Source organism: Wyeomyia smithii, chromosome 2 (genome assembly GCF_029784165.1).
Source record: "Wyeomyia smithii strain HCP4-BCI-WySm-NY-G18 chromosome 2, ASM2978416v1, whole genome shotgun sequence".
NCBI lineage: Eukaryota > Metazoa > Arthropoda > Insecta > Diptera > Culicidae > Wyeomyia > Wyeomyia smithii.
In genome coordinates, this window is record NC_073695.1 from 105,273,839 (window position 1) to 105,345,927 (window position 72,089).

Sequence of the window (72,089 nt, forward strand, 5' to 3'; positions counted from 1 at the left end):
TAAGCAAAACGTGGTTTTCAAAAAAGTTCTATCGTTGTCCTTTAATTTTTAAATCACGAATTAAAATTGCTCGAAATCTGCTCGAAATCGCTACAATGACAGTTCGCCCCTGTATCAACTGTCATTGTAGCGATTTAGAGCGATTTTTATTTTTTTTTCTTCATCTATAATTTTTTTGACACGGCACAAATACAATTTAATGTTTAACGGCGCCAATTATATCTGGTAGCTTACTTTCTAAAGTATTATAATAACTAAGAGCAAATTTTTTATCCTCGCTGCCGACTACGAGCTGAAACTAAATCTAACTTAAAGCTAGAATGTTTTGCATTAAAAGCACTGATTTGTTGTTTGATGGTTTTCCATCGCCATAGGTAAGCAGCATATTGAATATGTTCCGCTGCTGGGCCAAGATATTACGGACTGGCATATTGGGTTGTCTCCCTCGGGACCTGAGAGTATCGTGCGGGTCTAGTTGCTGTTTCCGAATCCGGGGTCTTAACGTGTTCTTGTCGTTTGGTTGGATGTAGGCGGGAGGGAATAGGATTAAACTGGGGCGTGGATGGATTTCAGGAAAACGTATATAAGGGACATGTAGGATAGGTCACGGCTCGCCAAGACATCACGAACAGGAACAGCCGGCTGCCTACTTTCGGCCTGCAGAGAAGCTATTAATTTAGACCTGGCGTCACGGTGTACAAGGCATGACCAAACTACATGCTCTATGTCGTGATAACCCTCACCACAGGCACAGATACCACTTTCCCCGAGCCCAACACGACGGAGATGCGCGTCAAATCTATAGTGATTGGACATAAGCCGGGACATCACGCAAATGAAATCCCGACCTACATCCAACCCCTTGAACCACGGGTTCGTCGATACTTTGGGGATTATGGAATGTAACCACCTTCCCAATTCCCCTCTGGTCCAAGCATTTTGCCAACTGATGATCGTATTCTGACGTACAAGTGCGAAAAATTCATTAAAAGCAATTGGTCTTTCATGAATATCACCGTTTGTTGCGCCCACCTTAGCCAAAGAGTCTGCTTTCTCATTGCCCGGTATCGAGCAGTGAGAAGGGACCCACGCTAAGGTAATCTGAAACGATTTTTCGGATAAAGCACTCAGATGTTCCCGTATTTTCCCTAGGAAATACGGAGAGTGCTTAACATCTTTCATCGATCGAAGAGCCTCAATAGAACTGAGACTGTCCGTAAAGATGAAATAATGGTCCGTGGGCATTTTTTCGATAATCCCTAGGGTGTACTGAATAGCAGCTAATTCTGCGACGTAAACAGAAGCAGGATTATCGAGCTTATAGGAGACGGTTAAATTGTTATTGAAGACACCGAAGCCAGTGGACCCATCGAGAAGTGATCCGTCAGTGTAGAACATATTGTTGCAGTTGATGTTTCGATATTTATTGGAAAATTTTTTAGGGATCTGCTGCACGCGTAAATGATCCGGGATTCCACGAGTTTCTTCTATCATGGATGTATCGAAAAACACAGTAGAATCAGAAGTATTTGATAAGTCGACACGATTTGGAATATTCGAAGAAGGGTTAATATTTTGGGACATGTGATGGAAATACAATGTCATAAAACGGGTTTGAGAATTAAGTTCGATTAATCTTTCAAAACTTTCAATCACGGGGCGGTTCAAGACCTCACATTTGATAAGAATACGAGAAGACAGGCTCCAAAAGCGGTTTTTCAATGGTAGTACTCCAGCTAAGACCTCCAAACTCATCGTATGGGTCGATTGCATGCAACCTAAGGCGCTCCAGTTTGATCAGATGTGTGTTTGCTGCGGAGCGAAAGCAGAAACACCCGTATTCAATAACAGACAATATCGTTGTTTGGTAAAGCCTTATAAGGTCTCCTGGATGGGCTCCTCACCATTGTCCGGTTATTGTACGAAGAAAATTCACTCTTTGTTGACATTTTTTTATCAGATACCTCACGTGACAACCCCAGGTGCCTTTAGAGTCGAACCAGATACCAAGATATTTGTGTACCAAAACCTGAGAAATCGTTTTACCCATTAATTGTGTTTGAAGCTGAGCAGGTTCATGCTTCCTAGAAAAAACTACTATCTCAGTCTTCTCCGGAGAAAATTCGATACCTAGCTGTAAAGCCCAAGCAGACAAATTGTCCAAGGTATCTTGCAATGGTCCTTGCAAATCGGCAGCTTTGGCTCCTGTAACAGAGATTACACTGTCGTCTGCAAGTTGTCTTATCGTGCATGAATTTGCCAGACATTCGTCGATGTCATCTACATAAAAGTTGTAAAGAAGGGGTCTTAAACATGAGCCCTGGGGAAGACCCATGTAGCTAATGCGAAAAGTTGCCAAAAGAGCGATTTTTATTTTTTATTTTAAAATCGAAAGACGCTGATATAAAAAATTTAAAAAAATCACGCTTACACTCATTTAGCTGTTAAAAACAAGAAATTCGTGAATAGCTAAACAACCCAATTGGGCAAAATAGAAATTTTTGTTTCGACGCCAAATGTCTTAAAAATGCATTAAACGACGAGATCTTGAGTTATCTCGAAAAAAAAATTTTGATCAAAAATCGACCTTCTGGGACTTAGTCGTTTTCGGGGCAACCGAAGGTTTCATAAGGAATATTTCAGAGCTGGCTTCTACAATGACTAACAACCCGTTCCAAACCAGATGTAAATTATTTTAATGTTCATTAGGTATCTTAAACAGTGATGGCATGAACTCGTGCAAAGTTGAACTGAGTAACACTTTTCCAGATCTGAATCCAACTTGAATCTGCTTCTTCTCGATAGTTTGAGTTTTTTTGCACCGCACACTCTGATCGATTGAGTTTAAATGCGTGCAATGCATGCAGTGCACGATGTATCCAGCGATGCAGGCGATGATGTAACGCGATGAGTTTTGTTTTTAGATCCAATTTATGCTTTCAAAGGACAATGCAACAAACTGTTGCAGCAGACGCGGCGCGAATTTCATCGCATTTCGATTTTTACGCAATTGTTGTTATGCAGGATTAAAACTCAAATCCAACTCAAGTGTAATGCACTGTTAGTAGGGTTTACGTGCAAACCGAAAATAAATGTGCAAGCAAGTTTTAAAACTCACTTGGATACGAGGGCAAAGTCACACTGCCTACTCTGATCTTAAACTCGATTTTCATTGGGGTGGCTCATTTACTTTTTACTAGGGTGGTTCCAAACACAATTAAAGTTTAATTTGAAGTGGTTTAGTAAGAAAAATGCAAAGTTTGAGATACCAAATGAACATCAAAATAATTTAAATCTGGTTTAGAACGAACTGTGAGTCATTTTAGAAATAAAGCATGCCATAGCAGATGTTTTGTGTCTACTATTTAACATAATTTGCACTCTCAAAGTTCTCCCTCTGCCAATTAAGGCGCTGGTTTTGCAGACAATACCCCAGTAACTCCACAATTTCATGCATTCGGATAAGAAACAGTAATCAACAACGATATCATTTCAATTCCTTTTTTTGCCTATGATCAACTTAACAAAATAAAATTGCGTTCGACTTTCTGGGCACTTGCTAAGTAAAATTAATTCTATTTACACAATTTAAAAACCCTATACAGAGTGAAGCAAATTGAAATGCTGCTTCAAAAACATACTTTTAAGTATCAGTTCCGTTTTGTTTGAACAGGTGGAAGTTTGGTTCCCGCCTATACTTTTATTTCGTGTTTTATCACTGTGTACATACATGTGCTAAGGCTCCATTGGGTGTGTACACATTTGACGGAATGGTCCAATAACATGAATAAAATCCTATGTATTACACCTTAAGTGGTAGCATAAACGAAAAATAAGTACACCACATGTCGTTCCTACGTTGAGCTTCAAACGTAGACCTCGCTATGTTTAGGCTTCGGTTTGCTTAATGTGGATGTGGCGGAAGAAGACGGTTCAGAATTTGATGATTTTTTCTCATTATTTAGCGTCATGGTGCTTACTCCAACGCTATCATCACATGGCAACTCGGTGATAATGGTACCGGCATTAGCGGCCTCCGTAGTTACCGGCGTCACGGTAAACGTGAGTGGTATCGAGGTAATTGAGATGGGGATGGCATCGGAAACAGTAGCGACCGTCACCGGGCCACTATCTGTACTATCGGACGAAACGGTGTTGGTTTTGGGAAGCATGATTACCGTATTTGCGGAACGGGTACCCGACTTTCCCGTCGAGGATGTTTTGCCGTCCTTGACGTAACTGGGCACTGTATTTGGAAAATGGAAACAAGAATTGTTACTGTTTGAGGAACTTAGATAGAACGGAGATGACTTCACCGTTGCTTTTGATAGTTGACGGCAAGATCGATTTTGCCAGGGCGGCCGTTGCTGATTGACCGGAATGTAGAGTATTTGAGCCTGAGCTGGAGTCCAGCTCCTTTATTGGAGCCAGCAACAGCGTACCCACCACGGGTAAGTCGTTATTGTTCAGCGTTGTAGCTGTCGACGCTGGATAAATGGACGGATTGTTGGCTAACTGTAGGGAGGAAGGATTTTCAATGTAATGTTAACGTTAGATTTGTATTGCTTGAATCGTCATACCTGGGTAGCCATCAGCGCCACCCCGGATGCAATATTGGATGTTTTTTCTAATTGTGCTGAGTTGGTAGTTATACCAGTAAGAGGGTGCGTTTTACTGTCCTTTGTAACATCGGGTGTAGGAATACGAGGTCTAGCCTTTGGTGGCACATTAGAAATCAAGGAACCATTTAGACTGATTTTAGAATCTTAAAAATAAAAAGAATTTTAAATAATTTTGGAGTGTTGAGTTTACAATCATTGTCATACTTTGTTTTACAATCTGTCGTGGGTTGCGGCCAGACTTTCGGTTGACGAATTTGTCGTATAAGCTAAGCTTCTGGAGGGGTGGACCACCAGCTGTGATCGGTTGTGTTAGGCCTGCCTCAGGACTAGAATAAACCGAGTTTTGTCGATTCCGGCTGAACAAACCACCGGAAGAATATGCGGTTGACGAGCTGCGCATCGAGATTCGAGTCATCTGTCGTCCAAACCAACCTTTGCGTCGTTCAACCATCGGAGTGTCTACGCTTTCCTGTTCGGACAATGCAAATTATTCAATTGATAATTATAATAAAATACTAATATTCTTTGTAGAACTCACATAATCAGCATAGACTTCTTCATTCGGGGCTCGCTTACCCCCTCCAATGTTGGCGTAAACTGCTTCAGATTCCTTCACGACATATTGCTCCGCCGATCCCTTTGGCTCCTCTCGTCGGTAGTGCTCGGAAGCCACCGTGTATGGCAGATCTTTTGGAACTACTTCCTCCCAGTATTGATCTTTGAGCAATTCTGGGTGTTCATCATGCATCTCGTCAACGATCATGTATGAAGCCTTAATATGTCTGTCTATCAGCCAGTTAAGCTCAATATCGTCATCGTCTTCACCAAAAGGATTAATCAGTACTTCTGCAACCTTTAACCAGCCGACGTAGAATACGAACTGCAGAGCGGTGAACAACGGAAAATATACATCTAATTCCATGTAAGTATGAGTTTTTTCGTCGTAGGTCGGGATCATCTGACTGCCCATGATGGCGGCCGTGAAATAGGAATACAACACCAGTGTGACAACCTGGGTATATACTAATGGGACGCACACCGTATCGTAACCAATAAGACCTCCTAACCGCCGCCGAATATCCGACAGTTCCATCAGTAAAGTCTGTACAATGTGATCGGAAGGTATGAGTTCTTCCTTTCTGGCACGATTAATAATATTGGTGGCCCAAACCAGGGGCATCCAATACTTGGACATAGGACTCTTAGAATCCATAATTTCGAAAATTTTACGTTCGCTTTCCAACATTAGACCGGCATCCACCAGGTGTTGCCAGGTTGGGAAGCGTCGTTTTACACGCAGCGAAATTTTTTGCAGTGTAATTACATACGCAAGAACCATGTAGCGCATGATGTTTCGCCGCATCAGACGACCGGTCTCATCCTGCAAATGAAAGAAACACGAGTAAATTTATGATTGCATTATGAGCAATTTTTTGGGTCCCATTAATTAAAGAGGAAGTAATTGAGTCATGTTTTCCTAAGTTATATTATCAAAAAGGTATGAAATACTCACGTGACCCTGAATGGCGGCACTAACGAATAAGGCAAGAGTGTCCGGCCAGGGCAGCAGACGGTACTGCTCCCACCATCTTTTCACCACTAAACTAACATAGAAGCCCAGCACGAATGAAAGTGGCACATTTTCCCGCTGCTGCCCGCAGTAGTTTCGTATCCGTTCGAATACTCTAAAAAGCAAAAATAATTAAGCCGATTTGGATTTGGTACCTTTGAGCTTCGTTTAAAGATTAAAGCATTATTTCTGTGGCATTTATAAACATATTATTAGCTAAATCCTTACCTTCGACCTTCTTCCGTTAGGCCATATCGATAGGTTAAATTCAATGTGTAATATACACATAGATAAGCTAGTAACTCACGCCAGATCGCCTTATACACACTGCCACGCCATCTGGAATATAATCACAAATTGGAAAACAAGTTAGATACCATAATACAGTACTTCGAATGTATGTCAAGAATTCTTTTCATATAAACAAGATAATTTTCGACAAGAGTAAACGATGTTTCTGGTGAATGATGAATACATCCCGAAATGATGCGTATGATATTTCATACACAAGGTCACATCGCGTCAATCGAGAATCACATCAACCATTAGTGTGCCAGTCACCTAAAAGCGGATTCACCTTAACCCTCCGCATGATATACGCATGTAATCAGATCATACCTGTTTAGAGATCCCGAGAGCTAGCCACAGGCGTATAGTGCATTGTTAAAGCTGGGCGTCCTTGATCACAACTTACACATACACTTACATCTCGGAAATCGGGTCTAGCAAAACCTTACTGAATGTCAAGTTCAATCGAAAATGGCTCAACCAGTTCTATATCTGTTTACAGGTCAAACAAAAAATACTTCCCTCCTTTATAGCAGATAATACTATAGGTTGACTATATATTGACCGGTTCAACCGGTGTGTACTAACTTCAAAGGCTCAGTTAATGTTCATGATCTAGCAAACGTATAAACTACAATATCTTAGTGCCATCCGGTAGACAACGCCGGTGGCGATTCCCCGTAGAGCTTTTGTGTAAGACTTGATCAGGTTTTGTATTATTGAATAATTGACTATACAAACATGTAAAGTTATTCGTAATCATACTTGATCAAAGGTTTGAATTGATGGGATCAGTTTAATATCTTTTTATGTTCGCTATATTCTATTCAAGACTATGACAACGAAACTATATAAATAAATTTTCCAATGCAGTTTGCATGTCATGTTGTGTTTGTTCAAGCTCTCGAAAGGTTCATGGAAAAAAAAAAACAAATTATTAATTATTCCATTAGCTTAAACGCGTTGTAAATCTTTATAATACACTCTGCTTTTATCTTAAAAGAAAATCTGGAAACTCGTTCAGAAAAACACTCAATAACACGATCTAAGATGATTTTCTTACGGTGTACTGAGCGGTGAATGATGCATAACCGAAAAAAATTCGTGTAAATCAGAAAACTTTTTTTTCTAACAAACATTTATCGACAAACTTTTATCCTTATTATTATTTTCAGCAGTTTGAATTGGCATATCTGGTATCTTTAAAAAGCTCTCAAATCTGTTTGTCTTATCTTTCAGTACAGGGTGGCAACATAGATGTGATAGGCGTATTCGAGTGCTTCTCGTGGTATTTTCTGTCACAGCATCACAAACATCTGTACGTCATGTTTGTACACAAGAAGAAACCTGGTAAAAACGGAGTGTTCGGACTCTAGCGGCCATCAAAGCAGTAAAGGAACGTTTCCGGCAAAACACAGCCCGTTCGGCAAGAAAAATGGCCTGTGAAATGAACAGGAGCCACACTTCCAGGCAAAATGTTTACAAAAAGGACCATGAATATTGAGTTGTTAGGAAGCAGAAAATTCACGGATTAACTCGTGAAAATGAACCTAAATTCAAAGAATTCGAGCACATTTGGATAAAATCGCACATAGCAGGTGAAACACACGTATTCGCCTCTGTGTACTTTCCTCCACATAATGCTAATAAAATTACATATGAAAATTTTTTATCTGAATTACCTCCAGAAGTGAAAGTTCACATCTATGGGGACTTCAATCAAAACACCGCTGACTTCTTGGACCCTGGATCTTGGACCCTGAAAACGAAAGCATCCTACTCCCAGTCGTTGGAGATAACATCACTTTGCACTTCATGTTTGACAAAATTGCTAAACTAGGTTTGAACCAGGTTAACCATGTAAGAAACCGTTAAAATTGCTATTTGGACCTACTCTTAACGAATATCCATGAAGATTTCTGTGTGACCGAATCATTTAACCCACTGTGGAAAAACGAAAAGTTTTACACAGCAATTGATTATTCTTTATTTTTACATGAATATCAAAGACCCAACGACTGTGAGAATGAGGAAGTCCTTGATTTTAAACTCGCGAACTATGCAAATATTAAAAACAAATTAAACTGTGTCAATTGGCAACAAACTTTTAGAGATGAAGGAAATGTCGAATCATCTGTTAGCGTCTTTTACAAAATTCTGTACAACATCATCTCTCAAGAGATTTCATTGAAGAAAAAACGACGCCACGGTAACACTAAACATCCAGTCTGGTTTAACAAACAAATAAAAAATTTAAAAAACCGCAAACAAAAAGCCCATAAAATTTTCAAAAAACACAATAGCAGTGAAAATCTAGCAATTTACTTGGAAATATGTGATCAACTGAACTTTGCCATCAGTGATCAACTGAACTTTGCAATCAGTGATGCATTGGAAGAATTCAATGCAAAAACTGAACTAGAAATCAAGTCTTGTCCAAAGAACTTCTTCAATTACGTCAAAACAAAACTAAAATCAGACAATTTTCCATCAATAATGCAACTCGACGAACATGTTGGTGATAACACGGAGAAAAATTGCAATCTCTTTGCAAAATTTTTCCAGGAAATCTATACCACATTTTCCGAAGAAAATCGCGACCGCGATTATTTTGCATTTTATCCAGAATATCCAAGAAACGTTGGTGTCAACTAACTTTAGGTACAGGATGTTTTGCAGGGTTTGAGAAATTTAGACCCTTCCAAAGGACCTGGACCTGACGGAATACCTCCAGCACTCATGAAAAATCTTTCGAAGGAACTTACATCTCCTTTGTTCTGGCTATTCAATATGTCGTTGGAAACTGGAGTCTTCCCAAATATATGGAAAAGCTCATTTTTAGTGCCTATTTTCAAATCTGGGCGTAAATCTGACATACGTAATTATCGTGGAATTGCTATTATCTCTTGCATTCCTAAACTCTTTGAGGCAATTGTCAATGAAAAGATATTTGCTCAAGTCAAAAACCGAATAACTGACAAACAACACGGCTTCTTCAAAGGCCGCTCTACATTCACAAATTTACTTGAATTCGTAGATTACTCATTGAATGCAATGGATAATGGGAGCCATGTTGAAGCTCTCTATACAGACTTTAGCAAAGCATTTGATCGTATTGACATACCAATGCTACTTTTTAAACTGCAAAAAATTGGAATTGAGTCTGGTCTCCTGAAGTGGCTTGAATCATATTTAACAAACAGGCAACAAATAAAAAAAATTTAATAGAAAAAAGTCAAATCCCATTCAAGTTACTTCAGGTGTTCCCCAAGGCTCCCACTTAGGACCACTTCTTTTTATCTTGTACATAAACGACATTTCTTTCATCCTCAAAAATATTAAAGTTCTAATATATGCCGACGACATGAAGCTGTTTTTGGAAATAAAAAATCAAGAAGACATCAATGTATTTCGGAATGAAATCCACACATTTTACATCTGGTGTAGGAAAAGCCTACTTGAAGTAAATGTAAAAAAATGCAATGTAATATCCTTTAGCAGAACATTAACAACGCCCAAAATTGTAATTGCATTAGGGGATCAGAATGTGAAGAAATGTGATAAAGTTAGGGATTTAGCAATAATCTTAGATTCTAAACTTAATTTCATCGACCACTATAACACTATCATACACAAGGCAAACAACATGTTAGGGTTTATCAAACGCTTCTGCTACAATTTTCAAGACCCGTACACTATCAAAACTTTGTATATTGCCTATGTGAGGTCAATACTGGAATACTGTAGCATTGTGTGGTCTCCTCGTCCTGGCGTACATGAAGAAAGAATAGAATCAGTACAAAAGCAATTTATACTATATGCTCTTCGTAAGCTAGGTTGGACCGCACATAGTCTTCCGTCATATGAAGCACGCTGCATGTTGATTGACATTCAAACATAAAAAGAACGGCGAGAGTACGCGATGGCTACTACTTTCTAAATTGAACTTTTATGCACCCATTCGACAACTTCGACACCGTAGTTTATTTGCTCTTAACCATCATCGTACGGAATACGCAAAAAATGGACCTATAAATAGTATGATGAATTCTTATAATCAACACTGCGAAGCCATTGACTTTACGATGTCCCGGTATAAACTGAAACAGTATTTCAAGTCCTTGAGGCTGAGGACACAAAATAATTTGTTTTTTGTTCGTGTATAGTTTAGAATTTAATGTAACCAGTCTACATATATGATTGACGAAATAAATAAATAAATAAATATTGATCTAGGTTGCTGGTGAAAACGCACGCAGAACACAACATCATTTTTTCGAACGAAAAGTTGTTTACTCTGGAGGCAACTTTGAACAACTTCATGAATTAATTACATTTTTTTTGTCCTATGATTTACATTTTTTACAAGTTGTAAAGTAGGCAATGTATGTGATTTTTTCGAGGATGCGAGAAATGAACACGGGCTGAGGGTGTGGTTTAGACTTAGAAAAAAAAAATTCCCTCGTCCAGACGGGATACGAACTCGCAATCTCCGATGTCTCCGGCATGGTGTTTTGGCCAACAGGGTGTTTTAGGGGTATGTATATTATTTTTTCTTTTGATAAGAAATGTAAAAAAATACATAGTCCACTGACTTTTTTTTAATTTAAACAGTAGAACTACTGAAAAAAATCGATTTCGAATTTTAACAACTGTAAGTGATTTAAAAACAAACCCTGCCGTTAAGAAATCATGACACAGGGGTACCAGGTCATTTTTCAAACGTCTTCACACTCCATAAAAGATGTCTTTACACATAAGAAATCTGTTAACATGGTCCTAATTGAAAGTTAGCAAAAATCCCAGTGAAAACATTAAATCGGGTGTGGGTAATCAACCGATAATTAGGTTTCCACTTCTTCACACGAGCTCTAATGTCTTCGAAATTAAGATATATTTTCACATTTGGCATCCCTATCATAACACGCGAACCAGGGTTATATTCCCACAGGCCAGCAGTAATAATGTCACTTTGTGGACTGTCAGTGTTATATGTTGCATAAGCCAGCAGCAGAAATGTCATTTTGGGCCCTACCAGGGTTATATTTTCCAGCAGAAGAAGTGTCTTTTTGTGCACTACTTGCCAGTTAGTGAAAATATTGAAAAATCAAATTTTTCAATTTAAAAATCAACGAAAAATCGTAGAGATTTAAGAAAAAATACGTAGGGCCTACTGAAAGGGGGGTCATCGATTAGTAAAAGAGAAAGCAGGTATTTTTTCAAATTAAAACTTCCTATCAAACAAGGTAGTTTCCTTAAAGATCAATATCGATTACCCTTCACTATTGCGCCATGCTTCGTACACGCCTCGATCAGCCACACACACTGCCTTGTGGAAGTTATCTTTGTAACTGAGTGATTGCCGCCCTCACACTTGCATAGCTACTTACTATATCTGATGGAGAGAGAAGACTAGGTGATTTAATTGATTGCGGATCTTTTAATGAAATAACGCATTTAACGGAAGAGTTCCGTTAAGCTTGGATTACTTCATGAACTAATTAGATTGTTTGGTCCTATGACTTACATTTTTAAGGTTCTAAAGTAGGCAATATATGTGTTTTTTCGAGGATGTGAAAAAATGAACACGGGCTGAGCTGAGGGTGTGATTGAGACTCAGAAAAAATAGTCTGGACGAGGAAAATTTTTTTTAAAGTCTAAATCACACGACCTAATCACAGCCCGTGTTCATTTTTCGCATCCTCGAGAAAAACACATGCATTGCCTACTTTACAACTTAAAAAACTTTGAACAAGCAAAATGGCCGTGTTTATGGAGTATGTCGTCGTGATATACCAGCCGTTAAAAGAGCAGTCGAGCGATATCAAAATGCGTCAGCTGTGATGGATTGGGGATGTATATCGACCAAAGACAAATTACCATTGCTACTCATCGAAAGGGGCGTGAAAATAAACAAGGAGTTGAATACTACTTGCAACACGTTATTAAAGGCCATTCGCATCCTCGCGCAAAAATGCTTTTTGGGAAAAACAGTTTTTGCTTTCAACAGCACCAGCGCATAAAACATTGATCGTTCGGAAATGGTGAAGGCAGAATTTGCCTTGTTCCATCCTGCATCGTCACCGGATTTGAACCCGATAGACTTCAGTATCGGGGGATAAATGCTAGGAAAGTTGGACGACGTTAGGCATTTGAGTTTGGACACATTTGAAAAACGTTTAGTGAAGAATTGCGACGAAATGCCGAACGCAGTTGTGCGTGCGGTTTGCAATGACTTCGAAAAGCGTCTACGGGTCGTTATCAAACACAAAGGTGAAAGATTTGAACTCAACTAAGTACATTGTAATTTTTTACTATAGATGTTATTAAAATCGATTCCGAAGAGAAATAGAAACTGGTTTGAGTTTTGTGACATATATAAAGTGTGTCACTTTCACGTTGCCACCCTGTACTGTGCTTCGACAAACGACAAGCGAACATGTAAGGATCTTATAAAACTATACAAACAATACAAGTATATATTAATGTACGAAAATTATCATAAATATATCTCAACCAAATAAAACCGGATACAACGTTAAATGTCATGCACATGAATTAATTTTCAATGATATATCGTGGTTGCATTTGACTGATTTATGATTTTAGGCTTAGGATTGTAGGACAGTATAAAATGAATCGCTTTCAATCGGATGTTATCGTAAGTATAAATACTTATATCAATGGATTACATACCATTATTGCTCAGTATCGCTTCCAAAATAGTACACATAAGCTGTTTTTGCGCATCAAAGGAGAATTTCTATGATATATGTGAGGATATTTATACGTATGAAAACGTTTACTGGGAAAACAAACATGAGAGACCATCATAACACGATGCTCAAGCGATTTAGAACATTAGATGTGACTTAGATGGTAGACAAAATGAATGACAGGCAAAATTTTGTCAATTTTGGAACAGTAAGAACTTTATGAAAATTGATTAATTTTTGCTAAAACCGGTCTCATGTTACTGGAAAACTATTCTAGTTTCCAAAAACTACCAGGTAATTTGACGTGACCAATGGACACCGGAAATGTTCCGGATTATAGGAGTGTGTGTCAAAAAGTGCATTCTTGTACCGCGTAGAACTTTTTCTGACATCTTGTTTCTTTTAGGTTCATATGTTTCCAATAAACTAGAATTCATTCCGAGTTCATTGGGATCCAAAGGTTAAAAGTCCGTCGAGGAACCATCGAGATATGAATTAATTGAGTACGGGTGTTGTTTTTGGCGGTTTTTTCTCTTGTTGGGTACGATTTTTCTTGGGCACCCTCGCAGAACGCAATGAAACTTTGTGGGTGTGAAGGCCTCATTAAACCAAGTAACCTAACCCTTGGACCTAAGCTCACATTTTTGGGACAATCAATCTTAATGTACCTCCTAGAGCACTGAGGAATAGTTCATTGCTGAGAATACCTTTTCAACGCACCAACGGACAAAACACGTACAAACAATTCTTTGGTTTACAGCGAGTTTTCAGCAACTTGCTTCCGTGTTTGATTTTAATTTATCTCGTGATACAATCCGCCGTAACCTTTCGGTGTTTTTTTTTTATAAGAAAACGAAATAACGGATAAGAAAATTGTTATTGTTTTATATCGTATCGTATTGTATTGTATTGTAGTGATCAAGATTGTTATAAGCCTAAGATACTTAATAGGGTGGGGAATCGTTGTATGGAAAAAACGAAACTTGATAGCAGAAGGCCAGAACCAAGTTTTTTTTGTTCTTTTTTGGGCCCCTAACAATCCTAAATTTATAGGAAGTCGATTGGTTTTGTCTCCGCTTGGCGCATTGCATTTCAAATTTATATGGACATTTGTATGGAAAAACCAACTTTTTTGCATTTTTCATTCCAAAGAGCTCAAAATGGCTCAAACCAAAGGTTTTATGACTTCAAATTGTAGGTTTTTTGATGCCTAACAATTTGGCCGAAGACACTAAAGAGCTAGGGTGTCCCAAAAAAATACTAGAGCTGTCCAAAGTTGAGTATGTCGAAATTTATGTTGCAAATCATTTTTTCTGCCAACACTGCCAGTGTACCGGCGTTAGTCAGGTTTCCATCAGAAGTAACCTCTGAAACACGTTGCAGATTCTACCTACGCCTAGAATATTGACCTGAATTTGTTTGTTTGATCCAGCTGAGTGTATAAACTGGTTACGACAGGTTATTTCTGATGGGAATGCTACTGGCGCCGGTATATTGGTAATGTTGGCAGAAAACAAGATTTTATGCATTTAAATCGACATACTCAACTTTGAACAGCTATAGCTCTTCTTATGGCCACCCTAGCTCTTCAATGTCTTCGGCAAAGTTGTTAGGTATCTAAAATACTATACTTTAACATAATGTAGTGCATTATTAGAGTATTATTGAACTCTCTAGAAAGGTAAATGCAAAAAAGTAGGTTTTCCCATATAAATTTTCATCCAAATTTGAAATGCAATGCGCCAAGCGAAGACAAAATAAATCGACTTCCGGTAAGTTTAGGGTTGTTTGGGGCCCCAAAAGGAACCAAAAAAACTTGGTTCTGGAAAATCGATCATTTTTCCCCACCCTAATACTTAACCATCATTGGGACATCTATTGCCTGTTGTACAGACGAAATGAATAAATAAATAAATAAACAAGCTAACGACACTCGGATGTTTTAAGGGCCGGTATGTGCAGGATTTTGGACTGCAACCATCTTACGGACGAGGGTGAGGTGATCGAAAGTTGGGAGCAGAACTGTGATGAGCACTGCACTGCACGGTGATGCAGTAGAACGCGAGGACGGTATGGCAATTGATCTCGGTGCACGAGCAAAAGGCAACAGAATTTCTGCACCTAATCTCCTGGAAGTGTAGGAAGAGATTGGTAGGATGAAAAACAATAAAGTTGCTGAAACATGGTGGAGAAACACTGGTTAAAGCCGTGCACTGGGCTAGTGCCAAGATTTGAAAGAAAGAACGAGTACCGGAGGAGTGGACTCTGAATACTCTGCCATCGACTATCATCATTTATGAAGCAATTCGTGAGTCACTCCCAGATGGGGTTCATGGGTTCCTGCCAGTGATGGCATGAACTCGTGCAAAGTTGAACTGAGTAACACTTTTCCAGATTTGAATCCAACTTGAATCTGCTTCCTCTCGATAGTTTGAGTTTTTTTGCTCCGCACACTCTGATCGATTGAGTTTAAATGCGTGCAATGCATGCAGTGCACGTTGTATCCAACGATGCAGGCGATGATGTGACGCGATGAGTTTTGTTTTTAGATCGAATTTATGCTTTCAAAGGACAATGCAACAAACTGTTGCAGCAGACGCGGCGCGAATTTCATCGCAATTCGATTTTTATGCAATTGTTGTTATGCAGGATTCAAACTCAAATCTAACTCAAGTGTAATGCACTGTTAGTAGGGTTTACGTGCAAACCGAAAATAAATGTGCAAGCAAGTTTTGAAACTCACTTGGATACGAGTGCAAAGTCACACTGCCTACTCTGGTTCCTGCTCCACCACGGTTCAGATACTCGCGATTTGGTAGGTTATGCTGAAATGCCACGAGTACAACGTGCCCGCACATAATCTATTAAACGATATTAAATCAGCATACGACACAATCGGTCGAGACCAACTATGGCAGATTATACACGGTAACTATGACAACTATGGCAGATTATGACAACTATACTGCCCTGTTTACATAGTTGACGTAAAACAACCAACACCATCATTGCGAGAAAAACGCGTTATTGTTATTTTAACCCAAATCATTGTATTGAGATACAATTTCAAAAAAATAGTCTGTTAATTTTATGAAGATTGATGTTTAAATAGAGGCCCCATGGATTGTACGAGTCTGCCCGTGGTAATTGATACAGAAAAACCGCTACGCCAGTTTATGCGAATAAACATGCATTTTTCTTGCAGATTGATCGCATAGTCAGGCGTAAAAACTCAACTACTTCCTATTCTGCCTTGCAGTTGAATCAGTTTTATCACTCGTGTTTCAGGCAAACGTCAGTTATTGTCCATCGGTAGTTTCAATTAGACAAACACGCACAAACACACATACAAACACACACACACACATACACACACAAATACATGCAGAAAGACTTATATTTACGCTAAGGAGAGTAATCGTTACACAGAATAATGCAAACTTGACAGCACAGAGCCAGGACTAACTTTTTTTGTTCAATTTAGGCCCCCAGATAATGCTAAACCGGATATGGATTACTCGTGCCCATGATTGGTGCATTACATATGCATGTACATAAATTTGTATGCAAATTAGTATGGGAAACCTTTTTTGCATGTTTCTTCCTAGAGAGCTATCGATCAATTCACTTCCGGTAGTGTCAGGATTGTTTAACCCCAAATAGAACCATAAAAACGTTCTGGCAAATCGATTAACTTTACCCACCTTACTTTACACCCACGTTTTAATTATTCTGATTCATCTGATGCAAAATCCACTAGTAGGGGGAAAGAACACGGTAACTTTAGACCTTCCTGAGGCTAAGTGTTTGTAAAAATAATAATATACAATACAGGAATTCAATCTCCCTTTCCCCTTTCCATGGAATATTTGTTGAATTGAACGACTTAACTTAGAAACAGGCAGTAGTTAGACAGTCGAATAAAACGACTTAACATATAATTGCACCTTGTATGGAGTGACGTCAGTTTTGCAACCAATTGGCAGTTACGCCAAAACGTTTTTCCAATATTTCAGAAAAGTTTCAGAAAAAATAGTTTTCTTTCTGTTTGTAGTGTATGTATCTTAAAGAAAGGAAGCCGAATCAACGAAAAAGTGCATTTTGATCATTTTGGCTCTTATGTCAACTATGTAAACAGGGGCAGTATAGAGCTTTTACGCCAGATCTTACCAATACAGGCTTAGTAGTGTATCCTTATAAAATCGATTTGTTTTCAACCAAAAAAACAGCTGATATTCGAAAAATATTTCACTTATAAATCCTAGGTCATTAGTGTTATCCGTTTTAACAAACTTTGTTTTAGTGGAAAAATAGATGAAATAAAACTAAAAATCGGCTTACAACTTGAATAAAAGTTCGGAGCAGAAGGATTTTTTTTGTTACCACCATCGTGTTGATTATTTGCAACCAAAAATAAAACTTGTATTAGTGAAATCGACCATTAATACTAGCCCAGATAGAAAAGTCTATGGCAGAAGACGAAAGACATGAAAGGAAGAGGTCCAAGAGAGAATTTTTTTTAATTAAACATTTTTTGGGAGGGAAAGCCGTTTACGCGTCCAACGGAGTACCCGGGTACGCACAAATTGAAATTCTTATAAGTTTTGCAGTTTTCCTCCTATGTCGATAGTTTTAGCACCAAAAGATTCAGAAGATCATCTATATATTTTCAAATAAGCGTTAGTGGTGTCCCGTAAGAATTTTCTTATTTCCGAAAATCTGGTTTTCCGGGTATATATTCCGAAAAAAAAAACCAAGCTGCGAATGTGCGAATCGTTGAAAAAAAAAGTAGGGATAAAAATTTTATAATTTCTGCCTTACAGTGACGAAGCCGCTATTCGACCAATTCAATATTCATTAAATAAATGATCAAACCAGCAAGAGAAACAATGCAAAGACGAGTGATGGAATGCAACGATTTTATGTCACTTATTAGAGCCATTTACACAACGTTCGAAAAACTAAAAACAGAAGAGAGTTCTAAAAAGTTAAAATTTGAAACAATAAATGCATTACCATTTTGATTGTTCGGATTTAAACATGGTTCTTTTGAGATTTAGTGAACTACTACTGGAGACTATTCAATAATGCTTATTGGTCATATTTCAGATTTTTCATTTGGTTTTTTTCACCTAGTATCAATCAAATATATGAGAAAATTGCGTGGTGGGGCTAAGACCCCCCTAGCCCCCCGGTAGCTACGGGCCTGGCGAACACATTGAATACATTGTGTCAATCAACGAAAAGATTTTCAAATATAAACATTGACATTCATCAAAACCACCAAGTTAACCTCATTCCAACAAGAACGTGGGGGAACACTATAACAATGATTTATTATTCAACTTCATGCTATGCTATTCGATCTTTCAACATATGACAAATGACATTATCACAAGACTGCAAGTCCTTAGGAAGCAGCACAGTAGGTATAATATCAACAAATTGGAAGCATACCGTCACTGTAGGTGCTGCAAAGCTTTACACGCAGACTTGACACTCAATCATTGTACAGGTTTAGCGTGCCGCGAGCTGTTTTTGGTATTGTTGTGCATATAAACACCACGCCAACTAGCAAATTGACATGTATTGAAGCTCGAAGCAATTGCATTCGACTGACGCTGCTCAATTACACTGATTTTATATCTGCTACTGTACCGCTATATCGAGTTTTTTCTTCCACCAGAGTTAAGCGTTTTACAGACAAAAACACGAGATGCAAGCGCTTCAAAAGCGTTACTTGTGAATATAATAAAAACACTTTGAAGACGCAGCACTGCTGTTTTCCTAGTCTCGTCTGTAAGGGGCCTCGACGAAGGCAGTCAACGCGAATACACATCTTGCTAATGGGAGACCGTAATAATTAATTTGATGAATTGATGCATAAATAAGCAATTTATAAATTTCATCATTCGACACTCGATTCTCACGTGCCTAGCGGGTAGGAAGATCCATTCTTAAATTGATTGAACGCCGTTTATATCCGTATACGTGGTGTTGTGAATTAGCAATGTGGTTGGGTTTTACCAGAGTAAATTGGTACGAAAAAGGAATCAGGCATACTAGTGAGGATTGCTTGTTGATGTCAACTGCCAGGTGAGGTTTTCGCTGAAAATCATGACAAACATTGTTGAAAATGTAGTTTTTCAATCACAAGATTTGCAGTGAAATTTCTAAGCGTACGCGCAAAAGTTGGATGATGCGAAACCATATCAATATTGTGCGAAATTAGAGCTATTTATGATAAAGTTGAGAATTTCTATACAAAGATCCTTGGAAAAATAGAATACTAATTGTGTTATGTTTCGAAGGTGCTTGTTTTGTAGTACAAACTCCACAACATTTGAAGCCGTTTTCCAGAGATTTTTATCCTGATCTTTCATTTCAAAGGATCTCACTTCCGGAATATAATCAAAGAAACTTGGATATTCAGGAACAAGTAAATAGTCTACTGTTGTGGTTTTGATAGAGTTTTCAACGTAGATATGTTTATAAATTTATTTGTGTCACCAGAATCCGACGAGTAAAGATTTATTCAAGTAAATAAATTTGTTCTGTATGTAATTAATATCTGTATGTAAATCTTACATCATTAATGAATGTGTTTCTCGTGCTTCGAGCAAACGGATGTACGGAAAAATATGGCTCTAAAGTTTGCGTTCTGCAAAGAAGTCGTCACTTTCTTGAGTAAAATCTGTAATTTTGCGTACAAGAGCGATGATAGATTCTTAACAATATCCAAATTTGTTCATAATGTTGTTTCACTTTGCTAGTTTTCAAATATTCTGGTATGTCTGGAAGAACAACCAATTGTTATTTTAAAACTTAACATTTAACGCGAATGCCCCAATAACAGTATTCGTAGAATAGAACTGCCCATAAGAAACGATGATGACCTCTTTCAAGTGCGAGCTAATCACTGCATCGCGATTCACAATCGTAAAAAGTTTCTTGACGATCAGGAAATCCCGAAAACCAGCTCTTCTAGTTTCCACTTGAGCACTTGTTGATTCGTCAATCAAGTGATTCAGCGTGCTTATTCGCCCGCGACAGACCGCAGCGCAAAAATGCAAAACACCATTTCAACTTTTAACCGAGCGCAGCCTTGTGTAACCTTGAGCGCAGTGTACGAATGGATGATTCCTCCACGTTTACCTCAAGTCCGGATTATTGCGTGCAGAATGTACATTTTATGTCTCCACCAACGGCAATGGCCGACGGATGGCTCAGTCGAGGCTAAGTTTTATGAGTATACAATCCACGTTTTTTCAAAGGAAATCATAGGGAGCTTACATTGTAATGAAAATACAATTTCTGTTCAGCGACATTTCAACAAAATACAAGTATTAACGGGGTGTAGAGCATTGGTCATCACGGTCATCTTATCGAGAATAGAAGATCGAACAATGATCAATTGAAAAGTATGATCCTATAGTTATAGTGCTAAACTGACCCTCACAGGTGCAAACAAGAATATAACGCTTTGATTCAAATGCACAGAAATGATGCATGACGTTTCTGCACGAATCAGCAATTAAAAGTTATCGATTGAATCGCTATTTTGCACTAGCTGTTTGTTACAGAACAAACACCAAGAATAGTGCTTTTGATAAAATTTTCACATATTGCACTAAAACGATTTGTTCTTGAAGTAAAAACTGAGATTTCAAGCGGTGATTCCAAATGATTGTTTTTCGTCACCCAACAGTCATATAAATGATTAATGGATCACCCGTGAATGAAAAATGTCAACACTAGCGGTTTGACGACCAGCTTCTAATTATCTAGATGGAGGAGAAAAATCACAATTTCAGGGAAGGATTTTCCGAAAACGTTTACTGTTGCGAATCGGTGACAAATAGCTGCCACGAAGTTAGTAGTTAAGAGCTAATGGTAAAGCAGGCATTAGACGAAGCAAATATTTACTATTTTTGTTACGAAATTCATTTGCACAAAGTAGAATCCGTATTAACAATAGCAAATATTAACAATAGCAAATATTTGCTTCGTCTAATAACTGCTTAAGTTTTGCTCATATGGCCTACTTGCTTAAGCAGGTATTAGACGAAGCAAATATTTGCTATTTTTGGTACGGATTTTATTTTGTGCAAATAAAATTCGTACCAAAAATAGCAAATGTTTGCTTCGTCTAATACTCGCTTTAGACAAAAATTCAGCGTCATAATATTGTGAGGGTTCGTTCTATATCAGACGTTGAAGTTTTTAGTGCGACATGAATTACAGCCGTCGTTAGATACGCGTGCAATTGTCCTGTCAATCATATACCGCATAGCTGGGCAAAACGACAGTGTGATTAAATAGCATTTGGATATTGCTACTATTTTACCAGTTGGGTAAGAAACAGAAATTAGTCTGGTAGTATCAATTGTATATATCATTGTTTTTAAAGATTCTTGGTTTCTATAGTTTGTAAGAATAAATGTGCAGGCTCCCGCAAATTTCGAGATGAATAATTATAATAGAAACATGTTTCACAAAAGGTAGAAACATTATGTTTTCTAAGATGGATTAGGTAGGACAATGTAAAAATTATATTGTTAAATAAAATAGTTTTATGGAATCACTGCTAACTTCTCCGTTTAAAACATAATGCATTTTGGAAAACATGTAAAGTCGAAATGGAAACCTTTTTTAATAGCGTCTCATTGAAAGAAAATCGGGAGAAAATATCGAAGGTTGTTGGATACTGCTGAGCGCGCTATAATTGTCCAAATAATCCACATTTTTGTTCATCGAATTTCATACATTCTATAGCAGCCACTTGAAAAACTGATTTTCCTGAAATTCACTGTGGCCAAGCGTTTCTAGGACTTTTTGTGGCATTGAACGGTAGGAAAAATTGAACAGTGAAAAAGAATCTTTTGCGTTGTGTTTTCAAGTAAAACTAGGGAAACCATGTATAAAACGATGTTCTTTAGGGGGGGGGGGGGTGTATTATCCCTGTTTACCCTACGTCTTTCCTTATCTTTTTACATAGGGATGTGGAATGAAAATCTATTAACGGAAAGGGAACGAAATTTGTCCCTTTTTGAATGCTTATAAGTCGGTTTGTTTCCAACCGATTTTCTTCATTCTTCCAATAACCAATTGAAGAGTTCCACATGCATCAACCTGAATGCAGAAAATCGTTGTTTGGTTACGAACATTTGTACTAATGAAAATTTTCAAGTCTTGGTTTGGTCTTGGTTGCTTGCTGGCTTAGGCAGTTGACATTAGAAAAAATATTTTTGGTAGCAACATTAGCTGGGGTGATCAATGTATTTTTATTTTCTTTTGGTTTTTGTTCACCCCCCACATTAACGGTCATTTTCGAACTGCCTACATTTGCCGGAATAAGGTTCGAACTACCTATAACCTGTGCATATATTGACCGGGTATGCAGAGGAGTAGAAAAATTGGGCGGTACAACGCTTGGAGAATTTTGTTTTGATTGTGAAATTGGATTTTGTTTACCCTTCCTTGTCTTAACAATTGCTAAACGGAGTTGGCCTTGATAAAAATTTGACATGTGGTTGCCGTTACAATTCGCACAGCGAAAATTTTTATTCTCTTCCACAGGACATGTGTCCTTTTTGTGAGAAGAGTCTCCACAAATGAGGCATTTTTGGTCCATGTTACAGAATTTTGAACCATGGCCATAACGTTGGCAAATACGACATTGGGTGATATGCTTTTCATCTCCGCCAAACTTTCGATATAATGCCCATTTCACTCGCACATTATAGATAGCATTCCAGCTCTCTGACTGTTTTCGCCTCGTGATTTTTGTTTCATTAGAATCACTTGGGTAGGGGCTATGACAAGTATTTCTGTTAAAGTAAGTTTGATATCATCAACGGTTTGTTCGTTGGTGAGACGTTTCAATACGACTTGAACGGCTTGGCGCTCTTAGTGTAATATGTAAAAAAATTATACATCTTTTCAGTTAAATACTGACTAAGACGATTCCAATTTTTCAATGTTTGGGCTAGTAAGCGGCATTCGCCTCTTTGGTTAATTTGATAGGTAACTTTGACGTCGGAGAGATACGTTGAAAGTTCCTTTCGAAAATTCAGAAGCAATGGTTACTACAATAGGTGGAACTTTCTCCTTTTTTAGAGAAATTTCATTTTGAATGGTTTTATTTTCGAACATTTCAATTTCGCCGGCTCAGGCAGAATCTATTAAATAAAAATAAGTTGGTGTCTGTATAACGGCGCTTCACTCCAAATAGAATCAACGGATTTGAATGATTCTTTTTGTGTTTGTTTTGTCTTGATCTCCGACGAGTTAATAAGCCATAAAAATAACAATAATCAACTGATAAAGTTTAAAAAAAAATGAAATACATTTTCGCCTTTTCCCGCCTTTTACTCCAAAAACAACGTCATTAGATTACTATGATTGCAGGCTATGAGCGGTAGACAAGCTGTTGTAGCGTCGTTATTGAGGCGTCGTTGTTGAGTAAACAAGCACCTGTTAATGATTCACATATAAAGTGATATTCGTTTTCGCTGCCTACTACACCTTTTCTATGCAAAAGCGCTATAGCGTGGTAGCAGCAAACTCGACATACATGTGAATACTCTCAACGTGGCTTTGATTTTATTCAAGGGCATATACTTGATAATGTAAATTAATTTTCTGGCTTATTTGAGCAAAGTTGCATATAATCGTTTTATATAGCTGATAAATGAAAAAAAAAAAAAAAAACAAAAATAACACTACATGTGCGATGATTTAATTTACCATTGCTCGGATCTAATCAATCTGTTCAATTTCCACTAAAATGCACACTGACTTAGATCATTGACATTTGCTCATGCTGCAATGATTCTGTTAGCTGGTAAAAGAAACGTGTAGTTTTCGCTTCTCAAAAAACATTGATTTCTGTTTATGTTTCGTTAAATTCATTCTATTGCATTCCTACAAAATCTCTGGATTTACAATTAATTGTTGAATGTTGAATTGAAAACTATAATGTTGCGAAGTGTCAATTGCACTGTGCTTAGGCAGCAGATCTACCTCAGAAAGCAGATGAAATGTTGATGTCATTGAAGCGAAAATTTCGAAGCTCCGTGTACCTACCAATTTGCCATTTAATTTCAAACGTCTGTATGTACCTTCGCGCTCCGCAGTTGGGTGATATTCGATAATGCCCAAAGCCCTGATAACTGGTGGCATTAAACCTAAAACATGCATATTCTTGCATAAACAGCATTATGTCCCATGGTCACGTGAAAAACAATTGGTATCATGTATGTTTGAAAAAAAAAAGATACCCGAAAAATGGTTGGCCACTAGGTTTTGCGAGAATTTTTGTTCAGGACAAAACTATATTGTCACTATGCCATGGCAATAACGAAAATCAACTGGAAAAGTTATAAAACGTTTAAAACCAACCCTTGATATTTCCCGCCCTTCTATGATTCTGAGAGATTTTCTGTGAGTTTTAGTGAGTAACGATTTTTTGTTGCCTTTGATCGGAAAAATTCGAAACAAGTTTTCATCACCGGGGCGTACTTAAACGATGGCCTTCATTTTTTTTAATATTTTATGGAATAGTTCTATGCTATTTTCGTATTGGTTTCTGTTGATGCCACTCAAATTCAACGCCGGTTTCTGTTAATTTGTGCTGTGACTGTTTTTCAAGAAAGAAGAAGACACTGTCGGTACGTAATAAACATAATAGATTAAAAATTATAATGTGTTTTTGCAAGAATTCTGAGGAGTATTCATACTGGTTCCAGTTGGTTTCGATAAATTTTCTTCCACATGTAGAGGGAATGCTTCCTAACGAAGATGCCGCTAAGGGTATTTTATAAAAGGAATGTTCCCTACTCTACATGCTCAAACTGATTCTTGCATATCTTCCAGTTGACTTTGACAAATTTCTGCTGTGGTCGAAGCGTTTTTTGTTCAGATGAAGTTGTTGTAAGTGAAATGTTCAAGTACTTAACATGCCGTTGAATTAAAATTAAATTCGTTGTTTTTGTGCCAGTTTTTAAGACACGTTAAGACACGAGTAGTAGTAGGTCAATAAAAGTGTCAGGCTCCGCAACACTGAAGATAGAATATTAAAAAGTCAGGAAATATACGAGTCCCGAAGGGAAGTTGATCGGTTAAGAACAAGACGAGCTCGAAATGCACGACGTTCGACACCCCATATATCTTAAAATCGTCAGTTACACACTTAGTTTCCATAGTATTTAAACGAGTCTTGAACAAAAGAAAAATAAAGTATAATAACTTAAACACTCAATTGAGAGAAAAATGCTTATCAAATATTTTCAAATACTACTACTTTATAGATTCAAGGTCAAATTTACCACCGAACAGATGCATTGCTGCCACTACCCGATGGCAAATGTCCTTGAAGCAACAATTCTGACAGGAAACTACAAAGGAGAAGTCGTAATAATCCCGCGTAACTCGATTACTCCTACCGATTTGCCGTTAAGTTTTAAATGTTTTCAATTTTCCGTGCGTCGCGCATTCGCGATGACTATTGATAGAACCCAAGGACAGTCACTGAAAATTTGTGGCGTAAACTCCGAGTATTCATGCTTCTCACATGGACAGCTCTATGTCGCATACTCACGTGACCCTGACCCCGACATTGTGGAATATATAGAATTTAGTGGCTAGGATCGCCTTGACCACTTTCACATGTTTCGTATATTCCGAATTTTAAGCTTGAATTATTTAGAATTCTGAAGTTTTTTATAAAATCTGTTCCAGTGAGATTGGCCAGGCAGAAGGGTATTACTATATTTGCATTGAGCCAAGCTTTTGAATAATTGAAAAAATAATGTAACAATTTCCTTCAGAATATTTGAAAGAATGACTGTTTATTTTTAGAAATGTATTGAAATGATTCGATTATGGTTGAAAGGTGCTTCATAATGTTCAATGAAATAAAAACGTAGAATTTTACGAGCGCAGGATTGAAAAAAAAAAACTAAAAACAAATCAGAGCCAAAACATATCGTAGGTATGTTTTTTAGCAGCAGTTAGATATTTCAGTTTTTGCAATACAAGAGTCAATAAAACTCAAGGCGGCGGTACGAAGTTTGCCGGGTCAGCTAGTATCAAATAAATTTTCACTGCAAAAACTAGTGTCAAAAAGAGATGCTTTCTTTTCCTCCTCGTAGCGATGCGTTGTTTCTTTTTTCGCCCTGCCATTTCAGGTGATACGAAAAAAGTCAAATTGCAAATAGGTAGTATTGGGAAAGACTGATGTAAGTTTACTTTCAGGTAATTTTTTAAAGAACGCATTGACAAAACACAAACTTTGAAGCTATATGTAGTCAAAGACCAGTCCATAAGCAACCGAAAATACGTCTGACCTGTCGGGCAGCTCAAGACGTACTTCAGAATAGCAGACATTTTGATGTTTTAGAAACTGATTTGATCCGCTGCACAAATGATAAAAAAGTGTTGAAAAAAATGTATCATTTTGATGATATTGTATTTTAGTGGTTGAGCAAAATCATACAATTGATTATGATAATTCTTTTACACACAAAAGTTCGAGCCTGCCTAATTATTGGGTTTTTCCAATTTGCACAAGATTTGGTCTAATTTCGCACAGACAACGAAATCTTTTTCTACATGCAAAGTTAAGCTAATTTACTGTTATGAATACTGAATTAAATTTGGACAATTTAAGGACACATGGAAAAGGTTTATTTCATAAAATTATTCAAATTTAATTTAGTATTTTTAATAGTTTTTGGAAGATAAATATCGATTGAATAAATATCTGCTGTGGAGTAGCTTCTGTACTTGCAATAATGATAAAAATCCAAATTATGAAACAAAAAACAACGATGAAATCAATGTTTAGCGTCTTCAGGGATACTTACTTCCACAGAATACGCCAAAAACACCCGAAATTACTGCCGTTCGGTACTTCAGCTGAATACGAGATGGTCATTTCGGTGCTGCGTTACTGCTATTGTAAGATTTATATTCTCGTTTTCTTTTCGGTTAGCCCTTGCCAACGATCGATTCCACCGCACAATTGCACTTCACTAAAATAATTGATGAACACGGCCGCTACTTCAGTGTGACGTTCCTGCTGTCACGCGTACGTGTTGTTTCAGCTTACTTTTTTTCTTGACACCCGGTCGCAGCTCACTAATGCAAAACAGCGCTGTTTCAAGCCTCAAGCTGCTTTAAATATTTATTTTCAGCAGACATGAAAAAATTTCACTTCATCACAGCATGACCACTTGCTGGCGTTGGTTTTGCATGTTGATTATGGTGTGGTATGGTGCCTGTTCGGAGCCGATTTTCTTCATCGCGGAATGCCACTTATTGGCACAGCCACGGGGATCAACGATGACGTTGGAACTCTGGACGACGATGTTCAACTTTTTTATTCACCGTATTGGACTAATGGTAACTTCACGATGTTTCATCTTTTTAGCTAACATTCAAAGAAAAAAAAATTGACGGTGGTTTTGCTTCTTGACGTTATTTTTTTTTTTTTTTGGCACGTGATTTTTTACGGCACACAATGATGGATGATCACTTCATAATTATGCTGGGCACACCTTTTCATCACTCTATTTGCTTAGGGAAGAAAGACACTCTTGAACTTTGTTTGTCCCAGTGACTATTATCACATTTATCACAATTGATGGCATTTGAAATGACACTAACAACAGGTTGTGCAAAATCTATGAAAGAGAAAACAAAAAATTGAATTATAAATAGTGTTGTTTCATCTGTTAGTTCATGTATATACTGTAAATATTGTCATTTTTTGTCTTCATTATTTTTAAATAGATATAGTATCGTAGTTTGAAACTGGTTTGATAACACTTTATGTAAAAAACCTAGGTTCCAACAGTCCGTGGTCCGAACCTGGCCTTGCTGTTTTTATTGGACATAGACTTTGCTATCAACTATCAGTATACAGGGTAATTACGAGCTTAGCACTACGATCCTATTACAATAAGGCCAGGATTCGAAGAAACAATGACTGACTTGTTAGACCAACATCGTATCTCGAGACCAGCTAGAAAGCTACCGATCAGGTATATTTATTTGTTTTTCATGGAGTTGCACGATCTTTTGTAAACCTTTCTAAGCTATACAAAAAACGCAAACATAGGTATGTAAATTACAAAACGCTAATCAGATTTGTAGTCTTCCCAAGCAACCAGAAGTTCGAATTTCACTTAACACACGAACTTAGAAGTTCACATAAGGTTCAGATTTGGTTCCGTGGAACTTTCTTGCTGAACAACAGGACACATTACTCACAAACCGAACTTCATTCTAAATAAAGTACCGTCAACACCTGAAAGCAACTTGAAAGTTCATGAGAAGCTGCTTGTTCCCCTTTATTGGAACCTTAAAGTTCACATAAAGTTCATACGTGAACTTCACAAACCATCGGAAATTAAAGTTCGGTTAGCATTTTATCTGTACTTTTAATCAGCACGAAAGTTCAGGAGTAGTCTATGTCGTACTTCATTTCTACTTTAAAGTTTATGATAAGTCCCGACTCGGCTTTGGCGAAAGTTTGCTCCAGGATTAGTGATCAAAAATGAGTTTTTCAAAAACAATAAAGAGAAGTGGATTATTTTATTATCATCGGATTTTTTTTATCTAAATAAACGGCAAAAGGAAAACAAAGCTATAATTCCAATAGGTAATATTAGGGTGTTTAAAGGCTTTCTCTATCTAAACACTTTCTTTTGTTACCTTACAGGAAATCAATTATGAATTCAGATTTTAAGAATGTGCAGATCAACAGAAAAATTAAACCGGGTGTAAGCTGTGAATTCCCGTTAGACACTTGTTTGCACGTGATGCTTTTATTTCTGAGCATTTTGTCCAAATCATGAGTGTTTTTTTCGTTCGGCCACAGCATGATGTTGCCGGTTCTGGAGGTTGAATCCATTTCTCGGACACCACTGAGAGTTTTCGACTACGGCAAACAGCATATCTATTATTCTAAAAAGTTTTTATCGATCTAGATCATTTATCATATTCTGTATATACTGCTTACCAGAATAAATTTGCAATAAAGGAAAATATTGCGTACACAAACTTTTTCAATTACATTACCAACGAACAGCAGTGAGATCAAAACAAACTAGAGACCTGTCAGACTTGAGTTCATATTGCGTTCTGCGTGTACTTTTTCTGAACTTGAAAGTTCGTAAAAAGTTCCGCGTCAGCCTTTTCTGAACTTCCTAGTTCGCATGAGGATCCGCCTGTACTTTATCTGAACTTTCAAGCTGAAAGAGAGACCCGGTATGTTCCTATGTCATGCTCGTATAGGTAACGAAGAGAAATCAGCACATCGAGTAAAATCGATGCTGATCTCATATAGCGGGAACGAAGCAGTGGTATGAATGTAGGCTTCAAAGAGGGAGGACTCGAGTTCGAAGCTTGTGTAGTAAGTTGCAAAAAAATATGAAATTTAATAATCAATGGAGCCAGGCCATTATTCTTCTGATCTAGATTTCTTCAGTAAATGATTATCATGGGATTTATACCAACACGAGTAATGATTGGAGAGAATTGAAAAAGTGCAAATTGATTTTTATTTTAAGTTTTTTGAAGTTTTCTTTTCAAGCTGAATAGCGCTATGTTCAGCGACCTATCCGAACTTGATGTGAACTTTCTAGTTCGATTTAGAAGCTGCCTTGCATGCTACTCGTAGTTTATTCAACAAATGCGAACTTGAAAGTACGGTTAATTACTTAAAAATTGAGCTGAATAGAATTTTATTCATGATCGTTAGATTGGCTGATTAGTCTATGAATTCTACTTTTATCCGAACTTTTGGTTACTTGGGTTTCTTGTTTCGAGGAACAGAATAAAAACACGACAACTTACGTTATCTTACAGAAGTTTCTATAATATGTTTTTATGATTGCTCTATACTGCCGGTACCCGCATAACTGTCCCATACTGATTTTTGTCACTTTTGAGCTATCATCGGGAATCGACCTAATTGTTATCATATTTTCTGGAAAAAAATTAAAATTGATACATTTGTATGGAAAAACATGGAAAAAATACCAAGTTGTTTTTGTCCCATATTGAAAGTACCCGCAGTGGGACTGTACCCACTGCACAGTGGTGCAAACTGCAAACATATAATTTTGCTCCAGAATAGTGTATATCGGATTATTTTAGGCATATAGAAGTATGTCATTTAGTTAACTAGACTAATGTTGTTTTTTTGTAGTACAATCTACGTTGCCAATGATACTGCCGGTTGCTGGTTGAATTTATATGTGATGGGACAAAATATACGAGTACTTTTGGAATGTACCCGCATATTTTGTCCCATTTTATCTTTTTTTCAAGTTATATAACGTAAAACCAATTTCATCCATGGTTTTGGTTCTCAACGATAAACTTGTTATGGGACAGTTATCCGGGTACCGGCAGTATTATTAATATTGTTGAGAATGCTCCAATCTGGGAAATGTACGCCAACCTGAAGCTTTTTTGAGTTTGTCAAGTAAAACCAGATTAACCTATCTAAATAAGTAAAATTTACTTTCGAAGACTACATGTAACAATCTTCGACTAACTTTAAACCTCTTTTCATAATCTTATGGTTTTGAATTAAACTCTGTTAGTAACTATTTTGAATAGCAAGCCAGTAATTCAAGTACTCTGAAACTGAATAATTATGGCGAAGATATTCGAACTGATCCGGTTAGGCAATGCAAGACAAGAGAACAGAATCGACAAATCAATGCCTACGTATTTCGAATTCAATATCTGTAACTAAAAATTACAACAAACTGATCCGATTGATTACTGAATTGACGCATCGACATCAGATTGTTAAAAAAAAAAAAAAACTATCGAAAAAATCATTGACGGCCAGTCGTCAGCTGATGAACTTCGTTAGAGTGCAATCTCACGTACATGCCGGAGGTCTAATTCACACACAATCAAAAAAAAAACTTTGTGATGTTCTAAACTCAGCTGACTCGGTTTCCACAATGTAGCATTTCAAGGTGCAAGGGCATTTTCAATGTGCTTACCTGCAACTTATTATTCAACGTCCACTTTGTTCAGTGTCGCACTTGCTACTTGGCTGGTGCTACTTTGTCCTAGCTTGTTTGCATAAAAATTTGTGGCATGAGCATTTTTTTTTCTCCAAACCTCGTTTGTGCTATGAATCATTTGAATCTATATGTTTATTTAATGATTTCACCGTACTCCCTTCAGTCTTGGATGCGACCCTGCATGTATTGTTGGCTTAGCTCAATTACATACGTATGTGGCACAGGGCTTATCTAGACCTTTTAAATGTACACGAGACATTCATCAGTTTATTTCTTCCCATCACATCATAGCTGTTGAGTAGTTTGTTTAACTAGTAGGTAGCTACTTGAAAATCCACACTCGCTAGCAGTTCAGAGAGTGTTCATGAAACGGAAGAACGCACGATGATTTGTGGAAATTAGGTCTCATGCATAGAATGATAAACTAGCGAAAATGAGTACGTGAGAACGTTGAACACTATTCGAATTTTTGACGTCAAAAGATTCCGCCAACAAGTTGTTTTGATATAAGTTATTGATTGCTATTAGATGACCGCATCCGAGTGAAACAGGTTTTTGGGTAAATACCGCTCCGACGAGAAGTAAAGTTGGGCAAAGAGCGAATATTTTTGCATTTTTCCAGTTACTCAACCAACTCGAATGACAAATGCGCGATTCTTTTCACTCGCAGAGATACTTATCATCTGGCGTAGTCATTGTGGCGTGGCTGCTAAGGTGGCGTATTAAACAATGAAAAATAGCCCCTTTCGGGATGTGACATATGGGCTTAATTATGAATAAATACGTTGTGGTGCGGCAGTCACGTTTCAGTAGGAAATATTAATTACTAATAAGTTGATTACACTACGAACTACGTGGTTAATAAACATGAACGAAGGTCACGAATTGCAGATTTTCGCGCGGCTAATACGTTTGAACTGTTGCTCAGACATGAATGGAAGCGATCAATTGTAGATAGGGAAGTAACGGTGGAATTTCCCAGCCGCTGGGAATATTCGTGTTTCATTCATTCTTACTATCATTTTGGCGGCGGATCCCGGAACTTGGTTAAATACTTTGACGTTTAGTGTAAGATTATTTTGTATATCTCAATAATACAGTCCTATTATGTATAAATAAATAATATAATTCAGTCTGACATGTAAGTTTGGATATTAGAGCACCCTCATGAATATTATAGTTTAAGTAAACTGAATTTATCATTTCGCAAATAGAAAACAAGTAACTGAATCCTGTCAGAATTTTCGTTTTATCCATTGGATTACGAAATTTATAATTGGTAACTTTTTACTCTGACACGCTGTAATTATTCATACGTGTGATGTAAAGTGTGACACACAGAAGATTTTTCTGATTTTTTTTTATTTCTGCTGTCGGGAAACATTGATCCTAAACCAGCTGGATTGTGAGCAGATCATTTTGACCCTACAATCAACAACATCATTTTTGGAGTCATCAGGCCACCAGTAAGAATGGCAGAGACGCCACGGATCTAAATCTTTGTCTTAGTAGTCCTCATGCTGATGTAAGTGATTTCGTTCTAGTTTTTTTTTCTAAGGTATCTAGTTTCGCTTTTGTCAAGGAATTTTGAAAAATACAGGGTGTCACCGAGAAAGTGATACACACACTTGAGTGCCTCCTTCATGTTGGGAAGCCTACCCTGTCAATCACCTGTGTTTGTTTTGATTGCGACACATGTTTATTGTTTCTTTTGAAGTGATCAAGGTAGCGTTTCACTATTTTTGTGGCAAAAATGGCAATGGATTCCAGTGAAGAACAAATCAAGATTTTGTATGTTGCTGGAATGAGCAACATACAGATCAGAAGGAAACTAATATCGATATACAAATTATCGAAGGAATGAATGAAATTTCTTCATCAAAAGTTGAAAGTTTATGAAGCATTTGAGCGACTAATATATGGAGTTAGTCTACGGCACACATGGTTGGTAAATGACAGGACACGAGTAACTTGATACCCTAATGTGGCCAACTGGGATACGAGTAACCTTATCAGAGATCGGGTGACCAACCCCCAGTGGAAACTTTGGTCGTATGCTGACTGGGACTGGGGGGTTGTAGGCGGCTGTGCGACATGTTAGGGGTTGCGTACAACAGCGTCTGACCCAGAGTGGGCGGCTGAGTCATTGATTGCTGTATTCAGCTAGCACCTTACACCTTAGATGCTATTAGCAGGATGTAGATATCGCGACTCTGATAAGGTAGCATACCGAAACCTTTCCTAACCATGATTGACGAAATTAGAAATATGGAACGGAACAATCGGAAAAGACCTAGGCTACGAACAAGGAAATAGAAACCGGCAAACGATTGGAAATTGGGTGCTTGGAACGTTCGATTTCTCAATGAACCAGCGCGAGCTGGTATTGCTTGAGAATGAAATCGGCAAGAAGTCGAAATTCAGAAGATTCGATGGCCAACTGCCAGAGATAGGGAATTCCGTGTAGTAGACCCTATTGCACACACCTCTTTCAAATATCACATTTACTACAGTGATGGTAAAACAGCGGAACGGTTCCGTAATGCTGGGAAATCAGAAAACAGAAGTCATCCGGTGGAAGTCCACAGATGACCCTCTGTGCGTGTTGAGGATAAAGAATAAATTCTTCAACTACAGTTTAATCAACAACTACGCACCGACAAACGACAAATCCGATCACGTCAAAGATGAATTCTATGAAACGCTTGAAAGAACCTATGACGAGTGCCCAAAACACGACGTAAAAGTCGTCATCGGAGATACAAACGCACAGGTTGAGAGGGAGGAAATCTTCCGTCCGATCATAGGAATAGTATAGCCTATAAAAACTGCGAGAGAGGTGGTAGGAACGACGCGTGGAAGACAGCGTAACGGCTGGTTTGATGGTGAGTGCTAGAGAACGACGGACGAGAAGAACCGTGCCAGGAATAGAACGAGAAACAGGAAAGCAAGAACTGCCGAAAATAGAGTCCACAACTAGAGACAACTTCGCTAGAAACGACGTACGGAGCTTCTATAGAACAGTCAACAGATTTAGCAGAAGGATAATCCGGCGCTATTGAATGGTGAAATGCAAGATGAGCATAACCAGGAACAGTATGAAGATTATGAGCGAAGAACAAGCTGTGGAGCCACCAACACATGAGGAGGTTGAAAAGGCGATTAGTGAGCTGAAAAACAGCTAGGCCGCTGTGAAGGATGGTATCCCAGCTAAACTTCTGAAAGTGAGATACGAGCTGCTGTACAATGCGATCCATCAGAAAGAATCTAGGCGGATGAACAAATGCTGAACAACTGGCTAGAGGGCCTTATATACCCAATCTACTAGAAGATCCATCGACTGGTTCGTTGCAACTATCAAGGCATTACGTTACTCAACTCTGCATACAAAGTGCTCTCCCGTATCCCGTTCTTCAGATTGAAACCGTTAACCAAATCCCTTGTCGGCGGATACCAGGCTTATTTTTGGCAGGAGCGTTCTACGATGGATCAAATTTTCACCCTGCGACAGATTCTCGATAAGTTTCGGGAGAATAACTTGTAGACTCACCATCTGTTTGCTACAGATTTTGCTGGAGCACGGGTTTTCGACGAAACTTTTTAAGCTGGGCCGTATGACGTTTGTGGAATCGAAATCATGTGTGCAGATAACTGGCGAAACATCAGTTGCGTTCGAAACGTTAGATGGACTGAAGCAGCGGGGTGCGCTCTTAAACCTTCTTTTCAACATCGCCCTTGAAGGTGTAATACGAAAAGCAAACGTGCAAAGAAACAGTACGATCCTCACGAAATCTCACATGCTTCTTGCTTTGCGGATGACATTGATATCATCATAAGATATCGATCATAAGAGCGTGGACGAGGTCTACAAGCCTTTGAGGAGGGAAGCAGCGAAGTTTGGACTCAGCATACCAAAAAATTACATGTATGCTGGCAGGGAGCGTGGGAGCTCCGGTGGTGTTGGTGCTCAAGCAAAGATTGATGAGAAACGTTTATCATGGTACGTTTGTGGCATGTGATAACGATATGAGCCATGAAGTGAAACAACTGCAACTTATGCCTTCTACGGACAACGCTAAGGTTCCGTAGTTTGCAAACTTGTACAAAACTAGCGCTGTATAGGACGATGATCCTCCCGGTGGCCCTTTACGACCATGAATTGTAGGAAGCTTATCTACAAGTGCTTTGAGTTTTTAAGCATAGAGTTCTGCGATCGATACTTGGCGGTAAATTGGAAGATGGAGGGTGGTGCAGGCGAATGAATCACGAGTTGTACCAGGTATAAAAACGTGGTGTTTTAGTGAAGGTAATACAGCTTGGCAGGCTTTGATGGGCTGGACTTGTAGCTAGCATGTCTGACGAGAGAGCGCCAATACTATTTTCAGCAACCAGGAAGCGCCCGTTGACTCCGTGGTAGTTCGCACTCGATGGATGTGCACGGTTAGAGAAGATTTGCTGGTGTGCGAGGTGACTGGAGAACGGCTGCCCAAGACAAATGAAGCTGAATATCTTTTATTCGTTCGGCCCTTGTCCAGTAGACGGTCAGTCGGCCAACAAAGAAAGTAAAGTAAAGTAAGTTACGACACATCTTTGAAGCTGCGAATAAAACTTTGTGAATCACGTAGTTTTATTTTTATATTGGAAATCTCTCATCTATTTACGAATTTCATAGTTACCTACATAGAAATAGTTTTCAGCCCCGATGTTGTTACAGAAATTTTTTTTCGTGAAAAGAACTTCACATTAATACTAGTCAAAGACATTTAATTATCCATAATTCAGTTTTTTCGCTTTTTTTTCGCTTCAGAAAATCTCCTGGTGTCGGCTAGGATTGAATCTAGACCAGTTGGGTTGGTTGTGAGTGGATCACGCCACCCCACAACCATCGACACCTATGTCGGCGTTGGGATTTGAACCCAGGCGTCGAGCGTGGTTGGCGGAGACATTACCAACCACGCTAGGCCCCCGCCTCCATAATTCAGTTGATAATATTCGGCATATATATATATATATATATATATATATATATATATATATATATTTATATATATATATATGTATATATATATATATATATATATATATATATATATATATATATATATATATATATATATATATATATATATATATATATATATATATATATATATATATATATATATATATATATATATATATATATATATATATATATATATATATATATATATATATATATATATATATATATATATATATATATATATATATATATATATATATATATATATATATATATATGAGTTATATAGATTAGTGAAAGTTCTTAGTTAAATACTTAGTTGGAGCTGATCTACGAGTCTTAATAAGGTTGCTGAATTATACAACGATTGACATTTTAGTCAACCTAAGATTGTACCACTTTATCTTTTTCAGTGGGCCAAGAAATATTTGTATCGTTGTTGTTTGTTGTATTAAAGAGGCCAATCTGCGAGAAAAATCTGAAATTACAGGGTTATAAAACGATTGACAATTTTCATCAACTCTGTCACAACTTGTTCGTATCGTTAAAACCTGTTTTTGCCTTACGCAATTAAATTAAAGTTGATCGTCCAGTGATGCTGGGTTATTTTTTGTGAATTAGTTTAAAATGCAGGTGAAATTAATCGCAAAGATCTATTAACCTGCACGTTCGATATAATTTTCTCCACTCTCAGTATACATTTTGTACAGTTCCACCAGTATTTCCAAAAGTACAATTTTTATAATTATTACAACCATGTAAAATTAGTTTCAGACCCCCAGAATTCCCCTGAATATTGTCATTATGGCCTACCTCCACATGGAGTGCGTGCACAGTAGATCAGTTCCGAACAAATATACCTAACAAAAAGTGACAGTTCATCGGCCTAAAACTGCAGTAGACAAGCGCAAATGCTGGCGGCTTTAGCCGGGCAGAAAATTTAGCTCATCGTGCACCAGCAAGCAGCATTCAAGCCCCCTTGTGAAGTGTGTTCAATGGGGGTGGCGTTAATCACGAGGTGCTCTATTATGCTAACGCAATTATCGTGAATTACTATCTGCTGGTTCGCTCCCCCAGACACAGGGTAGTTATACATCAGCCCAAATATACCGATATAATAAAAAAACCTGAATGGCGGTGCCGGGTTTCGAGGTTTTTGTTTTGCTCTTTCTTTGCACATATTCTCGCCATAGCGGATGGTTTGTTTGAATAATTTTTTTTTATTGCGCAAACTTTTGCTTTCATTGGATTTCTCATTTGTTTCTTAAATGGCTGGATCATGCGACTGGTGTATGTTTCCGGGGTCTAGCTTTTTAATGTATTAAACAAAAGTGATCATAGGTGTAATGTCTAAGAATACTTGTTTGTAAGTAATACTTTTATTATGTTATCTACCTGAGTTTCAAAATAGCATTGCATCTAACGAAAGTGGTAATAAAATGTGCATATTTATTAACTTCAATTAATGTTCTTACTCGAATAACCACTTATTTTATAAGTGCATTGATTCATAGTCTTTCCACGTGGCAGCTGACAAGGTTCTCCGGTGCCGCGCACGATTTGAAAATCTCAGTTATCACGTCACCATAAGGCTTTTATGACATTCCATAAAACTAACAGCAAACAGCTATAAAATGGAAAATGAGACGTCCGTGCTGTGGCTAACTTCTTAGTAAACGTTCAATAGAGCACGCACCGAAGTTGGAAGTTTTTTCTTCATACCTGTAGGTACGAATCTGTTGAGAGCTCAGATGGTTATTGCAGTAATCGAAGTGTAGCACCTGTGCTTTTGGACACCATTTGGGCGGATATTCGCTAATGAAATTCGAACGTTCACATCCTTACAGATCTCTCAGTACGAAGTCAACTATGCATAATGGAAATGATCGTCGGTTCTGATAACTGGTCGCATGTTATGTGGCAGCGACTAAAGTAAGAACTAAGATATCTAGTTCAATTAAAAGGCAGTACAACTTGTTCATTGTTGGTTTCAATTGAAGAGATAATACTTCAAGAATAACTACGAGATACTTCGTTTCGTAATAGAGACATACAATGAACATAGCAATTCACTCAAACTTTGTTGGCTGTAGTTCGAAAAATTGTAAAATTTATATTTTTACAAAAAAACTAATAATTATAAACCAACTTGAAATCTTGTTCGGAAGAGGTTTTATCAATATAATTTATATAGAGGAAGACGCAAAACCAACAGCTTAGAATGTTTATTACCCGATTAAAGTGAAATTGCCATAAAAGTGCTTGAAAAAAGTAAGTGCTAGAAAAAGCTTCAGAAGCTTATACAGTGTAGCACACAAAAAAAGGTACACATGCACCAAAGTGGGACGCCATTTGTAATACACATCAGACAACCGATGTTGGACACCAACACACTTAACAATAGAACGATTATCCTTTCTACTCCTTGAAAAAGGTGAAATAAAGTCACCGAAACTGTCGGAATAAGAAAAAACAAATCGTTTTTGCTAGTATACTCGGACTGATTAAGCCGATAAACCCATCAAACTAACCGTTTCAGTCGTCATATAAACAAATTATTTGAGATGGTTAAATTTGAAATGCATTTAATTTGAATTCAGAACAAGTTTATACTTTTTGAAAAGATAATACTAGGAAAAATAATTTGTGATTTTCTATTGGAAATCAACCGTTTCACAGGTCTTAGATCTTCATTATAATTTCCCCTGAAGCCAGCAGCATGATGTCAGTTGTCGATTGCCACAAAATCGCGATCCTCTCTGTTATCTAACAGCGCAGCTTTCCGCTACGTGATTACTGCTTTAAGCCAGACCAAGACAATAAATGTGTAGGATATTGCGAGGGATTTTGTGTCTGCCTTTTGGCGATTTATTCAACTTAAGGCATTCAGTTATGATTGCGGTGTGAGCAGGTGGACAATGGATTTCTTCTTTGGTATTTAATTGGCTTTCAAAAAAGAAGGAACGACATTCGAATCGGCTAAAGTTGAGCACTGCAAGGCGATGAAACATTTTGTTGAATAATTGGCAAAAAATACCCTAGTGTACCAACACGTATTTGATAGAATAAAAAATATGCTGCTTTAACAGAAAACTTATTAAAAATTTCGCTTTTTTCTGTCACAACTGTTTATATCCACGTTCACAGCATTTTCACATAGAATTAGTTAATAATAATAAATGCCTATTAACTGTTGTTGTTACTAAGTGTAATTGCCGGGAATTTTTTGAACATACGGTAGAATTCGAATATATGCTAGAATATGAAATAAAAATCTCTTTTCTATATTTAGAAAATGTCCGGATGAAATAAAAGCAGAGCACACAAATGTATCAAATCGGTTGTGAGCGCCGACATTGGCCAGCATCTCCCCATCCTATATAAACTTCCTGCGGTTCCAGAGCGCCTCGTCAGTGATGGTTTGGGAACCGTATGCAAGTGTTTATCCAGAAAAACGTGAAAATCAACGCCGCGTACTATAAGATCAAGATTCTGGAGTAGGTTGTGGCCGCGGATTATCAGGACCTCTAGGGGGGTCAGGATCATTACGTCTTCCAACAGGACGGCGCATCGGCTCACACGGCGAATATCGTCTAGATGTGGTGTGGCGAGAATATGACTGATTTTCGCGATAATACTTTGTGGCTTCTCGAGCTGGGAGCTCACGGGTCCTAATCCTCTGGACTTTCATGTATGGTCGTACATGGACGTTAGGCTGTCCCAATAAAATCGATGTTGAAAAAGTCAAGGTGCTCATGTTATTTATAGCATTTTTGTAGAACATTTCGACTTTCTAAAAGGTCGTTTTCAGGTTGCCCAAACGTGATTCATGAAAAAATGACTTTTTCAAGCGATAAACCAATCCTTTTGCACTTTTTTCAAATCTGTTCGATTCCTAAATTTTTCCATATATATTTTTTTATTTTTGTGGGGTTGTTTTTGAACATTTGGCATGGTTTGGTTCAGCATCACATTCAATTATTTGACTCACAGAGCCCACTGAACATCACAAAAAAAAAGAATTTTCCTTATAATTTTCAGATTAAACCCTTCAAAATACATATAAAATTTTTTTTTGATCAAGAACTGAAATTTTTACTGCGGCGTTTTTACATGTGATGGACAACTCTGCATTTTGTCAAAAATGCCACTAAAGCTCAATATCTCCATTGCACAGTGTTTTATTTTGCCGTTTGTGCGTATAATTTCCTAAATAGTAATTCAAATGTTGATTATAGCCATGAGGTATGTTCGGAGAAGTTTCAGGATATTCAAAAATGCATCTTTTAATGTAGAAAGAAGGGTGATCAATCCACCAACAAGTGAGATAAAAAATTTACTTTTTAATCAGAATAAGATAGACGCAAGGTGTCTTCGACAAAGTTTTTAGTTATCTTGAAACAAGAAACTTTACCGAAGACATCATGTTTCTATCTCTTACACATTACGAGCAACATTGAGTTTTCTATTAGAAGGCACGAAAAATCATAATTTTCGTTCTAACTTTTTCGTAGATTTTTCCAAATTTTGAAACCTTCTACTAAGTTATCAGCCATCCAAAAATGCATTTGTTTTCTGAACATTTTTATTTTTTATCTCCCAAAATAAAACAGTTATTTAACATATTTGTTAAAATGCATAGTTTTCCATCACATAGAAAAATGCCAATATCTCAGCTCCCCGATAAGATATCAAGTATCTTTTTTCATGTAAATTAGCGTGGTAAATCCCGCTTTGCAATGAAAATTTCAGTTCTTGCTCAAAAATTTTTTTTATTTGTGTTTTGAAGGGTTTTATCTAAAAATCATTAGAAAAAAATTTTTTTTTGTGATGTTAAATGGGCTCTGGGAGTCAAAAAACTGAATACAATGCTGAACCAAACCAGTAAAAATATTCAAAAACAACCCCACAAAAATAAAAAAAATGTACGAAAAAATGTAGGAATCGAACAGAATGGAAAAAAGTGCAAAAAAGTGGGTTTGTAGCTTAGAAAAGTTATTTTTTCATAAATCACGTTTGGGCAACCTGAAAACAATTTTTTAGAAAGTCGAAATGTTCTACAAAAATGCTATTTTAGGGCTGAGCACCTTGACTTTTTCAACATCGATTTTTTTTGGGACACCCTAATGGACATGGTCCAATTTGAAAAGCTCATTTCCAAGATCTGAGACGAGATATTGATTGACGGGTGCGTGCCGCGTACGCTTCTTTTGAGGAATGTTTCAAAGCTCGTCATAAGAGGAAGGGGGGGGGGGGTGAATACTTCCAGCTAATATGTCGTAAAGGATATCATTAAATTTTACCCTAATTAAAATAGACTCAGAAAAGAATATCTTGCATTCTTGTGAAACCGGTCTGTCAAGCAACCAGTTCAGCTTTCGGAGTGCCGGTGCCACTGTACAAGATTCTGGAAAAAAACTACTTTCAGAATCGAGTGCTAGTCTACAACATACATGAGGGTCAGAAATGCGTCTCGATTACCGCAGGGATACCGCAAGGTTCCATCCTGCGTCCGGTACTGTGGAATGCGATGTATGACGGTGTGCTGAAGCTGAAGCTTCCACCGGGAGCGGTGATTGTGGGCTTCACAGACGATATAGCTCTAGAGATCTACGGCGAGTCGGTCAGCGAAGTCGAGTTGAAAGCCGCGCTATCCATACGCGTAGTTGAGGATTTAATGCACTCCAGGAAACTGGAGTTAGCGCATCATAAGACAGAGGTCATCGTGGTGAACAACCGCAAATCGGAACAGAAGGCGGCGATCAGTGCCTGTGGATGCACTATCGCCTCGAAGCGATCCTTGGAGCTCTTGGGAGCGATGGTCGATGACAAGCTCACGTTTGGGAGCCACATCGAATACGCCTGCAAAAAAGCTTCCACGACTATAGCGGCATTATTGCGCGAATAGCTCGGCGGTATTTAGCAGCAGGCGTAAACTGCTAGCTAGCGTGGCAACGTCCATACTCAGGTATGGCGGATCCGTGTGGTCGAAAGCGTTGGGTACTTCCGGTTACCGCGGTAAACTGGAAAGCACCTACAGGCTCATGTGCCTGAGGGTCATATGCGCGTAGCATGCGCGTGTAATACGAGGCAATATGCGTCCTGGCTGACATGATGCTTTTCAGCATCATTGACAGTCATCACGGCTGCTTCCCAGATTGTTCCTTCGCTGCAAGGCATTAAACGACGGGACAACCATCGAAATGCCAGTGAAGGCTAGTCTTGCCTTCGAGTAAGCAGCAAAGTCAGTATATAATAACGTAGTATATAATAACGAATCAGTATATCAGTATGGAATCAGTATATAATAACGATCGGGGTCGGAAGCGAATTGCTGTATAGTGCAATTCACCAAATTATTCTGAGAGTACAGTCTGAGAAAAAACTACCTGCGGTCATATTGGAAGGACTCATATACCCTGTTTATAAGAAAGGACACAGACTCGACTGTAACAATTATCGAGGTATAACCCTCGTCGATTCCACGTTTAAAATTTTCTCCTGCATCCTGTTCCATAGCCGCTGTAAGAAGTTTTGTTGGTGAATACCGGTGCGGTTTTCGAGCGGGACGATCTACAGCGGACCAGATGTTTACCTTGAGACAGATCCTCGACGAGCTTAGAAAACACAACATGCAGATGCCATACGCATGATCTGTTTATAGACTTCAAGGTGAAATGCAAGAAGTTGTGGCAGGTTATGCTTGAACATGGTTTCCCTAAAAAAAACTGATTAAGCTGAGTCGCTTCAGGACAGCGGATGAAATTTCGGAGACGTTTGTGACATTGGATGGTCTGAAGCAAGGGGAGGGGTTCTCGAATTCAATATCATCGGTGTTAATCGTAGAGCTGTGGAGAAGGCCTTCACGGCTCTAATAAGAGAAGCTGCCAGGATTGGACTTACCACAAACATTGTCAAAACAAAGTAAAATGGTGGCTGGCAGAGAGTGTTGCAATATTACGGGCGTTTGTGCAGCAGTGGGGATGGAAGAAGATACTTTCGAAGTGGTTGATGAGTTCGTCTATCTTGGAACACTAATAACGCGTGATAATGAAGTGAGCTGCGAGTGGAAAAAACGGATTGCGGTAGCGAACAGGTCCCCGGGGCTCTGTGGTTAGCGATGTCGGTCGGCTAGCTCTCCCACGCGATCCCGATCGAGTCGAGGATCTTTTCGAGCTGGAAATTTTCTCGAATCAGCACTGGGGCACGGTGTATCGTTGTACTTCTCCTACACATGCAAAATGTGCCAAAAAAAAAAAACAATATCGATAACGAATTCTCTTAACTAATCTAGTTGATCGAGACCGCTATTAGCCCCAAGGCTAAGCGTGCTTAGCGTGTATTGTTGTTGGTAGCGAACAGGGCTTATCACGGATTGCGTAACCAAGCCTACATATCCGCATAAAATTTACGCTTTTCATGACGCTGATCCTCCTGGTGACGCTCTACGAACACGAATTGTAAGCGTGGGAAAAGGCAGATCGGCAGATTGGGGTCTTCGAGCGTGGAATCCTGCGATCATTCATCTGCAGCAGGGTTACCACATTTAAATCTCCTTCCTTTTAAAATATGAACGTGTGAGAAATTGAAAACTCGTGAAAAACAATATTTTTAGTTTGCCTAGTGTTCAATGCATGAAATTTTGGAGGGTTCATATAAGTTAGTATCGATTATGAAAAATCCGTAAATCTGAACTTTTTGACGAAAATCTGTATATCTGTATATATAGATTCGTAACCTTTCTTCTGCCCGAAAATCTGTAAAATACAGATTAATCTGTATATGTGACATCCCTGATCTGTAGGCGCATGAATCACGAGCTGTACGAAGCATTCAGCATAGAATCTCTATGATGGTCGACAAAAGAGTAAAGTAGGTACCTACCTAAACAAGTGACAAGGTAAACGTTGTTGATGTTTTACTTGTGATTGATTGACAATCAATGTGCAATTAAAACATAAAAATCATTACCGAAACTATTTTCAGTTTTTCACGACCAACATATATACTCACTACAAACAGTATAACACAGTATAATTAACAGTAACCAAATGGTTGAAAGCAAAGACACTCGGTCTAAACTTGATGCCTAACATGGCTCGGATATTGTTACAGAAAAGTTCTAGATGATTGTAGCTTTCCGTGGTAACGACGAACATGCATTAGGCAATATTTGGTGTAAATTTGTGATGTTAGTGAAGTGTATGCTTACAGATGGTTGAGAGGAGGCCTTGTAATTGATTGAAGTTTTTCCCAACTCAAGTTTTCGCTAGTTCACTGTTGAAAATATGTGCCAATTAATATATCATAAGTTAGGGGAATATTTCAACTTTCTACGATGTTTGAAATCCGTTCCGTGGTAGAAATTATATAGTGGGGGAAGTGCGTAAATAACCAACCAACCAGATAATGCAGCCCAAGGCGTTAATGTACATATCCATGCTCGTGATAAAAACTAATCGTTTTGTGAAAACCCGCGGGAATGCGAAAACACTGCTAAAGTCAACTGGCAAATAAATTACTCATAAGGTACATATAATTTCTTAAGGAAAACATTTGATTCAGAATATACATAAAAGAATAGGAAATTTCTCCAGAAACCTCGGTTGGATATGAAAACAATAAAATGAAGAGGATAAGGCTTTGAAAAATAGGGTATTAAAAATGATTTTTGATCTAGCTATGTACTACTAGAATAATCAATTTAGAGCCTCCGACCGTCGAAAATGTTTTTTTTTCCAATTTTAAATCGACTTAAATTTGTTGTTTGGACGTATTGTCCAGCAATGAAGCGTTTCCCTTCCTTCATTGAGGTTGACAAATATTGTCAAGTCATGTTTTGAAAACATCTTTCAAAGAAGTCTGTGGCAACGGAATGACATAGGAACGTTCACAAAAACACATACAAACAAATACAGACTGGAAATTCGCAGGGGAACTACGGTTAACCGAATGTTGGTCAGCTTACTTGGCGTGGCGATTTATCAGTCATTCAGCCTCGCACTGTTGGCGTTTCTATCGTGGCTTCGCCTGTCACTTTGTGAATATACATTACGAAAAAGCTATGTCTATTCACCAGCCGTTCTCTGCGGGAATCAAAATTGCAAAACATTACCAGTCTCTACCCGTCGATGTTATAATACTGTCTGGTTTTCAATGCATACTCCAAGTGCTGTTGGAAAGTTTTTGATTAAATTAATAAGTGTATTGGGTTGACGCTAGTATACATGCAGATTCTCCTCTGCGCATAGAAATTAAATTACATTGACGATTTTCGACGCAAGTCGGTGCCATATTATCACGGTGGACAAAACTTATAAAAAAAGTTGGAATGATGAAAAATGTTCAAAAGAGCTTTTGCGGAATGGTAGTTTCTACAAAGTATATGCACAATATGTATTGTTATTCAGATTTTTCATAATTTTGAATAGTTTTCTCATTACAAGTCAATAAACTCTACTCCTCGAAAAAAATCGGTGTACGATTTGGCAGCAAAATTTGGTTTTTTTTATTCTCGCTTATTTTCCGTCGGTCTAGTTCCGCCACTGTTGTGGCCAATCACCGAAGCCCAGGGAGGCGACTCCACACCCAGGACCCTAACTCACGACCCGTTTATTAACGGACCGGCGCCAACGGCTTTACTTCCTCATGCGATGGAAGGCGTGATCCCAGAGATTTTTCGCCTCAGAAAATCTCCCGGTGTCGGCTAGGATTGAATCTAGACCAGTTGGGTTGGTTGTGAGTGGATCACGCCACCTCACAACCATCGACACCTATGTCGGCGGTGGGATTCGAACCCAGGCGTCGAGCGTGGTTGGCGGAGACGTTACCAACCACACTAGGCCCCCGCTCCTAGCAAAATTTGGTTACTGTTGTTCGAAAATTATGTGATAAGAAAATAGGTCACTTTTCTTTGTCAGGTGATTATATCACAACATAAGCAAAACAGCATAAAATAAGTACAATCCAGCATTTGTGAAGTGGACTCCATTTCTATACTTAAATTAGTAGAACCCTTACCCAAAAACCCGATCATAGTTCGGTGGAGGTCAATTATACACTTATGGATACAGTTTTCTTTTATCCATTTCTACTTAACAGCTAGTTTTCTAAGTGATTAAGTAAGTTTAAATAACTTTGGTGAATAGGAAGAAGAGTTTCTCGACACTTCAAAACGGTCCAACGGGGGAATTCCCGTAATAAACAAATAATCATGCCCCTAGAAGGAGAGTTGACCCGAAAAATGCCAAAGGCTAAAGAGGAGATGGAACGCAAATCCAATCATTTGCTCGTTAAAAACCTTTGCTCACCTGACCGGATTAGCCAGTTTTTTTGTCGTTGTTGGTGTTGCCGCTGTTGCTGTTACTGAATGATGGCCCTGCCATTGGTTCACGTCGTTTCACCGCCTCTAAACCGGCACAGCATCCAAAACACACGAACCGATAGAATGGATCAAATGGAACATCGTTGATAGCCATGGCCAGTTGGCTAACAATCAACACCATGGCAGCCGGCAGAGGCAATCAACAAGAATGACGCATTGGAATTCACCAGCTCGTGTTCTGCACTAAAGACAGCCTTGCAGGTATCGAGCTTTTGGAGCGTTTTTTAATTTCACCCGAATAGAAGTGCTCAAGGCGACAGGTCACAATAATAACTAGAACTGTTGGTATCCACTTGTTCAAGCTAATAGTTGATTAATTTGATTTGTAGCACTTACAAGCCTGTGTCCTTCAACTAATGAGGAAGCAGACCAGAATCACTGCAGAAACTGTAATTCAATTTTCATTAATATTCAGTTCAATAATTAAATATGAAATTTAAAGAATAATCCTACGAAATACAATTGAATACTTAATGTAGAATACATCTATCATGTTGGATAGGAAATTCAAATTACTCACAGAAGACTAAGTATACAAATATGTACTTCAACCCTTTAGCTCAGAAATACGTTAAGTAATTTTGCGGAATGTACTCATCATTGATTTAATGAGACTGGTTAGTCAGCCATGAAGAGAATTTTTTCCATAGTCCAGAACGCAGTTGTCTCCAAAATCAACTGTAAACAAAATGAGTATGGTGGTTTATGGCGAAATCAATTATGTTCCTCTGAGTTTCATCTTCAAAATTCTATCTAAACATTTGTGTGCCGCAAAAACATAAAAGCTAACAGCCGGGAAAATAAGTTTGTTCAAGCATATTATCAGCGGACAACGTAATTGGTTTTGCTGAATGTTTCTTCAAGCGAAATTAGCAAATTTGTTTCGGTGCATTTCGACTTAACACCAGTAATGACCGGGCTGCAACCTGTGGCCTGTTTCCTGTTTACCTGGTTGTTTTTCGTTTTTATTGTTTTTCAAGCTACTTCCATAAGCGACTGGTTAAGCGGTGATGAAACTGTAACTGCACGGTGCATTTTACTAGTCACTTCGGCAAAAATGATGTAATGTAAAACGAATCGGGAACTAGTTTTGTTTTCGTATGAAAAGGGTTAGAAATCAATCTGAATGTCTATTTGTGTCAATGAATTAGAGGGGTACGTGTGGCTTGAGTCAAAAATGTCAATAATCAGAACCTCTGTAGGAGGAAAAGGTTGGATGAGTAGAAATATTTGTCAGATGTTATGGTTTATTTGAAATGAATTAGAAAAGTCTCATAAAACATTTATTGAAATTTTCTAGCTGGTTCAAAACTGCATTGTGAATCGTTTCAGTAAGAATGCAATTGTATAATGTGGCTGTCATAAATGAAAGCTTATTAACACTTCTTGTAGTCTTTAAACATGTACTCCAAAGCTTTGTCCTATCTGCCTGGTGATCAATACATCTCAGAGAACCTGTCGCAATACTCGGGACTGGGAAAGGTCTAATGGTCTTTTCTCCGTCAACGGATCGAGCTGAATGATCTCAAAGCTAGAATTTCCATCACCAGACGGCGACGGAGGTGTGGTCTTAATAACATAATATTAATTCTCACAAGATTTCGTTAATTTAGTCTCTGAGCATCCGGATACTGGAAGAGAATAGGTTTTAGTTATAAGCTATAATAAGGAGCCTTTGTATTTCAATCATTTTGATGTAAATAATTATATTTTTGTGGTGTTACGGTTTAAGCGAAATGAATTTTAAGTTTAATTTCATATTTATTTGTAAACCAGTGTTTTGAAGATCAAATTTAAAATTTGTGCTTTAAAATTGTGAGTTTAAGTTTTTTCAAATTCTCTCTTTTGTTAATTTATGTATGTTCTATTTTTATTTGATAATTAAGGTTATGTCTTGTTTTCAAACAGTGATAATGGAATCGAATATATGTACCATAAATACAGTATATTTTTCAGTAAAATGCTTCTACAACATCTAAATTTCATGTAAATATTTGCTTTGAAGTTGGATTTAATGGTGGAATGCGAAGGCTTGTTTTGTATCATGATCGGAACAGCTTACTTGTTTCTGTAAACTAGAGAGATAGATTGTTTCGAAAAACCGTAATTTGTTTATAAGTTATATGTGCCATGAAATTAGTCTACATTGTTTCGAACTTGTACATTACCTTACATCATCTGGAAGTTGTTTTAACAAATCGATAATTAAAAAGAACTAAGCCTAACAGTTTTTTGTTTGAATATGTGCGTGAGTTTGCCAAAGTTATAAATTTGTTCAACACTTGTATTTTGAATTTTGATTATGTACGCAGTAAGCGTAGTTCGTACAGAGGAATATAATTGGTGGCATCGCAGATCAATAACACCGGCCGACCAAAACGAGAAAAAAAATGCTCGAAACAGCTGCCCTAGAAAGATTATAGCTTTTTAACCATTCCTGTGAGTTCTGGTGCCCCTAGCCATTATCAAAACGCGTCAACTTACGTGAGAGTGTCGCATAGTATTTGCTCGCCGGGTTCCTCGCTTCACGTTTCAACGTTTACGAGAAAACTGATTCGAGTCTCTAAAGAAACGCTGGTGGCGCCAGAAGTCATAGGAGTGGCTAAAAACCTATAATCTTTCATTTTTTTCTAGTTCGAGCTTCAGGGCCACACCTCTGTCAGTGTACGCAGTGATAAACTGTCATGTAAGTGCATAATTGACCACTAGTGCAAAAATTGTCAAACGACTAAAACATAAAAATTCTCAATTTTCGATAATTATATCTTTATTTTTTTTTGTGAAATAGTTATCTTTTCGTTTAAAAACAAACCATATGACAAGTCTCATGTTACAAAAGTGCAGCTATGCAGTTATATCAATTCTACGACCCTTGTTTCAAACAATAACAACAAGTGTTTTCATTGATGCTTGCCATTCCCAGCTGAATCATCAACTTTCATTCTTTTTTTTCTGCCACTTGTTCACGAATGTATTTCGGCAGCCAAAACCCGTTCAGTTTTCTCGAGTGTGATCCATATTGTCAGGCGATGTGTCACTGTCACTATCATTTCTATTAACTGTAATTAGCACGACCACTACCCTTCTTGGTTTCCAGACATAAAATAAGCTTTCCCCGGCGCATTCGGGTCATCAGCAGCATTCGACATTGACTAACAAAAAAAAAATCAACACTAAACTAACTATTTACTTCAACCGTGTCTCGGTACTAGCAAAAGGCACACGTGCGTGAGAGGATGGAGAATGTTTCGCGATATACATATATTTTTTTTCGCCATCGATTCGTGTTACGCCGTTAAACCACGTTCGCTCTGTTGCCTCTGGTGATACTGCTGCACTGGGCTGTTATTGTGCACCATCAATGGAAGTTTCGAAAATCGCGTTTAGGTCACCCACAATTGATTGAATTGCTGCATAGAAACTCATTCACTTACTAATACAGCGACTATCGTACACTGATCGACTCTATGATACCACTTATAATCGCTTTGAATAAAATACGTGTAAGAATAGTCTGTCGCTAACTATAATTACTACAAAATAGATTTAGATAAAACTTTACCGATCCTTATTACCCAGTACCGTTGATGAACAGGGAGACGAGAACGGCGCGAATGGAAGTGGACGGTCCCGATTGAGGCGCGTTAAGACCACTACTCAGTCGGTCAGCTCGCTTATTTCCAATGAATAACCCGATCTCCGGTCGATTCGAGTGCACTTTGAGTACTGACTTGTAGAGCGGCTGATCGTCGTCGTATGGCTTTGTCCGACTGATCGCGGCTGGGGGATTTGTTCTCTGCTTGGTTACACTCTGCTCACGAACAGGGCTTCGCCGGTATATACACACAATGGCTACCGCCACGATCGCTCCCAGAGTACCTGCGGCTCTGTTACCTGTTGCGACTTAAAGGTGTGTTGCCATAATGTGTGTGACCGTTCAAACACGTCATATGACGACCTGCACGCCGGTATGTTCAGTGTATTTGCATTTGAGAGAGTATTCGTTAGCTGATAAGTTTCGATATGGTTAGGGTGGCACTAGAGCGGATACATATACGAGAATCGGCCATATTGAGCACCATTGAGTAAGATGAAAACACAGAAGAGGAGGATGCTGCGTAGTTGTAGAGAGCACTACTTTTTCGTTCAACTGATTCGTACGACGTATTGAAGTTGTAAGTTAAATTCTTGAGATTTACTGCAACCTGTCGTAAACCGAACATTTTATGCGTTGACATCGATATCAGCGCTGTGGTTGGAATCGCACGTTTTCTAGTTTAGAAATGATGTTTGTGTCATGAACTAGTTTTCATATTTATAGCGTAAGCACGTTTTCACATTTATTGCAGTATAGATTACAATGGGTCAGAAACCGAAGTTAGGTTCTAAAGCTTGTTAGCAGTATTCCAGAGAAAAACTATCTTCTACTACTATCTTCTAACATCATCGCTTATTTTCATGTCATCAAAAATTGGGATGACTAAAATTTCATTTAAATCAGAAATCTAACTTTTTTATATTTGTAAATAGGGATAAAAATTGTACTACAATGTTGTAGCCCGTTATTTTGAGCAACCTCATAAAAAAATTTAGTTTAATTTTGGAAATTATCGATTTAGATTGAACATAAACACCATTTTCTCTTACTATTTCAAATTTCAATCACATCAAATGTGTCTCCGAGCGACATTTAGAGCTTTTTGACAGAAATATTTTGTAATAGAACGTTTCCATGTCAAATGATCTGAAAATCTGTTTCTATTCCAGATCTGTTTCTGAAAATTCACAAAAATTTAATCTGCGATTTCTTATTTGAATGGAGCTTTGCACACGTGTTAGGCTAAGAGAACTGAGTATTTTTCACAGATGAATGAATTTCTAATACTCAAGGCTAATTTCCTAAAAAGGCGTATGCATTTTGGCATAGGTTTGTTCGAAGCATTTCAGCTCGGAAACTATTAATTGTACATAAAAACTGTCCGAGAACGAATTGTAAGGAACTAATAGTGCTTTACAAAAAAATACACAACGAAACAAAATTAACCATATTTATTTTTAATGAACACTAAATTTTAATTTACAAAAGAAATAGTTGATTTCTTTTTTAAAACATGAAGTGACATTGCGAGTTTTGATAAAAATTCCACGATGAAAAATAGAAAATATTTTTTATAAAAGGTTGAGTTTAAAAAGAATTAATTTCGTCATTTTTCAAATTATTTGTATTCCAATGATTCCAAACAATTCAAATGGTCATTTCAAATCGAAAATCTTATAATAAATAACTTCGTGAATGCATCCGTTTTTAAGGTATTTTGAGTTCAATTTAAGAAAATTAGAAAACAAAGACTTCATTATAGATTAAATTTAAATATTCTCCTCAAATAATTTTTGATTGAAACTTGACATTATTCAGGCTTTTGATAAAATGTTTTGTATAAACTAGCTTTTTACCTTAAAATTTCGATGTTTCTCAAATTTCAATACTTTCTAAAATAAATCAAATTCCAATGATGCAATATGATTTTAATAGTAAGGCTGATACAAATTTCATTTTCATTTTATGTCACCCCCCTTCAAAAATGTTGAAAATTAAAAGGGGAAGAAAGAAAAGCTCAAGCCGTTTTGTTAATATTATTGACTTTCCGACAGCGTATATGCTTAATTTAGCAAAAACCAAGTCCAGTGACAGTGTAAGTGTCATCAAAAAGCAAGCCAAATGATTGATAATGATAATAATGTGATATTTTTCAACACACTTTTGCATGCAAGTTACAAACGTCGTAACTTGCACACAATTTTTCATGAAAGCTATTCCTATGTTTTAGTCTCAGTGTTGTTTATTTTTTGCCCTCCCCTTAGCTAACTTTGATAACCGTGGACATAAAAACTAATCAAAATTTGTATCAGCCTAATTTCAAATCATAAAGCTCCGTTTTTAAGAGATTTCAATATTAGGTTTGAAAAATACGCTTTTTTTGTGAGTTATTTGTGGTTCTCCTGCAATGAACATAGTTTTATTAAAATATACGATTGACATAACACAACTCATTTGACGAAATCAGAGAGATTAAATGGATAATTCAGACGATAAAAGAAGAGAATAGTTGCAAGTTTCAATGAAAAATTAATTTGAGAAGAAAATTGGTTCCTTTTTTGATTAAACAGGTTATTCAGTGCTCATTTTCTAATTTGTTTGAATTAAATTTAAAATAACCTGGAAACGGATGTATTAATGAAGTTACACTAAGGTCGCTTTTTACGCGGGTTTCTTTTTACGCTTTTTTTTTACGCGGATTCCGGAATTTACGCGTTTTTTTTTACGCGGATTACGGAATTTACGCGGTATTTTTTTTTGCGCGGATTTCGGCTTCCGTTCACTCGGAATGCAGAATTAACGCTGTTTTTTTTACGCGGATTCCGGAATTTACGCGGTTTTTTTACGCGGCATGTATCCCCCGCGTAAAAAGCGACTTTACTGCATATATTTTTTTAAAAACTTACTTTTTTATAAATAAAATTATTTCTCATTTCACCATCCTGGAGTTTTAATCGGAAATTGCTATATAACTTCAAGTTTCTTCAAACAAATAAAGGAAAAAATCAACATTTTTTTTTTGTAAATTAAAATTTAGTGTTCATTAAGAATCGTTTTTGGTCAAAACATTTATTTTGTATATTTTCTTGTGAAGGTTCCCTAAAATTCTTTCTCAAACAGTTATTATATACCATGAACCGGGGTGAGATTGTGCCTGTGGGGCCTGTGAGATTGAGCCATCCAACCCGTGACTTGTCAGTCATTTGTTTCGAGTCAGAAGACTAGTCTTTCTTGGTTAAGTATTCGAGGAAACTTATTCAAGAAACATCAGTTTTGTGATGGCCATGGCTGACAAACATTGGGTTTGTATGACACAATCTCCACTACCAGTCCAGGACATAATTCGAATAGTGGCACGAAGCTAGATCCGGCCAGAAGATCGCAGGTCAGTCGCGTTTCTTCAACATAGGAAGCAGAAGCGTTTTTGTAGACACTTCTTGAGGTAGATTTCCCCGTTTACAGTCCTTGTAGTCACAAAAGTTTCGTAATAACGTTTAATCACACGACTCACCGTTGACTGCATGATTGCGAGTTTGTTTTCCGATAAGATCGGGGCATCGGAAAACAAACTCGACGAAAATCAATTCGCGACGTTGATTTAGGGCAACGGTACTTTCAAAAAAACTGGCAGCGATAAAAATACAGTAATGTCGCTTTTTACGCGGGGGATACATGCCGCGTAAAAAAACCGCGTAAATTCCGAAATCCGCGTAAAAAAAGCCGCGTAAAAAGAAACCTGCGTAAAAAAACCGCGTAAAAAGCGACCTTAGTGTACAGTGTAAACAACACACTCCAAACTACAGTCGTCGTTCGATAACTGCAACATGTTTACATTGCAGTTATCGAATGCCGTTCGATAACTGCAACACTTGACACATGCCAAAATTTAGAGGTCCGTCACTACCATTTTTGTTTTCAATGATGTCGAAATGTATTTTTTTAATGGAGTAGTGGCAAAAATAGCAGAAAACTAAAACAGGAAAGCTTTTCGATTAATCAATTTGATATTCATATTTCCGCATCATAATTTATTGTGTTTTATAAAGTACTTTACATAACCAATATGTAGGCGAAGACAAAGTTCATCACTTCAATAGACCATCTAACTAGACGTTTCTAAACTCAATTCATGAATGAAATTTTGACAGAAAGCTCGGAACCGCTGACATAACGCAAGTAAAAGCAACATCAATATCAGCAGGATCCGTGACACCAATCGGTTCGTAAAATAGTCAATTTAACGCTAGGTCACAAAATATTGTTTGTGATCTATTATGCACTGCCTCTCTGAGTAGTAAAAGCTAGCCAAACAATGCACAAGTGATTTTTTTTCTCTTATAATAATGGGGTTGTTTAGCTATATCAGTTTTTTTATGTCATCTGAAAGAGCTGCATTTTCTAAGCGAAACGTAATTTTCAAAAATTTTTAATCATTGTCATTCAATTTTTGAATCACGAGTTAAAACTGCTCGAAATCGCTACAATGACAGTTCGCCCATATACTAACTGTCATTGTAGCGATTTGAAGCAATTTTTATCTTTCATTTAAAAATCGAGGGACAATGATATAAAATTATAAAAAAATAATGTTTTGCTCAGAAAATTATACTCTTCCACCTGGTATATAAAAATCAGAAATCCGTGAGTAGCTAAACAACCCAATTACGGAAAGTGAACCACATAACATGGTAATTTTGCTTCATTGATTAATATTGGAGATCTATAATCTCCCATCTAGAATGAAGAGACAATAAGTAAACGAAATCGAAATAAATTGTGAGAAATGAAAGAGTCCTTTTGAAATGTTTCTAGAGATTCAACAATTTTCATTTTCGAATGCATTTAGAACCCCCCCGCGAGATCTGTCACTTCAATGTTAAATATGACTTTGACATCAGATTTGACGGATTGCGGTCCGATAACTGCAAAGTAGTTGCAGTTATAGGTCTTGCAGTTAACGCTTGTTGCAGTTAAAAGTCTTGCAGTTATCGAACGGTGACTGTACTTCTACTTAAATTTTTGAGACAAAATACCAACCCGGTGGCATCACTGACGTTTACGTTCAACATGAGCGAAGCCAGCATTAGCTGGATCACTGGATCAGTTTTACATGTAATTTGACAGCTGATTCATCGTTACACGAAAAAAAGCAGGTGTCATACGTGCATACAGTGTCGGTGTTCAGTGGTAGTGTGCTTGATATGGTATATATGTTGTTTTCGGGTGATGTATTTATTGCACAAAACGTTGAGTGCGTTGCGTGATGAAACAAAAAAATAAATGCGTTGCATTATTTTAGAATGTACACAACGTTTATTCTTGCCGATTGCGAATGGACCGGTTTCTTGCAGGCAGCTGACATCGCGCGATGATTTAAGGAATAACATCTCAACGTACGTGTAATTGAGATAGCATATCAGCGCCACTTTTAAACATTTACAAAGCTAAGCCAAGACTTTTTTTGTGAACAAACCTTCAAAAACATAAATGAGACTAGCGCCACTGTCTTTCACGGCAGCTTCAGGAAACAAGGCCGATGCCACCGGGTTGCAAAATGCCCAATGGGTTACTTTTTATAGTTTTTCCCATGATGCAATTTGATGTGGGATACCCTTTGTTCAGACAAATCGATGTTTCTCATAAAAAAAGTAGGAGGTTGTATCCAAGACACGACCGCATAAATGACGTAGAACTACGTACACAATCAACAAATGCATTGAGTGTTTCATAACCCTAGTAACACAACTGGTTTTATCGAAGTTTCATAGCGCTTTTTTGGCTGTATTGAGCGCTATAAAACTTTGATAAAACCAATATTTTTACTTGGGTAATGAGTTATAATGTCTACTAATGAAGGGTTGTGAATTTCGTGAACCGGATTCAGCAATTAGCAGAACGTGCCGAGTTAAAAACCATACACAGCACACACACACACACACACACACACAAATCATACCTTATCATAGACACACACACATCATACCGTATCATACAGACACATACACATCATACCATATCATACAGACACATACACATCATATCATATCATACACACACACATCATACCATATCATACACACATACACACATCACACCATATCATACACACATCATACCATATCATACACACACAGCAAGCAAGCGATCAATCAGAGGACGTTATTTTTATTTCAACAAGGCTTGGCAATTTTCAATAGTGCAATAGTTCGTAGATTCAAACAACATTTTTTCTGCATTTGGGCAGATGCGTGTATAGTTTTCCAATCGATTGCTGCAGGAATGAAGAAAATCGGTTGAAAACCAAACGACCTATAAGCATTTGAAAAGGGACAATTTTCGTCCCAGTTTTTCAGTTTGCATCCCTGTGTGGTATGCTAAAGTAAAACGTAGTTCTACGTCAAAATACGCCCCTTTTTTAAGCTCGTCGTTATTTTTAGGACAATCATAAACAATTTCTTAAACTCACTTTAAAAAGCACATTTTGAATAGAATAGAAATTAAAATGTCTTGAAAATGATAAAATTATAATCATTTTATATTTTTGCATTTAAACACATATTTGATTCTTCGGTTTTTATTTACACTTTTTTTTTTTATTTTCCAGAGAAATATATACCCTTAATTTAATCTCACATGATTTGAAATCGACCAACTGGTTTAGAAGTTTTGAATTTTTGAAAATAAAATGTATCGCCGTTTATTTTCTAACCACCCTATTCAGGAATTAGTCACCCTATTTTTTTCTGTGTGCACTCATCACTGCGATCAGAGGCATTTGATCTATTGTGTTATTGCCCAGCTGTTTTTGTACTCCGCACGTTATATTATTGGTAATATCACTATTAAGGTAAGTAATATACGCTGATTATTATATCCGTGCTTGTGTATGAGTTTTACCCTTCTGTTTTCAAGCTTACTGTTCGACTATACAAAGCCTCTTTCTATCCCACCAATATCGCTTAGTTCCAATTTCCTGAAGAGAGCTTTCATACGCAGCTTAGACCATTTTTATTATGAGAGAGACTTATTTCGTCAGGAGGAGAGTCAATAGGGGTACTGTAGAATTCAATTTGAAGGAAGGGTATGTGATGGAGAGTCTGAGAATAAACCCATGTTCAAGTCCTTTGACAATCAAATGGCCTGATTCTACTAAGACTCCTCTATTTGTCTCGTTCGCGTTCCTACTCGAAAAATGCTGCTTTGATTTTGTAAATAACTTTTTGACAGTTCCTTATGGGATTTTCTTTGGGGATCGATAGAGCCGAGAAAAAAAAAATTCATTTTGCTCATTATTTGTCGAGCAGTTGGACAGGATGGGGTACGGAGTACTATGGGGCAACGTGTACCAGAAAAAAAACGCCAGTATTACGTATGTCTTATGTATGTGCTTATACGATTGAAATATTCGAATTAGCGGGTTCGCCACAGAAGGCAGAATCACAAAAAGCAGAAGCACGAAAGGCAGAATCATGAAAGGCAGAGCTCTATGACCGTACACACAAGGCAGAATATTTCGAAAGGCAGAATTTCGAAGGGCACGAAAGGCAGAATCACTGGTAGCGAAACCTCACTCACGATAGCTAAGTGTGTGATGGAAAATTGGTGCGAATCCTGGTCACAGTATCGAAGCTGCTACTCTACATTTATTATTTAATATTATTTGGTAACCAGACATAATAACTTGTCACAAGCAATGACCAGTTTTGATGGGAGGTGCAAATCTAGCCTAATTATTAGATCCGAAACGCGAAAACTGGTTTGGCTCAGATCCTCAAGACTCTCACCACAGAACGGAAGGTCAACTTCAGGTATATGATCAAACAGAAAGTGCACACAAAGAGAACTGAAAAATCAGGAATGAATTTTCTTTGCCCTCAGCAATATATATTTGTCGTGTACGTTTATGCCACCGGTTCTTAGAAAAGAGCGAAATAATGAACGGCTCACGAAAAAGAGCTACGGTTTTTTGAGCGCACCAAAACTGATGGATTCGCGCACACCCGAAGTTTACCGAGAAAATACGAACTTTCAACGCTCGTGAATCATTGTGAACTATGAGCCGTTCATATGAGTCTGTTCGGAACGGTGAGTGAGCGGTTCAGAGCCGCTTTTGCAAAAGAGCCGTTTCGCACACCACTATGTGAAGTCTTGCTCTTCGGCCTAAATAACACAGTTATACATTTTGCCAAAGCCCGTCGACATGTTGAGCAGGAGTGCAGGAGAGCAGGTCGTTTCACACCTCCTGTTTTACTGGTCTTATTTCGAAAAATGCACACGAAAAAGCAGGTCTTCTTCACACAGAGTTCTATTCCACAAAATCAATATGCGTCGAAGCGAAACTAATTTAGAACACTTTTATATTAAATTGAAATAAATCTTAGAATGATCTTTAACATTATGTGGATGTAACCAATATCTTCTTTTCAATGGTAGTACAAAGGATTTAGCAAATAGGATATGCAATCTCTCTGGTGCAGCGATACTATGTAAATCGTAGATTCTAAAGCAAAGCAAAGCCTTGCTACTACATTCTAAATCGGAACTCGACATTCTGTTATACACCGACTTCGCATCCAACTGTTTGAGTGTACATGACAATTGCGGGGCTAGCACTACGATCCTACTGACAGTGTCAGTCTGACACTAACAGTCTCTTCCGAGCCGAGACTCGAACCTACGACAACTTGCTTGGTAGGCTAGCATCGTACCTCGAGACCATCTGGGACGGTTCGAGATCGCAGATTCTATAACCATTCGAATCCTAATCACTTTTCGTGACTGACGCAATTTAAATATCCTTTCATCCCCATACCTTTCAGTAGTGAAAATTTGCAAATTTCTAGATCGATTATATTATTCGTACTCATACGTCAAAAGTGTAATATAAAACATCTTTCAAATGCTTGTGATAACCATTATTGCTGGGAAACTTGAGAGGATTTCAAAGTAATAATATAGAATAAACACATAACCGCCACAAAAGAGTGCACCTGTAGTGTTTTCGCATGGCAGATTTATACCAGTGTGTATGACAGATTTCAATAAAAGAAGTATAAATTCTATTTATTTTCCGTGTAAAATGCGTTCTTTCCACCACAAGGGAGCGCTGCAAAATTCACTGAGCACTCAGCAGTTTTCGAATCACAGATGACCTTCCGTTCTGTGCTCTCACGCATGCTTGTCATTCTCCTCAGTATGTGAAAGGAGAGGAGAAAAAATTCACCGCGCACTTCCCTTCCAGCATTTGCCTGCGTGTAGCAAATGCTTCCACCACACTGCTTCTTTCTCACTCCAAAGTGTCTCAACCAGCTTACAGAGAGACAAACACACTTCCAGCTCACCCCACATCTGATAGAAACAAGAGGGGTGAATCACTCTACAGAGAAAACGCAGAAGTGCACAACAGTGTCCACTGGCGAGTAGTCCAGAAGGTGAAAAAAACCTACCGGGCAAAAATGTAGTCCTCGTGTAGCTACGAGCGAATTCCACCAGAGTAAATTCGACCGGCACGAGCGGCACGAGCGGCACGAGCAACGCAGTCTATTTTTTTTCTCCCAATCTCTTTCCCTCTTTTGCCATGCTCAAGAAATCAACTGTGAAACGCACCGCAGATAGCTCTGCAGTGTAATTATTGTGCGTGATGTCCACACGTGTGAGAAGGTACACCATAGTTCATTGTCTCGCAAAAGAGAGATTTCAGATTTCACCGCAGTGCGTTCAGGTAGCTCAACAGATAAAAATCGTTTGTCGCTCTCTTCTAGCATGAGCGTATTGTTTTGCTCTTTAGTGTGACGGCAGTTGTCTCCTCAGTGCAAGATGTTCTCCTGCACTCTAGAGGTTTACTGAGGAGAAAAGACAAGCATGCTCTCACGGCATCGCGGAGAGTAATTTTTCGATGTTAGATATAACTTACACTAGTCTTAACGGCTTGTTGGTTATAATTAACATAAAACAATTCATGCGGCGAAGACGCATAATCGAAGGCAAGGAACCGAGGCGGCACAACCATACACACATCATACCATATCATACACACATACACACATCACACCATATCATACACACATCATACCATATCATACACACACAGCAAGCAAGCGATCAATCAGAGGACGTTATTTTTATTTCAACAAGGCTTGGCAATTTTCAATAGTGCAATAGTTCGTAGATTCAAACAACATTTTTTCTGCATTTGGGCAGATGCGTGTATAGTTTTCCAATCGATTGCTGCAGGAATGAAGAAAATCGGTTGAAAACCAAACGACCTATAAGCATTTGAAAAGGGACAAATTTCGTCCCAGTTTTTCAGTTTGCATCCCTGTGTGGTATGCTAAAGTAAAACGTAGTTCTACGTCAAAATACGCCCTTTTTATAAGCTCGTCGTTATTTTTAGGACAATCATAAACAATTTCTTAAACTCACTTTAAAAAGCACATTTTGAATAGAATAGAAATTAAAATGTCTTGAAAATGATAAAATTATAATCATTTTATATTTTTGCATTTAAACACATATTTGATTCTTCGGTTTTTATTTACACTTTTTTTTTATTTTCCAGAGAAATATATACCCTTAATTTAATCTCACATGATTTGAAATCGACCAACTGGTTTAGAAGTTTTGAATTTTTGAAAATAAAATGTATCGCCGTTTATTTTCTAACCACCCTATTCAGGAATTAGTCACCCTATTTTTTTCTGTGTGCACTCATCACTGCGATCAGAGGCATTTGATCTATTGTGTTATTGCCCAGCTGTTTTTGTACTCCGCACGTTATATTATTGGTAATATCACTATTAAGGTAAGTAATATACGCTGATTATTATATCCGTGCTTGTGTATGAGTTTTACCCTTCCGTTTTCAAGCTTACTGTTCGACTATACAAAGCCTCTTTCTATCCCACCAATATCGCTTAGTTCCAATTTCCTGAAGAGAGCTTTCATACGCAGCTTAGACCATTTTTATTATGATAGAGACTTATTTCGTCAGGAGGAGAGTCAATAGGGGTACTGTAGAATTCAATTTGAAGGAAGGGTATGTGATGGAGAGTCTGAGAATAAACCCATGTTCAAGTCCTTTGACAATCAAATGGCCTGATTCTACTAAGACTCCTCTATTTGTCTCGTTCGCGTTCCTACTCGAAAAATGCTGCTTTGATTTTGTAAATAACTTTTTGACAGTTCCTTATGGGATTTTCTTTGGGGATCGATAGAGCCGAGAAAAAGAAAATTCTTTTTGCTTTATGTGTCGAGCAGTTGGACAGGATGGGGTACGGAGTACTATGGGGCAACGTGTACCAGAAAAAAAACGCCAGTATTACGTATGTCTTATGTATGTGCTTATACGATTGAAATATTCGAATTAGCGGGTTCGCCACAGAAGGCAGAATCACAAAAAGCAGAAGCACGAAAGGCAGAATCATGAAAGGCAGAGCTCTATGACCGTACACACAAGGCAGAATATTTCGAAAGGCAGAATTTCGAAGGGCACGAAAGGCAGAATCACTGGTAGCGAAACCTCACTCACGATAGCTAAGTGTGTGATGGAAAATTGGTGCGAATCCTGGTCACAGTATCGAAGCTGCTACTCTACATTTATTATTTAATATTATTTGGTAACCAGACATAATAACTGGTCACAAGCAATGACCAGTTTTGATGGGAGGTGCAAATCTAGCCTAATTATTAGATCCGAAACGCGCAAACTGGTTTGGCTCAGATCCTCAAGACTCTCACCACAGAACGGAAGGTCAACTTCAGGTATATGATCAAACAGAAAGTGCACACAAAGAGGACTGAAAAATCACGAATGAATTTTCTTTGCCCTCAGCAATATATATTTGTCGTGTACGTTTATGCCACCGGTTCTTAGAAAAGAGCGAAATAATGAACGGCTCACGAAAAAGAGCTACGGTTTTTTGAGCGCACTAAAACTGATGGATTCGCGCACACCCGAAGTTTACCGAGAAAATACGAACTTTCAACGCTCGTGAATCATTGTGAACTATGAGCCGTTCATATGAGTCTGTTCGGAACGGTGAGTGCGCGGTTCAGAGCCGCTTTTGCAAAAGAGCCGTTTCGCACACCACTATGTGAAGTCTTGCTCTTCGGCCTAAATAACACAGTTATACATTTTGCCAAAGCCCGTCGACATGTTGAGCAGGAGTGCAGGAGAGCAGGTCGTTTCACACCTCCTGTTTTACTGGTCTTATTTCGAAAAATGCACACGAAAAAGCAGGTCTTCTTCACACAGAGTTCTATTCCACAAAATCAATATGCGTCGAAGCGAAACTAATTTAGAACACTTTTATATTAAATTGAAATAAATCTTAGAATGATCTTTAACATTATGTGGATGTAACCAATATCTTCTTTTCAATGGTAGTACAAAGGATTTAGCAAATAGGATATGCAATCTCTCTGGTGCAGCGATACTATGTAAATCGCAGATTCTAAAGCAAAGCAAAGCCTTGCTACTACATTCTAAATCGGAACTCGACATTCTGTTATACACCGACTTCGCATCCAACTGTTTGAGTGTACATGACAATTGCGGGGCTAGCACTACGATCCTACTGACAGTGTCAGTCTGACACTAACAGTCTCTTCCGAGCCGAGACTCGAACCTACGACAACTTGCTTGGTAGGCTAGCATCGTACCTCGAGACCATCTGGGACGGTTCGAGATCGCAGATTCTATAACCATTCGAATCCTAATCACTTTTCGTGACTGACGCAATTTAAATATCCTTTCATCCCCATACCTTTCAGTAGTGAAAATTTGCAAATTTCTAGATCGATTATATTATTCGTACTCATACGTCAAAAGTGTAATATAAAACATCTTTCAAATGCTTGTGATAACCATTATTGCTGGGAAACTTGAGAGAATTTCAAAGTAATAATATAGAATAAACACATAACCGCCACAAAAGAGTGCACCTGTAGTGTTTTCGCATGGCAGATTTATACCAGTGTGTATGACAGATTTCAATAAAAGAAGTATAAATTCTATTTATTTTCCGTGTAAAATGCGTTCTTTCCACCACAAGGGAGCGCTGCAAAATTCACTGAGCACTCAGCAGTTTTCGAATCACAGATGACCTTCCGTTCTGTGCTCTCATGCATGCTTGTCATTCTCCTCAGTATGTGAAAGGAGAGGAGAAAAAATTCACCGCGCACTTCCCTTCCAGCATTTGCCTGCGTGTAGCAAATGCTTCCACCACACTGCTTCTTTCTCACTCCAAAGTGTCTCAACCAGCTTACAGAGAGACAAACACACTTCCAGCTCACCCCACATCTGATAGAAACAAGAGGGGTGAATCACTCTACAGAGAAAACGCAGAAGTGCACAACAGTGTCCACTGGCGAGTAGTCCAGAAGGTGAAAAAAACCTACCGGGCAAAAATGTAGTCCTCGTGTAGCTACGAGCGAATTCCACCAGAGTAAATTCGACCGGCACGAGCGGCACGAGCGGCACGAGCAACGCAGTCTATTTTTTTTCTCCCAATCTCTTTCCCTCTTTTGCCATGCTCAAGAAATCAACTGTGAAACGCACCGCAGATAGCTCTGCAGTGTAATTATTGTGCGTGATGTCCACACGTGTGAGAAGGTACACCATAGTTCATTGTCTCGCAAAAGAGAGATTTCAGATTTCACCGCAGTGCGTTCAGGTAGCTCAACAGATAAAAATCGTTTGTCGCTCTCTTCTAGCATGAGCGTATTGTTTTGCTCTTTAGTGTGACGGCAGTTGTCTCCTCAGTGCAAGATGTTCTCCTGCACTCTAGAGGTTTACTGAGGAGAAAAGACAAGCATGCTCTCACGGCATCGCGGAGAGTAATTTTTCGATGTTAGATATAACTTACACTAGTCTTAACGGCTTGTTGGTTATAATTAACATAAAACAATTCATGCGGCGAAGACGCATAATCGAAGGCAAGGAACCGAGGCGGCACAAAGCCGCCGTGGTTTCCGCGGTCCGAGCCGGCCGCCGACCCGCCGTCGGAAGCGGCGGCCTCACGCATACAAACAACTGATCTACTGGTTTTCTAGGATTATTCAAACAGGTTTTCTTTCCCTTAGTTAACTACACTGCATACACTTGGACAATAGAGTCGGCCAAAGGCCGCGAGTGTGTGTTGTTAAAAAGAATAAGACCATTTTTTGATTCTGCCATTCGTGCTCTTCGTTATTCTGCCATTCGTTATTCTGCCTTATGAAATATTCTGCCTTTCGTAATTCTGCTTTTCGTGATTCTGCCTTTCGTGATTCTGCCTTTTGATTTTCTGCCTTTCGTAGAAGACCCGAATTAGCAAATATAGGGTAAATGACCCAATAGTGGAGGAGCTAAGCACGAGTTATGCATGTTTAGCCATGTTTTGGCTAAGAAAAACGAATCTAGCTGGTCAATTTCACTATTTTCTGTTGAAATGGGTTCTATTTGATAATTTTGCACCTTAAAATTGTTTTTGAACCCGCTTTGAGGGTTTAAATTAACTAAAATATGTTGCACGCTTTTGTTCCAATAGTTGCGGTAGAGTTCCTATAGTTGTGAATGGGTGTTCCTGTAGTTGCGGTATATAAAACATTCGTGTTTGTGTGGTTAAATGAAGGTATTTGCCTCGCTTGAAGTGGTTTTTGATTGTTTTACTATTTATCATATTGTTTTTAATAGGTTGACAAGTCGGTTTGCAAGTAAATACAAAAATGCACGAAGTTAACTAAGAGACGGATTTTGCGCCAATTTGGTCAGATGTTGGCAAAATTCAGTGAGGGTATGTAGGTTTTATTAAAATAAAACAAATTTTGCATACTTTTTATAAAATGTCTTTAGACTAACATTTGAAAAGGGCTGAAATTGGCTGAAGAGGAAGACCAATGGCGCTCATTTTGAAATATTCAGAAGAATTTTTTTTTCACAAATGGTGACTTCTCAACACTGGAAGTTAGAGTCTATTACCTCTGCTTCGTACCATGTTTGCGCCTACATTTTCGACGTTAGTGTTTACTAAAAGAGCGACTGAAGCTGTGAAAGGCTCGTTAAAAGAATTACAAGACCAAAAGCAGTGGGTAAGCTTCGATTAAGAGGTCATACACAAATAATATAGCATTTTAGGGGTGAGAGCGATAGCTTTTGTGGCCGATCATGTATGAAGTATCGGTAAACACACGGTGGCAGGGGAAGGTGGGGTTCAAAAATTGAACAGTAATAAGTTACATCATTTAGGTATGTCCCCTAGTACCTGCTTGTCCCTAATATATACAAGTAGTCCCACATACATATGTTCTGATAAACGTAAATCAGAATTGCGAAACATACCGCAACTATAAGAGCATAGTGTATCCTGTGATCCAATAGTGGAGGAAGTAATTTATAAGTAATATTAGCATCTATTAACGAACTTCACCTGTGAAACAGTTTCCATAATAAACTATTATCTGGGAAAATAATTATATGAATAATAATCGTACTAAAACCACACACATAACTTAAAACCTTCGTGGACAAAATAAGAAAATGGGTAGTGAGTGGTGCCTTCCGGGTAAGTTTCTGAAAAATACAATATTCTTCAGTAATTTGGATATTTTCAGTATATATTGTTGTAGTAACATATGTACTTATGTTTAATCTATCATTTCTTCAACATGTAGCATAAGCAATTCGGTTCTAATTAGTTTAAACGATGAATTTAAAAGCGATGCCGCAACTATTGGTGCTACCACAACTATTGGATCATCTACCCTAACTGAAAATAATAATCTTGTGAAGTGACCATTAATTGTTACATTCTACGGTACACAATTGCGGGTCCGTCCTTATTGTAGCTATTTTTGTTACTTTTGAACAATGACTGAATAAAATAACATATTTTCAAGCTGTCAGGGGGGGGGGGGGCATAATGCGCACACGGGGCGAAATGGGCACCCCTCACCCCTCTTTTATGCGAAACTACGCATTTTCTAATACAATCTGTATGTCGAACTCTTCCGTAGTTGCTACAGTATCTCTTTATGTAGAACAAAAGTGGTTTGTCTGTTTAAAATATGGAAATATATTGAAAAAATCAACTTGGTTCCCGGATGTTGGAAAAATTATTATTATTGCGCACTACAAAATAAGCTTCTACGGTCGTTTAAATGGCTCAATCAAGTATGTAGACACATCAATATGACGTACGGGTGGTACCCCAAATTTCACCATCATTGAAGTTTTGATTTTAAGCTATAATTAGTATTAAAATCTCATGTTAACTTTAACTAATTCGATAGGGGCGAAATGGTCACCTTTGAGGTGAATTGAGCACACCTTGTCACATAAACTTACCTGAAATTCATCTTAGTAGACTTGTTTGTAGCAGATGAGTTTGTCTGTTTCCATAGTCAGTGTTTGTTTACAGTGATGGTGCGAACATATATTAGAAAATCTTTGAGACCGAATCGGTCAGAAAAAGGAACTGCAGGCAGAATTGGCCACCATAAGGCGCGACGGGGCATTCACGAAACAAGCCGCCAAGTATCACGGCATCCCGCGACAAACGTTGGCCCATTAGTTGTACTTCTACACAGTTTCAAGAGGTTCTATAAGAGTGCTCATTATACCCGTGGGTGCTCATTAGGGACGATCCATTAATGATGTCACGCAAAATTTGGAATAAACTAACCACCCCCCCCTCCCCCTTGTCACAAGTTGTCACAACTTCCTTGACCCCCCCCCCCTTAATTACGTCACGTTTTTATATCCCCCTCCCCCTTCTTTGGTAATAATCGATTGAAAATCGAGAAATTTGTTAGGAATGCATTTTTTCTCAATAAGAACGATTTTACTGAAATAAAAACTGACACTAAAAGGAAATGGAGATTATAGAAGACAACTAGAAAAGGCGTTTAGTTCTTAGTCCAAGGATGCTGCTGATGGAGTTGCATATCGACGACATAGAAAGCCGAGAAAGTAACTGCAGCATCATTGCTGATTTTTGAAAGACCATCAATATTTAGTTCCTCTTCTTCAATCAATTCGCAATCCAAATCTTCTCCACATGTTACAATAACCAAGCATTTTTATTTACGTTTTGTCACAATTTTTGTATTGATTGGATTGGAGACACTAAAAATTAATGAAATTGCACTGTCATTCATAAATGAACATGCAACGTAAAACAGAATTAAAGAACATTATGCTTGTTTAGCGAGAAAAAAATTGTCATTTATTTTATCTAAAGCAAATCTGAAGCAAAAAAAGGGATCGTAGAACTATAAATAAATGATGCAAATATTATAAATGTTTCTGAGTTGATCTCTGTGGTTAGGTATGTGACTTTTTTTATTTTTTTTAGTTGAAATGTGATGTCACACTCAAGCTAACCCCTCACCCATATGTCACAAAATGTCACAATAAATGAAAGCAGAATACGCCAGAGAGCTGGATCGCAGAACAGCAGGAGGAAGGAGTGGAAGACATAAATGGGCTGTGGAGCAGTATTCACGGCGCCATCGAAACGACTGCGAGAGAGGTGGTAGGTACGACGCGTGGAAGACAGCCTAACGGCTGGTTCGATGTCGAGTGCCAGAGAGCGACAGATGAGAAGAACCGTGCCAGGAGCCGCATGCTCACTGCGGCTACGCGTCAGAGCAGAGAGAGGTACAGGGTGGCAAGGGCTGCTGAAAATAGAACCCACCGTCGGAAGAAGCGCGAGTACGAGGAGCAGGTGCTCGCCAGCGCAGAGGACAGCTATGCTCAAAACGACGCGCGGAGATTCTATAGAACTGTCAACAGAGTCAAAAGCAGGAATTTCCCGGTGCCGGTCATGTGTAATGACAAGGACGGCAACCTGCTTACTGATAAACCGACGCACAGTGGTTTAAAAGCGGAAATTCGTGAACTTAATTATTTTGTGACGTTTGTGTACATTTTAGCCTTTCGGTTTGTTCTAATGACTATTTACATTTTTGATTTCACAACATATGGAACATTCGCCATTTTGTTTTTTAAGGTGAAACTGTATTTAGAAAAATTAACTTTTTTATTTGAACCGATAGCGGATAAATGTGTTCTACAATGTTGTAGTACTTGGAATTTCAATAAAGTTCGCTTTAGACATCAAGTTGCCATGGCTTCAATTTATTGAGATATGATATGGTCTTTGGAGGTAGTACCTTAAAATTAGTTTTTTGGACATTTTCACACTTAAACCACATTATATAACATGTGTATGTTAAGCAAAGTTTTAGGTGATAGTAAAACAAACAACTTTGCTGCAGACACATATTCGTTTAGATCTCATCTGTAGAAGATACTATGATTTTTATGTTAAAAAAGTGCTCTTTCCAAAATGTTATTACTAAGTAAGCTGCAAACGGTTGCACTTGTAATAAGTTTCGTCTGATAGCTCGAAGTTTAGTCTTCAATAATTGTGAAGATACTCAGTGACCGTCAGTGGCCTGAAATATGTGGTGGTTTTTAGTTTCTCACGATTGTTGATTCCAAAAATCAGTTCTTCAGGTTTATTCTTATTTTATCCACGTAATACCACTTGGGTATGTTCAGCAAAGTTTTAGATAATAATAGAATAAGCAACTTTGGTTAAGACACCGAAACGCATGATGTATTTCAATGGAATATGTTATGATTCTTCGAGTAAACCCATCTATCTTTGAAATGTTCAACCAAAGCCAGAAGGAACAGGGACATCAAATGATGGAAACACTGCCCGTCGTTTCTTCTCCAATGCTTCTAAAACGGCATGCATAACTGGGCTAGACGTAGAATATGAAGGTAAAACTACAGTTTTCAACCTAAAATTAAAATGTTAATGTATTATCAGGTGTTAGCATCTGGATGCGAAATCAACACTAAGCGGTTTTCCGAATATTGTGCAAAGACAGCAACATGTCTAGTGCATCTATACCCGTGGTACTTCAGTGCATGAAATACTTATCCACGGCAGCGAAATTATTAAACACTTTAATGTTCCAATAGGTCAACTTTCCGAAGAGGCTCAGGAATCGAGAAACAAAGATCTCAAGCGATACCGACGAGATCATACCAGAAAATGCTCAAGAACTATCTTGAATCTCGACCTTATTCGCCGTTTGTTGGTATCGTCAGACCCACTTATCTCCAGTATGTTTAAAAATACCAAACAAAACTCCAAAATATCATCTCAAGATGCAAAGTATTTGTTAGGTATAGATTTTGTAGGAAACAGTGGTTCAGACAGTTCAGAGGTTCAAGATGAATCTTCTGACGATTTTGAAATTTATTTTTATTGTATTCTAGATTTGTAATAAATTAGAGTTTTTGAGTAAATGCAAAGTTTTAAGTGAATGCAAAATTCCACATACATTAATTAATTATGAAAATGTCCCATGAACATCAAAAAAGTTTACAAATATGAATCCCAAGCATGTTTGCTAATTGGTTTGTAATGGTATGCTAAAAAATGTGCCCTAAAATCATAACATATTCCATTGAAATACATCATGCGTTTCGGTGTTTTAAGCAAAGTTGCCTATTTTAATATTATCTAAAACTTTGCTGAACATACCCAAGTTGTATTACGTGGATAAAATAAGAATAAACCTGAAAAACTGATTTTTGGAATCAACAATCGTGAGAAACTAAAAACCACCACATATTTCAGGCCACTGACGGCCACTGAGTATCTTCACAATTATTAAAGACTAAACTTCGAGCTATCAGACGAAACTTATTGCAAGTTCAACCGTTTGCAGCTTACTTAGTAATAACATTTTGAAAATAGCACTTTTTCAACATAAAAATCATAGTATCTTCTACAGATGAGATCTAAACGAATATGTGTCTACAGCAAAGTTGTTTGTTTTACTATCACCTAAAACTTTGCTTAACATACACATGTTATATAATGTGGTTTAAGTGTGAAAAAGTCAAAAATATAATTTTAAGGTACTACTTCCAAAGACCATATCATATCTCAATAAATTGAAGCCATGGCAACTTGATGTCTAAAGCGAACTTTATTAAAATTTCAAGTACTACAACATTGTAAAACACATTTATTCGCTATCGGTTCAAATAAAAAAGTTATTTTTTCTAAATACAGTTTCACCTTAAAAAACAAAATGGCGAATATTCCATAAGTTGTGAAATCAAAAATGTTAAAAGTCATCAGAACAAACCGAAAGGCTAAAATGTACACAAACGTCACAAAATAATTAAGTTCACGAATTTCCGCTTTTAAACCACTGTGCGACGGTTGCAGCCAGGTGGAAGGAGCATTTTCAGGCGCTATGGAACGGTGAGGAGCCGGATGAGCAGAGCAGGAACAGGATGACGATTATGAGTGACGAACAAGCTGTGGAGCCACCAACACAGGAGGAGGTGAAAAAGGCGAACAGTGAGCTGAAAAACGGCAAGGCCGCTGGGAAGGACGGTATCCCGGCCGAACTTCTAAAAGCGGGAAGCGAGCGGCTGTACTATGCGATCCACCAGATAATACTAAGGATCTGGGTGGATGAACAAATGCCGAACGACTGGTTGGAAGGCCTCATATGCCCTATCTATAAGGAGGGCCATCGATTGGATTGTGGCAACTATCGAGGGATAACGTTGCTCAACTCCGCATATAAAGTGCTCTCCCGTATCCTGTTCTTCAGATTGTGACCGTTAACGGAATCCTTTGTTGGCGAATACCAGGCTGGTTTTCGACAAAGGCGTTCCACGACGGATCAAATCTTCACCCTGCGACAGATCCTCGATAAGTTCCGGGAGTACAACTTACCGACTCACCATCTGTTTGTGGACTTCAGGGCGGCATACGACTCAGTGAAAAGAAACGAGCTGTGGCAGATCATGCTTCCAGCATGATGAACGGTTTCCCTACGAAACTATTTAAGCTGAGTCGTATGACACTGGAGGGGTCAAAATCGTGCGTGCGGATAGCTGGCGAGACATCAGCCGCGTTCGTAACGTTGGATGGACTGAAGCAGGGGGATGCGCTCTCCAACCTACTGTTTAACATCGCTCTTGAGGGTGCAGTACGAAGAGCAACGTCGAAAGAAACGGTACGATCATCACGAAATCTCACATGCTTCTTGGTTTTGCGGACGACGTCGATATTATCGGTATCAACCGTAAGGCCGTGGAGGAGGCCTTCGTACCTTTCAAGAGAGAAGCAGCGAGATTGGGACTTGTCTTTAACCCTGCCAAAACGAAGTACATGGTAGCTGGCAGAAAGCGTGGGAGTCCCCGTGGTGTTGGTGCTGAGGTGGAGATAGATGGGGAACGATTTGAAGTGGTTGACGACTTCGTTTATCTTGGTACGCTTGTGACATGTGACAACGATATGAGCCGTGAAGTGAAACGACGAGTTGCAGCTGCGAACAGGGTTTTCTACGGTCTGCGTAACCAGCTAAGGTCCCGTAGTTTGCAAACTCGCACAAAACTAGCGCTGTATAGGACGCTGATACTCCCGGTGGCCCTTTACGAACATGAAGCATGGACGCTGAAGGAAGCTGATTGACGAGTGCTCGGAGTTTTTGAGCGTAAAGTTCTGCGATCGATACTTGGCGGTAAACTGGAAGATGGAGTGTGGCGCAGACGCATGAATCACGAGTTGTACCAGGTATACAAACATGCTGATATAGTGAAGGTAATACAGCGGGGCAGGCTTCAGTGCGCTGGACATGTAGCCTAACGAGAGAGCCGCCAAAACTATCTTCAGTAGAGAACCAGGAAGAGACCGTCAACTCCGTGGTAGGCCTCGCACGCGGTGGATGTGCGCGGTGGAAGAAGATGCACGATCTGCTGGTGTACGGGAGACTGGAGAACGGCTGCCCAAGACAAAAGAAGCTGGACATCTCTAATTCGTTC

At 38.2% G+C, this 72,089-nt stretch overlaps 1 protein-coding gene across 3 annotated transcripts; it reads right to left on the bottom strand.

Moving 5' to 3' along the window:
• Nucleotides 1-3,475: 3,475 nt before the first annotated feature.
• On the bottom strand, nt 3,476-50,405 carry LOC129724525 (bestrophin-4). 3 transcript variants are annotated; one of them, XM_055679494.1, is made up of 10 exons: nt 50,204-50,405; nt 46,568-47,028; nt 27,065-27,883; nt 6,421-6,531; nt 6,136-6,307; nt 5,161-6,003; nt 4,827-5,091; nt 4,581-4,765; nt 4,317-4,515; nt 3,476-4,246 (listed from the first exon to the last, which is right to left on the bottom strand). In XM_055679494.1, exons 3-10 carry the CDS (start codon nt 27,133-27,135, stop codon nt 3,867-3,869), a joined length of 2,226 nt encoding a protein of 741 aa, XP_055535469.1. In that variant the 5' UTR covers nt 27,136-27,883; nt 46,568-47,028; nt 50,204-50,405; the 3' UTR covers nt 3,476-3,866. The 3 variants fall into 3 exon arrangements, with proteins under 3 accessions (XP_055535469.1, XP_055535468.1, XP_055535467.1); XM_055679493.1 differs by lacking the exon at nt 46,568-47,028 and having other exon boundaries at nt 50,217-50,405; XM_055679492.1 differs by lacking the exon at nt 46,568-47,028.
• Between the last annotated feature and the right edge of the window lie 21,684 nt (nt 50,406-72,089).

What these genes read in the sequence shown, in the direction of transcription:
- LOC129724525 (XM_055679493.1), bottom strand. Translation starts at nt 27,135, where the DNA reads ATGACCATCTCGTATTCAGCTGAAGTACCGAACGGCAGTAATTTCGGG. An exon ending in ACGACAGATTGTAAAACAAA is followed by an intron (nt 4,766 to 4,826) that starts GTATGACAATGA and finishes TTTATTTTTAAG; the next exon opens with ATTCTAAAATCAGTCTAAAT. An exon ending in GTCAACTATCAAAAGCAACG is followed by an intron (nt 4,247 to 4,316) that starts GTGAAGTCATCT and finishes TTCCAAATACAG; the next exon opens with TGCCCAGTTACGTCAAGGAC.